Source organism: Vanellus vanellus, assembly GCF_965231255.1.
Source record: "Vanellus vanellus genome assembly, chromosome: 19".
Lineage (NCBI taxonomy): Eukaryota > Metazoa > Chordata > Aves > Charadriiformes > Charadriidae > Vanellus > Vanellus vanellus.
The window spans coordinates 9902475-9972960 of NC_138924.1; the positions used below are offsets into that span (position 1 = coordinate 9902475).

Here is a 70486-nt window from a genome sequence, read left to right on the forward strand (position 1 = left end):
CCATCCCTTGGGACAGCATCGCCTGGGAGCTCAGCAGGATGGACACGCTGCAGACCGGAGGAGGACGCGTCCCTGCTCAGGAGCTTTTTGGGTGAAGGCATTGGGAGTTTCGTTCCAGAAAGAGAGCACCTTGCTTTCCCACGCGAGGCCGCTTCGCACCGTGGCTGTCGCTGAGTGATCATCCCTCCTTACCTGATCCCTCCCGACCTCGTAGGGACACTCTGGTAGGCAAAGCCAGTGCTGAAGGAGTCATTTCAAGATACTTCCACAGTAGACAATAGTAGCAATGTATACACTGGTTACAGATTTTTACCTGTTCTACAAATATTTGTACACTGTAAAGCCTGACGGGTAGTGGGATTTCGTCCCACCCCACCCCACGATTAAGAAAATATTCCTCTATGCCTCCTTTATGCTGAAAACAATTCTTTCCGAGCTAGCTGCAAAAGAAAAAAAACATAGCACAAAAGGCGCGTTTCAGCTGAATACGAAAGAAATCAAGGACCAGCAAATAAAGAAATCGTTTCTGGAAAGTATTAGCAACTTTTAAGCTTAAACTTCATAAATATATTGCAATAAGCAAGTGTGATTCAATCAATGGATGGGAGTCTGAAGACACTGGGTCTGTTCCTAACGCTGCAATTCATTTACTGTTTGGCCTCGGGCATAACGCATCACTTCTCGGTTTCCCACAGCCACGAACGATGGTGGTGTGGGGGGAAGAAGAGACATTTATTTGTGCATCGGTGCCTTCTCCTCTCCGCACCGTGGCACGAACCCTGCGCTGCGCCGGGGAGGTACCGGAGTGGCACCGCAGCTCCCTGACCCCACCGCCAAGCCTCCCCGCCGGCCCCTGCGCTCCTACGGCTCCGTCACTTCCAGAGGAAGAAGGAATTTCTACAGATAAAAAGAGCTAAAGAAGCGCTGCTACAGCAGTCCTTGAACTACGCAACCGAACAGATCGCTTTTTCCTTTGAGTTTTGGGATGCTGTGACTTCACAAACCAAGTACCATAAAAGTGAAGCTCTTATTTTTCCCAAATAGCCAAGATTTGCTCATGGATGTTTAATATTACAAGCAAAAGAAAACGACTAGCTACTTCACTTGTTAGTCACGAAGGTGGTTCCTACTGGATCGGTAATGAAGACGCGAGAACTAATTTATTCGGGAGTCAGTAAGAGACTGATGAATCCAGCCCACCAAGACGGGAGATGTAATTCTCTGTGTGTCTGAAGATACAAGCTCTTCACCCGCACAAATCCCTCTGGAAACACACGTTTGTCTCACCGAAGTGCAAGTTACCCACAGGTATCAACACTGATTGAACACTGTCCTGGAGCAGTAACGTTGGCTGTGGCATCGCTTGGCCGTCAGAGTCACCCGTCAGTCCAGTTCTCCACAGTCCCCATCCCTGAATGATACTGCAGCGACGACTCCCTCGACAAGGAAAAGCTTTGTGAGTACAGGAACTCGTTCGCCGCGTTTAGGTGCGGAGAGGGGGGTTTTCTCTCGCACACAGACGGGTGCACCCTTTCCCTCGGGAAAGACGAAGAAGGAACGCGCTCCCGAACCTGAGACTGGGACAGCTGGTTGTAGACACTGAAGTGGCCGTTACCTGGTGGCTGCGAGCCTTGGCCCGCGATGGACGGGAGCCGCGGCATCATGGTGGTGGCAGTAAAATGAGCAGGGAAAGGCTGGTAAGGGACAGTTTCCATTGTCTGAACGCTGTAGCTGGTGTAAGGTGCGACAGAAGTCCACATATTGCAGCTCAAGGGGGGAGGCGGTGGTGGCAAGTCATCGACCGTTGAGACACCAGCAATTTCAGCCCCAGAACCAGAGTACATGCACGCTTCCCGCGGAGTCACCTCGCTGCAGTAGGAAGGGCTTAACATCTGCTGATCGTAGGGAGGCGGGGAACGGAAATAGTGATCCTCTCCTACGGAAGAGGAGGCTTCCAGGTAGGAGCGCTTGCAGGGCAGGTCCAGGTGCCGAGCACTTTCTGCAAACAAAATAAATAAAAAAAAAATACACGTTCAGGAGCAGCTCCCAGAGCGACGGTGTTTCACAGCAATGTGCTGAGAGCCTGCAGCGGTTTTATGGAGTCCCCTTAGAAGCCCAGCACGCAATCTGCGATTATTTCTCACAGCAACTGGTGCTCTTTTGCAGATTAATCCGGTTAAACCACTTCAGTTTGGAAAGACGATGTGCAACATCAAAAAGACATTGTGTTGCAAATGTCAGGCTAATCCCCTCGGCCTCAAAGCGTTCTGGTGACATTTATCAGGTTAAGTGAGTGACTCGGGCTACTATTCTCACATCAGAGATTACTTCACGCTCATCCAGATAACGGAGGTCCCTGACGCTCTTGCAGCGTTACTCCTGACAAATTCAAGAAGTCTCTTAAAGGGTCTTATCGCGGCCTGCCTTCCTGTCATTACAAAAATGACTATACATTTCCCAGATATTCGCGTCAAAAGCTGCAGAAATATTTCCAGATAAAGGAGCCCTTTCCCAGTCACCAGTCCTTCCCTCAGCTTTACGCTGAGAAGCTGTAGCCCCTCTCCTACAGATTACGGTGACCGTGGCTGTCTATGCCAGCGGGGTTCTGTTAGTCGTTAGGAATACTCTCTGGATGAATTAGTGAATTCATCTGCAGATTAAACATCTGCTAAAATTACGCATTTGCCTTGCAGTCCTCATTACTGGTGCTGTTAGAGTCTTCGTTTGCCCGTGATCAGAGGATTCTCACAGCTTAAATGAATTAGCGGCCAATGAGACATGCAAGTAGAAGGATTTTTTCCTGCGCAGAATTTTTCCGCTTAGCTTAAAACATGTCATGATCTCATCTGACGCTGGACTAAACGGAAGAGAATGTAGTTACAGCTCGCTTAAACTTGAGCACTAGTGGATAAGAAGACAGGGGCGCTCACACCCACCTACCGCGGTCCCACTAATCTGCACACATCCAGAGAACTGCTAATGGCTTCGTCCTGGAAAAGTGCTGAACCTGTGCAATTTAATTAACGCTAATGGCAGTGTCAAAACATCTCAGGATAGATAAGGCACCCTCCAAACAATTATTAATTCAGCTGATTCTAACAATGGATAATTTTCCGGCGCAGTTTCATGCCATTTGAATTATGCATTCTGATTATTTTTTTCGGCTCTGACTCAGAGTCTGAATTTGCCTTCTATGGGACAAAACCACTAGTAACTGCCCAAAACCCCAGCTCGTGGGCCCTGACCCTCTGAAACGCTTCCATCACATCAGTATCCTTGAGGATCAAGGCCTAAGAGACTGATCCAAACCGAACTGGAATTAGCAGTAAGCTTTCAGTGCTCGTGTTCTCAGGTGCGTTTGCTGTAATATTTTTCTAACTGTCAACTCAAGTTACCTCTTCTTTTTAGGCAGTGATAGAAGAGCCCTGAATCCCTCTGTGCTGTGAAGGTGTTGAGTGGCAGGTCTTGAGTATCTGAAGCTGCAAATTGCATGTGAGCACCGTTCTCATACTGATAATGTTGAAGGGTCTGGTGATTCCCATGAAGTGGGTTAACATCTGGCTTTGTTGAAAGCTGGCCGTGACTGGACACCAACCTCTGCCTCATGATGCTTTTGGAAATTACTGGATATTCTTTGCTAAAGGAGGTAAGAAAAATTATGACCGGTTAGAGAGCAATCAGCATCAACAGAAAGATGAAATATCAGTTTGGATTCCCTAGAACATCTCCATCCAATGACTTCAACATCCTTTGCCAAACACGATGAACTCATACTCATCACGCTCCGCTGGGTGTGGGCAAGTATTACGACAACACACAGAGTGTGTCACCAAAGAAGGCAGTGGAAGAGCTTTTCAGGGGTATAAATGGCATTGAAAGCCCTAATGCCTTCAAACACAAGCAGATGTGATGCCCCCACGGCATGGGCACCTTTAACTTCTTCTCCAAAGAGGTGCAGCGCTCCTTAATTAAAGCATCGTCTGGGAGGAAACGATGAAGCATGGTGTAACGAGACGGGGGACATTGCATTGCCTTGGGAACAAGCTCCCTGCACTGCCTAAGCCTCCTCTGCACCGATGGAGCAGCGCTCCTGGGAAGCCACAGGGGTGTCCCCGCTTCCCTCAGTCTCCCTACATAGGTGGTGCCCATGCTGGGCTTGTGATGGTTTTATTTATACAACAGCAGTGCGCCCGAATGGGCTGGTCACCTCTGATACAAAGACTTGCTGTGATGGCTTAGATAGAGGTAGCTACTGGCAGCAGGTGCTGTTTGTTTTCGTGGTTGGGAATCCCAGGTTTGTTTCAGGATATTAATTTTTCCCCTGGGATGACATTAGCAAGGGACCTGTAGACAAAATCAGAACGCTGTCAAACTTATCTGTCGCCCGTGGAATAGCATTGTACTGTAACAGAAACCCCCGTGGTTTAATCAGTACCGCTTCGCAAGCAAAGCCGGTAGTCCACGTGAAAAGGACCAAAAGGCCCAAAGTAATTCAATATATGGCGAGCAAGGCTGGGTTTCTGCACAGGGCTCGAGGTCTGGAGGGTGCTGCCCGTCGGACGCTGCCTGCCCGTACGCGCCGCCTGGGTTGAGCGTACCCACTTGCACACGCCTGCAGGCTGCAGAGCAGCCCCCCGAGGAGCTGAGCGCCCCCTCGCCCCCATCCCTCCTCGCGCCGCTCGGCCCTACCTTTGCAGCCGCGCCACGCGCAGGTCGCTGTCGTCGCTCCCCCTGAATCCCTTGGCAAAGGGGTTGTTTTCAATTTTCAGCTGGGTTATCTTTAAAAGAATGAAACCGAGCGTAAAGCGGCGGAAAACAGAGCAGGCCCAAAGGTGCAGCAGCAGGGCGGAGGCTGTGGGTCTCTAGGCCCTGCGCGACACCCCGTGAAATGCAGAGTCCGTGGGAGTTTCGGCCTCCTACAGACGTGGTGGCAGAGGCAGCGTGTCTGCTCTGGGAGCCGAGGGAGAAACCCAGCTGCGGAGTTGAGTGCTCGAGCTTTTAAAGCCCACAAAATCGCTGATCATGAATGAGGCCAGGAATGCAAATTTCCTTAAGTCTGAGTCCCGTGTCCTTATTCTGGGCTCTTGTTAGCAAGAATATATTTGTCTGATTTAAAAGAAGGTTTTCTATCTATCCGTGTTAGAGACGCCTATTCCTCATGGCATGGCTCTCCCTCATTTCCATAACAATTTTACAGTCATCGTTCAGCCGTTTTTCCTCTGTGAAAAGACTCATAAGGCAAATAGTGAACTGTCTTTGGGTGAGGGAAAGGTGCTGCCTTTTCCAAGAACTGCCTTCCGCCCCCAGAGCTGCCGTGTGTTAAAAGGGTCAAAATGCCTTAGAATTGACTTAGACTAGACTTAATTTGGATGGAGCTCAGCTTTCGTAAGATAACTGTGAAAGCTCTGCCATTCATGAAAATTCTGTTTAAAAAAAAAATTATGGGTGAAATTTCCTCTAAAAATATTCAGTAGTTCATCTGTCTTACGGCCCCAGTACCTACAGCGTTCCCTTGCCAACGCTGCCACCCGATCCCTTCCCTGTATAAGGCAGGTACAGCCCAAAGCCATACAACGGTCAGGAATGCCGGGGAGAGGTACTTGGTTGTCCAGTGAAAACTGAAAATAAACCACCTCTTTAACAAAGGGTTTTGTAAAGACAAACAGGTGGCGAACAAGATCATCCGCGAGGGTTTCAGGAGCCGGAAAATGCCAGAAAAGCACCGGAACGTTTGTAGGGACACAGGAGCTCCTAAAATATCTGCCTCCCAAAGAGATGTACGTGTGCCTGGGCACAAACGCACAGCCAAGGCTCCGTGACAGTAGGTTATAGACAGGTCTAACACAGATGGACACAACGGTCAGGTGATGTCTTATTAATGATCAGATGGTCTTATTAATGTCCTGCCCTACTAAGGGACACCAGCGGGTAGGATCACCTCCGTGGGCATCCCATTGTCACCTAAAAGACCTCTTCCAAGAGGAGGAGAGGTGACAGCGTGGCAGGACACTGGTGGGGAGGTGAGGACACGTATGTCCCCGCAGACCGTGCCGCTGCCCCCGGGCGTCCCCTCTGTCCGGGGCCGCGCAGCCCTGCTCCCCCCTGCCAGCCGGCCGCGGGCTTGCGCCAGCCTGCATCCCATTTCAGCGGGGAGGACAACAAGCAAGTTCTGTGTCCGGCTGATTTACAAGAGCGTTGCTATAACTGACAACTACACCGCTAGCAATGCTGAAAAATAGCCTTTACCAAAAAACTCCAGAGAAAACAGCTGGCCGGTATCTGGGATGGAGAAGGAAGGTGGTGACGGGAATTTAACCAGCCTCGAGGCCTTGAGCTTTTCCCCTCTGCTCCCACAGTGGCTCCAGGGTAGCTCCCAGTCAGCTGATGGACCACGAGAAGCGTAGGGCCCTTCCTAACTCACAGCCCACCGTCAGGTTTGTCAATTTAATTTTGTTATTCAACGACTGCGGTTTTCCTCTGACATGAGCAGAATCAGAGCTTCAGTCCCCCCTTGTCACCTTCCCCTGGCTTCATCCAGCCCAGGAGCGAGTTGTGGGTAAACACCTACACGTTCCTCGCCGAGCGGTGCGTAGGGGTAGCCGCTATCATCAGCTTTCCATCTCTGGGAGCCCCACGGTCAGCTCTGTAACCACAACTCTCATTTTTTGTTTAGAGAGATGATAATTCACAAGGACGGTTCTTCCCAGCAGGATATTTCTGAGCTAAAAATAATTCAGTGGTTTGTTTATTCTAAAAGATGCCCAGACCGGGATTTTAATTGTTAATGCCGAAGAGAATAAGCAAAACCATTTGGCTCTTTCTCTGAGGTTGCGAGTTGCTCGAGACCGCAGTGAGGTTTTGGCGGGACCTTCTGCCTCCCGCTCCTCGGCTGCAGACCCCCATGCCCCCCCCCCCCCCCCGCAGGGCAGCATTCCCCCCCCCCAGCCTGCAAACCGCAGAGCCGGAGCCGGGCAGCACCACGGCAGCTCCTCGCAGCAGCTTCCCAAAAGAGTTAGGGCTCGTCTGGGGCATTTTCCCTAAACCCGCCAGGTCCGCTCTGTGCTGCTGCTGTCGGCTACCGCCCCCCCCAGCAGTGGTTGTATGGCAATGACAGTGGAAGTATTAACTTTATAAAGCACTTTGGGAACCTTAGGGATGAAAGGCGCTATTGACACGCGAAACATTTTAAGTAGGTATTAAATAAGCACTTTCGAGCCTTTTTGGTTAACCATGTTTGGGCAACCGGTCATTTTACATCAACAGCTACAACTTTTCAAACAGGATTCACTTCAGTGTCCAAATAGGGACTCTTTTTTTTTTTTTTTTTTTCCTCCTGTTTACACACACGCATCCATGTTTCTGCTTTTAACTGGCTCGCTAATTGCAAAATCTCGCAAGGACTCTATGCTTCAAGCATCAAAGGGCATACAGGCATCCTGCTTGGGAGGAAAAGCTCTGGTCGGATAATTGGGGAGGAAGAATTTCACGTATGTTCCTGTTCCTGTAGTAGTTTCCTATGCGGCTGTAGAAAAGGAGCTGACAGAGTAACGCCTGGCAGATTTCGCGTGCGGGGTGACAGGAGGGCTCCGGCAGTGCTATTTCACTCTGCGCCTTTATTTATGAATCCCCACGTGCTGTAAAAACTCCAATTAACCCTCATACAACGCTGCAGTTGGGCTTCACCGTTAGGAAACCCGCAGGGCAGCAGGAGCTTACGCAAAGGCAGGTAAAATCGGGAGCAGGATAGAAAACGGAGCCTTGCCACCCCCTGCCCGGCATGCTCGCCCCCTCCCTGCCGCGGTGACCGTGCACCCGCTGGCGCAGGGAGGTGACAATTCGCCGTCGCGTTGCCGTCCATCCTGCTAGTAACCTGGGTTGGTAAAATCCGATGACGGCAGAAGACTACCCACTGCCGCCACTGCAAACACGCTCAGAAAAGCAGCAGAGCAGCCGTACCCTGCAATAGGGGGGTGTCCGTGACGCGCGCCCAAAGCGCAGACCCCCAGCCCGGTGCCTTATATTCCCCCCAAAACAAACCCAAACCCCCAGGCCCCCTCCTGCCTTCGCGTGCTCACCGCAGAGCAGCCTCTTTGCTGCGTTTTTATGGTTACATTCCTCGTACGTCTCCCTAAATACACAGACTATAATTACTTTTCGCTGCAGATTTACGAGCAAGCTTTACTAGTCGTTATTAGATTTGCTCGCCGTTTTGAATGACATCTCAAGCCTTTATGAGCACGCGGGTTCGTTAGCGTCTGGCCTCCCGGGCTTTGCCAAGACAGTGTTGCCCAAGGACGGTCACGCTGCCCCTTCGCTGCATCCGCCGCCCCGTCGCTCCCGCTCAGCGCTTGCAGGGCTGGGGTGGGAACTTGTCTTTTAAAGCGGGGGAGTTTCTGCCGCGCAACAGCAGCAGAACAGGCTCTGCCCCTCCCTCCGAGCAAACAGACCCCGCTCGTCGAAGCGCAGCACGGCAGCCACATCCCCGTGCCGCTGCAATTTTTCGGAAGCTCATTTCGCAGCCCTCAGCAGCAGAGAGCAGATGCAAAAGCCCACAGGTGGGAATTAAGCGCCTTTCGGCAGAAAAGCACCCTACCTTGTGATTCTGGTAGGAGGTCACCGATATAAAGGACGTCTCCGGAAAAACGTGGGTGCAGAAGGCTGTGTTCTTTGACCCGAAAGCGTTGTTCTCATCCGCCTTCACAATATGCAGCCGCGGTTGGTATTTATGCATTGAATTAAGAATGATCTGAAAAACAATTGATGCTAAAGTGAAAAATCCAATTTGGAAAAAAAAAAAAGACAGACAAACCGTAGCTGTTCAACAGACTTTACTAGCAGGACACGGAAGCCCACTAGTGCTCAGCTTTAGCTTTGCTTTCCAATTAGAGGGGAAAATTACATTATATAAACGCACATGAACCAAGACAGAAAAGGTATCTGCTGCTCTGGCAAGCAGAACTGAACTTAAAGCTTTCCCGGTAAACCCGCATTTTCTTATTGCTATTGGATAGAGTCAGTCTGGGTGGAAAAAAAAGTCATAAATTTTTTTCCCAGCTCATGCTGAAGCTGTACAATATATATAATTCACCAGCAGACTGGTCCATAAAGATTCCTAATAAATACTTCACTGAGCTGAAAAATACACAGTTTAGCAGAGGCAAAAAAAAAAAAAAAAGAATCACAAAAACCACGGGGCAGGGGGGGAAGCGCAACTATTTTTCTTTTATCTACTGGTAAAACAAAACTACAAAAAAGGCGATTTATTTTTTCCCCTTCTCTTTGTGGAGCGGCTCCGTGCGGGTGGCTGTGTCCGGGCACCTCTCGCGGTCACTCGCCGGGTTCTGCCCTCTCCTCGGTCCCTGCGAGCGAGAGACCCAGCGCTGTTTTATGGCGGGGGCCGGGGGAGGCGAGGAAGGGCTGTGGTCCGGCGGGGATTGCGCAGCCCGGGCTCAGGCCAGCGCTGGGCTCCTCTGATGGAGCGTTAGGGGCCGAGCGGGGCTACCCAAGCCGGGGGTGGCTGGCCCGAGCACCGGCCGTGCCGCCCGGCCCCGCAGCATTGTTCTTCCACAAAGAAGGGACGTGCCCGGATGCTGCAGAAGAAAATGGTTTTAAGAAATTCAATTTCTTTTAAGAAATTGAATGGGTTTAAGAAAATCCTTCATCCCTTTTACTGGGCAAAGAAGGAATACTGCTTTCTTCTTGTTTTCTTGGCATAACCCTTTTCAATCTCTTCTTCCCTCTCCCAAATTGGCTAGTTGAGTCTGTCCTTCCCGAGCCCGGCTGGTCCTAGAGGTGAGGGCATCTCCAGCCAGGCTGACACCCCTCCCCTTCCTGGGGTGCCCAAAGCAGCCTGCAAGGACACATCCAGCCCCGAGGGAGACACAGGCGAAGGGCCAAGTAGGGAAGACGGCAACGGCTGCTGTCTTCAGCTGGTGGTAGTCAAATGGGTGGGTGGATGGGTGGGTGGATGGATGGATGGATGGATGGATGGATAGGTGGATGGATGGATGGGTGGGTGGGTGGGTGGGTGGGTAGATGGGTGGATGGATGGATGAATGGACAGAGAGACGTATGCAATGCAGCAGAGCAGCATCAGTTTACACTAATTGTGGATTATCCCATTTTAAATGAGAATCATCAAGAAACAGAAGACATTTGCTCCGTGTTTGGCATTTGTGCTCAGGAACCCTTTCTATTTCGTGCCCGCCCATGCTGAGGAGCGCTCGCAGCGGCGGCGGCGCTGCTCTGTGCGCTCCAGCTGGGGCGGGAGGCGGCGTAGGGAGCTCGTGCTCTTTAAACCCCTTCGTCTGGCCGCACGTAACTCTGCCCACAGTAGCTGGCTGCATTATATACCACTTAAATGCAATTTTTATTGTTGACATTTTCCAGACAACCCTCCCTGCTCCCCAAGAGAGAGAATGAGGAATTTTTGGCATTTTATCAGCTTTGCATCAAGTCTCTTAACCACTTTGCGGCTGTTGATGTGCAGGGCGTAGATCTGAGAGGGTCGGCTCAGGTTTGGGTTTGGAGCCTTTTCTCTGCTTTCATGTATCAGCCACTCGTAAAACAAAGCCGAGATGAATAGCGCCAGAGGGCCAAGACTTTCATAAGAAGGGGCATTTTAATTTTCAATAATTAAGAGTTGAGCCAAGCTGATAAATAACGGCTGCCTGGAGCAGAAGCTGGGGTGTGCGAAGCTCTCCTCACCGCCTCTCCCTGCCTGCCCGGGTCTAGCAAGGACAGCAGACTCGTCCCCAGAGCCAGAGCGAGACAACAGCAGGCCGAAGAAAACAATCTTAAACTGAAACTTCCGAAGGGAAAATTAGGAGCCCAAGTTTCAGTATGCTCTGGATGCATAGTCTGTATTTCCTCTCCAAAGCAGTACCCACTGGGCCATAACGACCCCCTTATAAAACATTTTTTTTTTTTTTTAAATAACCTCTTTAAACCCAAAGTGTCCAAACAATTTTCAAAACGAACAAGACATCCCTTTTTGCAGCCTGATAGAAGCATTCAGGAAAGGATTTTTGACAGACGCTCGAGGTTCCAGCTGCGGCTGCAAACCTGCCTGGAGGTTCGTCATGAACTGCCTGATGTCTGTGGGATGTTTGGGGGGGATCCCCTAAACGGCTTAATTTAACCCACTGCGCCTACAAGGTGGGTTTTTTGTCCCCTTTTCTGTCCCCTGCACTGAAGTGACTATTTGCCCACATGTCTTAGTATAAGTACCCATTTAAAGTGCCGAATTTCTTCGAGTGTGGTGACCATGAAAGGAAACCCCCTTGAGATGTGCCAGATCAAAGCCGAACAGCCATCGCTGAGAGCGAAACGTGATTAATAGATGTGAGAGCCGCAGAGCACTGAGGTTAACTTCATCGAGTCAGTGTCCACGGACGCGGATGGGGAACAGCTTCCAGCAAAAGCAAAGCCCCATAAAAATACGCCATTCTCATATGACAAAGAAAAATCCCTTCAGCTATTTGGCAGAGCGGTCAGCTCGTCGGACTGGGGATGAAAAAGGGATGTCGTGGTGCTCTTTCAGATTTCGGATGCCTCCCTGTGCCTGCTGCTGTGACTTCTCACTTCTTTTTCGGGAGGCAGCGACCACTCTCCGCATACGCACAACCAATGTTTCACAGGCTCGAAAACAAGAACTCGTGTACAGAGGCCGTGTCTGCTCACCCGTCCTCCTCTCTTGTGCTTGGTGTGAGCCTTTGGCGCTCAAAAACTCTACAAATCATTCAAAAAAAAGCCTCCCGACCCTTAGCTGCGAAACACTCTGCCTGTGCAAAGTGAAACGCCAACAATTCAGGCTAAATAGTTTTCAAGGCTGCTGTGGAAAACCGGTCGCTGGCTAAAAATACACAAAACAAATGTAAATTCCACTCCGATGACGAACATCAGTGGAAAGATTAACTTAAAGAATTGTGTCAAAAATGAGAAGTATTTTAATTGAGGGGACAGAGCATGGCTGCTGCTGGTCGGCACTGGGCAGGCTTCAGCAGCAGCACTGGGCAGGATCGAAGGTGATACAGGAGCTCTCAGCCTCAAAGATGATGCTAAAACAATAACTTTGTATTTTCCTGCACTTATCTTTTTCATCGCGAGGGCGCGGGGAGATTAAGTCGGTGTCGGACACTGTCACACACCTTTTAAAATTGTTTTCGGTACAAAGCGTAGGTAGTTTGAAGTAGGTCAGCTGCTAAAAAAGAAATGGTGTTTGCCTTGTCTTGCCGCTGAAAAACGTTACTGGTTTATTGGTTAGAGGGGAATTTTAACGTGATAAAGGACAAGGATAAAAAATTAGTGAGGGAAACTGGAAAAGAGTGTTTCTGGAGCGGCACCGAGGCACAGTGGCTTAGTAACTGAAAGCCCCTCTGCAATTTGGTGATCTTGTCTATTTGCCTACGAAAGAAACAGCTCAGCTTACGTGAAATAGCAGCATGCTTAGCAGTCTAATAAATACAATTCTTTTTTCTGTATTAAAGAAAAAAAAAGAGAAGAAAAAAACAACAACAGGTAAATCAGATATTCCAACCACACTCCTCAAATTAGATAGACAGCGCCGAATTTAGGAAGTGGATCTTGGCTCGACAGCCCGACACAGGCCTCCGGGGGGATGCCGTCTCCCACCTCCGCCCCCCCAAGCACTCTCTCTGCCTGGAAAATAAACAGCTGCTAAAAAATACCCACGTGGGTAAGGCCGACCTTCTTCAAGAGCAGCCGCCTGGATGGCACCAAAAGGCTGCAACGAAGCACCTGCACTGCTGCGGGGACCCGACTGTGGGGACCCTCCTCGGGCCGCGCCGGCCGAGGCCCCAACAGCTCCGCCGGTACTTCACAACCGCTTCCCGCCTCTCGCCCCCCCAAGGCGGTCACCGTGCTGCACAGACTGACGCTCGCCGGGGCGCCCCCCCCCCCCCAAAAGCCGCACACCCCCCGGCGCCGCCGTAACTCCGTTATTGCTGGCCAGAGAGGAGCCAAAGCGGATCTCGAGGGTGATGTCACTTCTACCCCCTCAACGTCGCACGTGCGGACCAGATTGCGAGAGAGACGAACTCCAAAGTCAAATGTGAGCTTACACAAACATCTTTTTTTTTTTTTTTTTTAAGCCGTCTCCCTCCTTTGTGCTGATCACACAGTTGGCAGCTGGAACTTACGCTGTAATGTAGCTCCACTTCTTTATTTTTTTGGCATTCCCCAGTCAGCAACAAATGTCAAAAAAAAATGGTGTCATTTGCTCCTTCCATTTAATTTTACTTAGGAAAACATACTCCTTTAGCATCTAATCTCGCACACTGCTGAGTAATGATGGCTTCAAGGCTTGAGGACATTTTCCAGTTTGCAGGATCGGGCCCAGAGGCCGGAGGCTTGGCGGGGTAACGGTGCCGCATCGCTTGTCGCGATGCAAACTTGCCTTGAAATCACCAGTAAAATGTATTTACTTTCATATGAAATTTGGGGAGTTGATTTAAGAGCGCTCCCTGTTTCGCCAAGGTATCAAATGTCATATGATGCAGTGGTTGTTATGGCAACTACCCTTTTTATATTGAATAGTAAACGGCTACGAAAAAGCCACATAATTTTATGGTTGCTCCCGGGGGATCACATAACTAATATAAAATCTCTCATTTTAATATATTTTCTGCTTCTTTCTTCCTTCCTTCTATTCTTTCAAAGTGAAAAAGCCTTTGAGCGGAGGTTGGCCCTTGTCCCACACCGGGACACTGAGCGGGGACGCAAAAGGACCAGAACAAAAGCCTGGCAATTCAGTCTCCGGCATGGAAAAAAGAGCACGTTAATCAACCAGGCTCTTCCAGAATCGCAACCACTGCTGCAGTTCATCTCAATTAATACTTAGAGTGTTTGGTGGTACGAGCCACCCCAAACCTAACTTTTCTTCAGGACTAAATGGTTCAGAGATGCCACGCGACATCAGTACAGGAGTTGCCCCAGATGGGCTGCCCGGGCTGGACGGGACATCTCCAGGGGACAGACGGTGGGAGCGCAGTGCCACCGCCCTCACTGCGTCCACCTCGGGAGCCTGCAGAGATGCACCACCCCAAAGGCAGCGGTCAAAATCAGGTTGGAAATTCTATGATTCTATGATGGAATTATTCTATGATTCTATGATTCTATGAAAAGACCCTTAAGATCGTCGAGTTCGACCAAATAAAACACTACATTCAGACAAGCCCTACAGCAGCTGCCACGCCAGCTCCAAAACGACCTAAACCTCAGCCTATTTATTTTCAGTCATCTCCAGGGAACGCTTCACCCCGCTGTGCCCAAACCAGGCTGCCTCGCAGCGGGGCTGGCCGGCGGCACCCCACCGGTGGCGGGAAGGGGCTTTTTCCAGCCGGCCGGGCTGCTCGCTGCCGGAGGAGGAGCCTCCCAAACCCACACGTTTGTCCTGGCAATCCGCACAATGGGGGGAAAAAAAGAAAGGCTGGAAAATCCTGGGAAAAGATTCAACATGAGCTCAGACAAATTGTTCCTTAAGACAGGGCCAAAGCTGAGATTTTTTTTTAATTTTTTTTTTTTTCTCGGTCCTTTTTCATCTAATGTCAGCTGAAATTCATCGTAGTGTTTCCTGGCCTTGTGATGCAGCTTTGGTGTGGAGGAGAAGTCCACCTCCACACCAGCTCGTGAGCGTTTGTTTCGGAACGGAGAGGAGAGGGCGGACGGAGGGGCTGTGGTCCCGGGACGTCCCCTGCGCCGCCCCACGCTGCTGCGTGGCCTCCTGTCACCCGTGGACACAAAAGGACTTGGGCAAGCTCTGACATCTTCACTTGCCCTTCTCCAGGCCAGCTCCCCACCCAAGGCTGGAAGAGGATTTCGGGATCTGAGTCAAGTTAAACTTTACTAAAATCCACTGCATTTGACTCATATAAACCAGTAATGTAACAACAAAAAGATTTAACACAAGAGATGTAAATCTTCTTTTCAACCAAGAGCGCCACTGGCCATTTCTTACCCAGCTATTTAAATTGCACACGCGGATCTATTCATCCCTGCGAAACACATGCCAGCCCCAGCGGCACACAGCTCCATTTTTTTTTTTTTTTTCAGAAACACAGCAGACAATGTAAAACTTCACTTCGGGCTTTATAATTTCTTTGGGCACCACCATTTCCCAGATCAGCTGTAAGACATTTCCTAAAATGGATGGGTTGAAAAAAAAAAAAAAAAAAAAAAGAAGATAGCCTTTTCATGGATATTTTTTCAGCAGAAGACTCAGTGTGGCTCCAAAAAAAATTTACTTCAAATTTAGGGCTGGACAAAAGATTTCTTTCAAGTTTTAATCGGTCTAAGAAAAAAGCTAGTTTAGTAGCGGGAGAGGCATATATATTTATATGAAATTCTTATATATTTCTTATTTTCAAATATCAATATAAGAAAAACATATATTATGTATAGTCCTTATATACGTATAACAAATCACATATATAAGAAACCATATATATGTATATAAATGTAAGGAATCTTTAGCTGAGAATAAGGATGTGAAACTGCTCTCTTGCTAGAGAGGTCCTGCAGCGTTGCGGTGCGGTGAGTGAGGACCAGCTGGGCGCAGCCGGCGAGCCGCGTCCCGTCCCGTCCCACCAGGCAGGACGTTGCCTGGGAGCTGCCGCGGCCCCATCCCATCCCTTCGGCCGCAGGCGATGCCCAGCGCCGCAGCGGGGCCGCGGGGAGGCAGCCGCCGGGCACCCGGCGAGGAAACCACTTGGCTGAAAGTCATAAAGCAAAATAATAATAATAATAATAATAATAATAATAATAATAATAATAATAATAATAATAATAATAATAATAATAATAATAATCTAAATAAAATGTACGGTTTCATAAGATTACTAGGACATTAGCCTAATTAAAGTGCCCGAGTGTGCCTGACGAGCACAGACAGAAAAATGCTAAAATTGAATGAATAGACAAATGAAAGGGAAACCCCAAGACGAGGGGAAAAATTAAGTCTTTCAGTGATAATCAAATAAACCCAAGTGTGCAAATAATAAATCTGGAGAGAAATAACAAACTCATCAGCATTAAAGAGCCAAGCCATCAGCATTAAAGAGTAAAGCCAGTAAATAGCACATTTAGGTCAAGAAAATCAGGAACATCACTTAAAATGTCATCACAAGTGACAGACCACCTATAATATCCTGTAGCTTCAAACCTCAGAAGGTTACGTCTCAGAAACTAAATTAACCCCACACTTTAAAAGCAGATAAAGTCCATTATGGCAATTAAAAGACGCCGTCAGCAGCCAAGGAGCGAGGCAGGTACAGGGCATATAACATAACCAAGCTCAGCAATGCTGTGTTGGAGGGGATTAAATTAAATATGTACTTCTGTTTGTCGCAATCTCCACTTCTAAGCTTCATGTATTACTTGTAGTCCACTCTCTCGCCCCCCCCCCACCCCCCGCCCCCTGGAATATCTTTACATATTCTGTTAAAAAAATAATAATAATAATTTCCAATTGATGGGGTCCCAGCCGAAGGCTGCCCGGGGTACTGATGTGACGCTATCGCCCTTTCCAAGCTGGCCCGGCTGCGGAAGCCCATGAGAAAGGCTTCTTCCTCTGGCAGAGGTTTCATTTCAGTGGAGTCATTAACAACAAACAACAACAAAAGCAGAACCCTCCGTGTGATGTGCTTTCTCCTCTGCTGTTTTCCAGCATCGCCCAGCACCTACGAGCGCTGGCCTCACGTGGCTCTGCGCGTTCACAGCCCGCCTGAAATCAGGGGAAGAGGGGGCCTGAGAGGGAGAGAGGGTTTCCTTCCAGGTAGGTCGCGTCTGGTGAGACGGACTTCCCTGGGAGCTGCCACCCAGCTCGTCGTTAACTCCTCTGGATACTGAAAACCCCATCCGAAAGGTCCTCGGGAGCACGATCCAAGCGAAGCTGAGCTCCTGCGCTGCCAGCGCGTCTCTGCGGCCAACTCGGGGGCCACCGACCCACAGCCCTCCCCCCACGCCGTACCGAAAACCGGCGCTCTCCATGGCCAGTCCTCTCCCTGATGCCTGAAAGGCGTCCTCATGTCCTCCCTATCTGTCATGTACAGAGCGTATAAGCCAAACCGGACTGCCCTAATTAACAGCTTTGCGGCAGCCCTGGTGTTTAAGGACACTGCTTAACCCTTGCCGGGCAGTTTCTAACCCTTCCTGCTCATCCCCACCACCCCTCAAGGTACGTTAAGTACCTTTATGTACACTATTATGTACCTTTACGTACATTACCGCGTACGTTAGCAGGAGGGGTGGCTGCGTGGGGAGGCTGTTCGCCGCCGGGCACGGCAGACAGCCCCCGCGCCCCCGCAGCGCCGTGGGAGCAGGGACCCCTCCTGGCCCCTTGGCCGGCTCTGCCCACCGCTCAAGCCCAGGGCAGCGCTCGGGGGGTCGCAGGGAGCCAGGGGCTGCGTGTGCTGGGGGGGTACGACAGCCACCTCCGCCATCGCCGTGCCCCAGGCACGCACGCTGTACTGCTCAGCACCGCAAGTAAGAGAGAAAAGAGGATTTTTTTTGCTTCTAAGAGCTGCCAGCCACAGCAGCTTAAACAATGCCTTGAGTCAGGAGATGAAGAAAAGCCCAAACAGCGAAACGACAAGAAAGCCTGATTAACTGAAATGAGTTGCCCAGGAGAATAACCTCACTGCGGGTCTGAGCCGAAGCCCCTCAGCAAACCCCCCCGTGCCCCTTCGGTGGCTCCGCACCCGCCCTGAGCATCCTTCACCTGCTGGGGCTGGGAGTGGGACCTGCCTGCAGCTCGCCGGCCATAAGGACCGTCTCACGGGCGCCCTCCGCCCCGCTGTTTACATACTTCAAACCTCTGAAGAAAGTGGAATTCCATTCATGAGCATTTATCACTACGGAGATACTCGTCAGGACTCGCTCAATATTTCCCCATGCGCCCCGAACTAACCTTCTGAAAGAAATCCAAGTATTATGTTACCCTTTCCGACGGAGAGCTTATTTTTGTGCATCATCGCCGGCTGCTATCAGCCAACAGACCTGTTAGCGCTTGCAATGCGGTTCACGAGGAAGGAGTCATTCCCAGTTTTCTCCTAGAAAACACAGCTAGGTGTTTCCCAGGCAGAATACACCGGGAATGGCCAAACGGGACGTGCCACCCCCGCGCAGCTTGCTGGGGCTTAAGAGAGCATCTTTGCCTCCACAGACAGACTATACGCAACCGCCTATTACTCACGTGGCATTAGAGAGCGAAGCGTCGGCTCTGCCAGAATCACTAACCCCGTCACTCACCTGCCCCGCGTAAATCAGAGACCCTATCAGGCTGATTATCTCTGCATGTAAAGATTTGAAAATACATAAATTGAGATTTTACTCTAAGCATAGGTGGCTTACAATGCTTTCTTTAGGATCAGATAGACCTCGCCGTAGCTAAACATTACAGCAGCTGCTGATTTCTTAATCCATTCCGAACACGAGCATTTCTCAGTTGTTAAGCCCGGTGTGAAAGAAGCCTTTCACGGCCGAAAAATCCCCCAAGAGGAAAATATACAGCCCACATTTTCGGGCCGTGGTGCGTGAGCCGGGCGCAGGCTTACCTGCCGCCGAACCTGCTCAACCAGAGGGGTTCGCAGGCACATTACAGAGCTCGGCGCTTAATTCCTTCTTACTTAAAATCTGCGCGATTTTCATGTGTCTGCACCAAAAAATGCCTCCCGGGCCTCTGACTACAACCAGTAATTTACCACAAGAGATAACCGGCCGGTGGCAGAAGCAGGAGCGTGGGTTGTGAGACCGAGGAGGGGTGGTTGGTGGCTGGGGTTTATGGGCTCGGTGTCAGAAAGCGAGGCTTTCCAGCGCCGCCTGGAAGGCATCCCCTCCTGCCAGCACAGTAAATAACCTTCAGTCTCATTCCGTGGATCGCAGCAAGGGCTTCGGCTCCGTGGCTTATTAATTAAGCTGTTTAACTTACTTATTTTAAGCCTCAAATGTACCTGCGCTTCTCTTTATGAACTCTGTGGGGCTGCTCGTCCCCGACGTTGAGCAGCGCTTACGGCACGCGGCGTCAGGGCATGGATTCACTTATCAACGAATTCGTTGAAATAACGTGAAATTCCCGCCTGGCTGTTTTTCAGGCGGGATCCCAGGTCCCCAGGAGAGGAGCTGCACCCCACGCCGTGATGTGTTTCCCCTTCCAACCGGGGTCCCCCCACGCCACGCGGGGCGGCTGGGGACGGGGACGGAGCCCAGCAGCCCCTCGTGCTCCGGCTGCGCCTGCGACCGCGAGGCCATAAAATCCACCGCGTCCTTCTTAGGAGAAGTCCGCTCGCGCCCCAGCCTGACCAGCACCTCCCCGTGCTCGATGTTCACCGGTAGGTGAGCAGGGCGGGGGAGCTGGAAGAGCGCCGTTCCTTTTTTCCCTCACCAATAAGCGTCTGCCAAAAAAAATGGTTTATCCAGAAAAGGCATATTTAGCACAAAGCCATCTCGCCGCGTGCCTGTCCCCTGCCTCCTCGCCCCTCCTGCCCCACAAGCAGCAAGCCAAGGTCTGAGCCCCGAGCATCGGAGCAGGGGCTGAGGGGATCGCTTGCACACGGCAAAGAGCCGTGGGCAGGGCCAGGATCTGCGGGATTTGGGGATGCCGGGAGGAGCCGGAGCGCGGGACGGTGGCAGCCAGGTAGGGAGCCCGGTGCCGGGACACCTGCGGGCACCCGCGGCGGCCGAGGGTGCCAGGACGGGCGAGCCGGCGCGGCTCTGGCTGGGCAGCTGCCCGCACGCTAAAAAAAGCACCAGTGGCCGCCTGCAGAAATCATCGCTCCACGTGGTTTTGAGGTTGGGAGAAAATCAAAGACAAAAGGAAACGGCGGGCAGGCCGCGCTGGAGCACCAGAAGGCAAACAAACCCTGTGGCTTTTCTCACTTGTGTTTCTCGGGGCACTTTAAGAGAGCGTTCGCAATCGCTGGGAACAAATTCCTCGAAATGAGGAGCTGTCATTATTTATAATGCAATGCCGTCGCAGGCAGGGCCGGGAGGGCTGTGCCGTGCCGGGCAGACGCTGCCTGACTGGGGACATCGGCCACCCACGCGCCGACAGCAGAACAGTTTTCACCATGACAGGAAAACCCACGCTCGCCTGGTACGGAGGCCAGGTCTCCTCCGTGCGCACAGCAAAAAGGGGAGTACTGCTGCTTTAAAGCAGACAATTAATTTAGAAGCCTAACGAGGAACTGTCTGAGAAGGGGCTAAATCCCCTTTAGCCGGGCGGGTTGTCAGTGCCTGAACCGCACAGCCACCGGGGCACTAGACCGGGTCATTCCAGGCATAGGTGGGGGGGGGGGGGGTGGAGAAATCTTCCCTGTTAAAACGCGGCGTTAAAATCGCAGTTAAAAAATGACAAAGTCAGGAAAAGCAAGCGTTTAAAATTGCAAAACCAACACTGCACATCCTGTTTGTTTTACGGCCACGTCGAACATCCTGTATGTTTTATGGTTTACATTTTACAACGTAAACAGTCATATATTAAGCTACGCAGTTAACCAAGAGAAAAACACGGGAGTGAAAAAACGCCACGTGCAAAGCGAGCAGGTCGGTACGGCTGCTGACACCAAAACGGCGGCATTTATGGGCTTTATGTAATTTTTACTGTGCCACCCTTAACGCAGCTGTTTTCATTTCATTTCCGTGGTGCTTTCCCCCTTTAAGAAGAGTGAAGGGGCGAGATCGCCTGTGATTAATAACGTCAGCATTAAACGGTCCTGATTAGCCTTTGAAGTTCACACATGTTTCATTGGGGTCAGTAGGTTGGGGAAGAGGGTCAGTCCCCGGCGCTGCTGACGGCTTCGCGCAGGGCTGGGTTACCACCGTGTCACGCTGCCAGAGCCCGGCTCTGCCCCGGCACCGCGGCGGCGACGCGCGGCATCGGCGCCCTTGCTTTTTGAAGTTTGAAATTTGCCGAAAATTATGAAAGCTGCAAAAAATCTGAATTTTCTAACAGCGTTTTCAAGCTGATAGGGTCACCCTGCCTCTAGAGGCAACCCCATAAAGCTCCATCTGATTTAGCTGTGTCGGAATCGCACTTCCCGCACGGCTTTTGGGTGGCATCGGGACAATCGACTCCGTGTGAACACCTGCTCTTTAGAGGATTGACGCGTGATCATTTTGAGCCGGACAGAGACACCCCTTCTCCCTCTGCGCGCTTCTTCGGGACCTTCTCGCAGCCCCCCTCACCCCCCAAACTGCTGCTGCGTAAAAGATGGGCAGGTTAAAAACCACGTTTGATGATACAAAGTAGATTCTCTTACCTGTAGTACTAGGAGGAGCTGACGGCATTAAACCTAAAAGGATTCTAAACTCTATCTTCCCTCCCTCCAGCCAGCAAGGTTGGTTTATTTTTATGTGATTTTTCAGCTCGGACAGTGCAAACCAGACGGGTCCGTATTTTTATACACATTATCTAAGCACTCTTTAGCCTTTGGCGGGCGGGAAGGGCCCTTGTCCTGAGTTATTAAATGCACTGTGGTAGATAACTGTGCACTTCCCACTTCTGCATTCGCATTACACATGAATTAAGATTTTCCAAATAAAACACTTCGTCTTTTATAGGGCTGCCAAAGCCAGCTTGGAAAATAATGAGTTTATGCAACCTGTTTCTACGAGCTCTATGTACCGTGCGCAGCAACAGCCAGGCTCAAAATCCCACCGCGCTGCCTGGAAAGTTCCTGGGCAGAAACTAAAAGGTCGGTGGCGTCTGGCAGGACCCGACCGAGCAAGTCGGAGGCTGCGTTTCCAAGAGCAGGGGGAGCAGGCGGGCAGCAGCCCACCTCCCTCAGCATCAAGCACTCCCCACCCAGCTGCGCTGGCAGCGCAAGTGAAATGCCGCTCCTCGTTGTTAAATTCACTGCCACATCCCAAAAAGCCTCCCGCTCCAGACACAAATTCGGCATCGCCGACCAAAACCCTCGCAGAAGGTCTCTCTTACATGTCCGAAGGGATCCAGGTGGTTGTTGGTGAGTTTTAGCTTCTGAAAGGACACCAGCTGCCGCATCCAGTGCGCTCCCGTGGCGGGTGAGTCGGGGTGCACGTACAGCCGCCCCGGCATGGCCGGCTCTGCCTTCCCGGCCACCATCCTGCAAACACAGCGGTTACAGATTGCATCACCTTGGCAGCGGTCACCAGCCCGGACGCAGGAGAGCGTTTTGTCCTCGAACTCAACCCAGCGACCCTCCCACCAGCCCTGGGGGGGACGCGCCGGGGCACGGGGGGTTCGGAGAGGCTCCTGCTGTTCATGGGGGTTTCAGGGCTCCTCGTTTCGGTGTTCCGGGCCAGCAGTGCAACCCCGTCCCCGCTCCCGCATGGTGTTTCCTTGGGGCAGTGTCTCTACATGGCAATTGAGTTGGCATCAGTCAGGGAGGAAATCTCATCTGGGTTTTTGGAGAGGGTGAAGCCTTCAAAGGCCATTCTGCAATGGGAGATGGTCTCACACACTTCCCCGGGAGGAGGTACCCGGGAGCAGGAGTTGGGTACCGGCGTGGGTGCACCCTCCGCAGCCATGCAGGGCTCCCACAGCCCTCAGCGGGGCGGCAGCTCCGGCGGGAAGGGGCTGTTCCCTGCTCCGGAGCTACGCGTTGGCCCCTCGTACCCTTCTGCCATCTCCCCTTGCCCCCACACCACCACCACCACCAACTCGCACGGACACAAGCCCCAGCCATGAGACCATCACTTAATGGCAACTCCCTCATTACTGTGCATTGTTCTCCTCTTCTAAAACAACAATAAAAGCAATGTTACCAAAACCAACAGAGACTTTCCAGCAGCAATAAAATGAAAAGGGGAAACAGCTCTGGGGCTGGCAAAAGCTAAATTAAACAGAGTTAACAACTATCCATCATCTAGGGCTTAATGGTTAAAACACAAAGTGGCCACAGCGCCGCGGAGCCCTCAGTCCACTCCTCTTGCCCAGCGGCACTCCAGGACAAAAGCGAGCGGAAAAGGGATTTTTTAAAACTAGAGCAGCCCTAACGTGCAAGTAAATTATGACAGTTTTATAGGATGTCGCCAGGCCCGTTCCCATTAAGATGACTACGAAGTTTTCCATTGCTCGTCTTTCCACCAGGCAGCAGTCGGTGGAAGGGTTTGGGAGAAGCAGGGCGAACAGCGGCAGCGGGGGAGGCTGCTGGGCGTATTTGGGGTAAAAAATCAAAAGAGAAAGCAACATGCCTGCTTCGTCAGAAAGTAAAAAACATTTCTGTCTCTTGGGTAAGTAACTTTACTATCAAAGGCGCAGGGGAGGGAAGAATAACAGAAAAGAAGGAAACTCTGGGGGAAGAATAAATTAAAAGAAAAAGACTGTAAACCGGATCTGGCATTGGGCTGCGACAGGGGGAATCGCTGCTCCCTTCGTCTGCCGGATGAGCACGGCTGACCCAGGGCTTTGAGTAAACCATCCACTTTTTGCTTCATAACTGATCTCCTAAAAGCAAAATATTACTACAGAAGAAAGGAATTTAAACTTTTCTCAACTCACACAGATACCTAATTTTTAAGGCCAAAATGGACCATTAGGTCACCCGGTCCAGCCTCTGGCTGTGGCGTTACCCTCTTGCACCTGCCCACGGCCAGACAACCTACGCTTGGCCTAACGTGTCTCCTCCGAGAAGGCACCCAATCTCGAGCGCTTTGGGGATGGAACCATCCACCACCGCCATTAGCGGTTTGTTCCAGCACTTAATCACCCAGCCTGTTAAGAATATTTTATTTTATATTTGTCTGGTTTTAACTTCCAGCCATTGGCTCTTGTATCTATCGCTGCTCCAGGAAAGAGAGCTCCGGGATGTTGGCATCCATCCCGTGGGAAGGTATTTACGTTGGTTTCTGAGTTTGCACAGCAAATGGTCGATCCAATTGCAATTTTCTTATGGAAAAGAAGGCAAACAGAGCTGTTCTCTTACCATTTATTGTCACAGAATTTATACCGGTGGTCGTCTGCCGGGACGATGTCGATCAACAGGATGTACTTGGTCTTGGGGTTCATTCCGGTCACCTTAACCTTGTAACTAGGAAACATCCTCCTTAGGAAAAGCAAAGGGTGAACATGTTAGTGAGCAAGCTGGAGCAGCGCTGGAACTGATGGAAACTTGGAGCGGCGCCCCAAAAGGCAGATCCACCGTGTGATGGATTCACGCTCGGACAAATGAGCCACAAAACATTATTGCTGCTGATGCGTCACCGGGATTAAACTCACCCTCTCCAGAGCATGGGCTGCACAGGGCTAGTGCAAAATGGGGCACAAATATGGGTGAGGGCGTATAGAAGGGGGTTACGGGTCAGTGTCAGGAAAAGGCGGGTGTAAAGAGGGAGATGGCGGGGGTTCAACCCAGCCCTCCTTACGGGAGGCTGGGACAGAGACCCCTCCACCCCAAGAGGCTCCATATGGCTTACGGCAGCCTCAAAGATGCAGGGTTCTTGTTGCCATGAACGTGCATGAAAAAGTCATGAGATCTAACTACGCGTCAGAAGAAACACAGCGCACACAGCTTTCTCTCTCACACGTTCCCAATGTCCGTGACACCAAGTCCCACCAGTACTCCTACGCAGTAGCTGAACCTGCGTTCCCTTCAACAGACTGAAACCTGAGGATTGGCAAAGCCTGGGGGGAGACTAAGGGTTAAACCCTGCGGTGCTGCAGACCACCACCGCTCCTCTGGCCTTCCCGAATATCCCAAATTCACATCATGCTGTTAAACCTTGTTCAAGTGCATCCACCGTGGAGCTCTCCACTGAAAATGCGCCCATCCCTCTGACTTACCATTGACTTTAACGGATGCGTAGCAACACCGAACAGGCAACATCACAAACAACAGCGTATTATTAAAGAACGTTTATATATGTCTTAAATATCTAAAGAATCTTTGCAATATTAAAGAATATTTTTTTATAAAGCTATAGCTGTGAAACCAGTATATACCATCGCAGTCCGGTCTTGTGATCCAAAGGAGGTGGCCCTGATGGGTACGGGCACTGCCATGAGCTTCCCGAGCCCTCCAGACTGCATCAGGAGCCAGGATTTGCAGGATCAGGCACTTTACATCCTCAGAGGAACCATTTTCTTGGCTCCATCTCCCCAACCTCCACCTCATTCAGTGAAAAAAATAAGTCAGTGGAGCAAACTGGCTCACTGAGGTCTTCAAGCAACAGCCAGAATAGAAAATTCTCCTTTCCACCGGTGTAAGGGGACAGAGGATGAGAACTGCTACGTCCTGGAGTCATTCTAATTACCCTAATTACTAAGGGCCCAAATTCTGATGTCGTTTCTCCATCGGATGTCGAGGCCATTTTGCCCCCCCCCGTATCCCTCCTTTTCCCGCGCGCTGCCCCCGCGCCCGGCCGAGATGGCCCAGGTCTGCAGCACCATTTTGTCGCCACTTGGGGAGAAGGCAACAAAATGGGCCCTGTTCGAAATCATTTCAATTGACTCTTTTACCCGCCCTGCATAAATTCCAGATGTTTACCATGTAATTAGCCGGGACTAAAAAGGGGTGGTTTTAGCAATGTCCGTATTTGATTTTCATTCATAAACTCTGCACTGCTCTTAACCTTGTCCTCCTACAGGTAAGCACCTGGATAAATACAGTAGGACATTTCAATTTGCGAATACACAGCCCAATTCACACATTGAAAAAAATTGCATAAGGAATCCAATCTGAATGCCAAGACATTTTTTTTTTTTAAATTAGACCTTAAAATGACATTTGAAAATGAAACAAAAAAAGAAGAGGAATTGATCAAAAAGCAGAAATGAGATGGATGCTGTTTGACAGTCGCTGCATCCTACAGGGCGAACGTCCTGCATCGGGGATTTTTATAACATCTAGCTTCTGAATTTCTTTTTTTTTTCCTCGATCATTTCATTTACTGTAGAACATCCAAGCTGCTAAAGTAGCCGGACTGATATATTGTAAATGTTAAGTGCTTTTTTAATGGCATTTAAAATTAAGCTTCAGCATATGGAGTTCATATAGCATAGACATGCCTGAGTTTATAATGTTCTTTAGTATAGCCCTCTAAAATAAATACAAAGAGCCAAAGTACTACTATAATATATACAGCTGAAATTCTTTAAGGATAACAAATGGGGACTCACATCTGATTGAAGGTGTTGCTTAACTTGCAAACCGCTCAGTATCTTGCAGTGGTAGCATTGTACTCGGCGGTCGGCAGACCCGGCTACGACCAAGTTTGCCAACTCTCCGCATTCTTTTCCAGGAAAACACGGGGTAGATTTTAGTAATTTGGCTGTGCACGGACATTTCATCATTATTATTAGCTGCTGCATTTTGGCCTTAAAAAAAAAATATGCAACTAATGTGCTGTCCAGGGACTTGTCAGTTTAATTTTCTTAATGAAAACATATTTCTCAACCCCTTGGCAGAGACTCATTTAGTAAATATCTCTTTGCAATACGATACAAACATTGCATGACAAACCGAAGAGCTGGGTCCAAGAAAATGCAGTCATAGAGTTTCAAATGAAGAAAAAAAAAAAAAAAAAGAGAGAGCACCTAATATCATGTCCTGGCCCTTATTAAATGCCCCGTTTGAAAGAGGGGAGCAGAAAACCACGGTGGAGGCACCGGGCTGCCCCAGCCCTGCCCGGGAGCGGGGCTGTGCCTACAGTGGGTCTATACAGCTCCCCGTCAGCCCTGGGAAGGGGCCAAAAACCTGCCTGCTTCCCCAAATTCGCTCCAGGTCAATGGAGCTACTCACAGCCGCGGGCTCTACGCTCAGCAGTAGCTTTGCATAACGGGTCCCCCTGCCAAATCTCTGCAGGCAGGAGCTCTGGGGCGGATGGGCGTCTCCGCAGAGGATGCTTCGCTTCGGCCAGCTTTCCCTGACAATAGCTTGCTTCATCATCTATCGCTCGGGGACCGGCAGCGGCAAAAGAACAACCCAGCGCTGCAATAAAAACTCGCCAACGTCTTGCCAAGCTCTGGGAAAGCTCAGCCCGGTTTTGGTGGGGGGTCTGAAGCAAGACCCAGGCAGACCGGCGGTTTACCCACCCTCCTCCCCGCCGCCGCGCACAGCTCCAAACCGGGTGAGAGCTTCGCTGCGGGGAAACCGGTTACAAAAATGGGGAACCTGGGGCTTCCTGGGGAGGGTGTCCGAGCAGGCGGCATCTGACGCTCAGCGATACCTCCTGCGCTGAAGGCGGCTGCAGCCCCGCTGCGGCTGTGCGAACGGGGGAGCTCAGCGAGGCTGAGCACCGGGCACGCGCGCAGCACGGGATAAACCAACTGTCAGGTGAAGCTGAAGCCACCACTCACCAGGAGATTAAGAGCCGCAATTTCTGGCCTCGTCAGCTTTTGTTCAGACCCAAAGCCTGGTCGGACACGGTGTCCCGGGGCTGCAGCGAATGCCCTGAACGTGCAAACGCCGCCGCCAACCCTGGGGTGGGAGAATCCGGGACCGGACCAATTCCTTCCTCTTTATGTTTATTTTTGTGAAAGCCACACGAGGTGTGCGTCTAACCCACCAGCACACATCAGGTGCCACGGCTGCTCCCAGCTGCCATGGAGCAGCTCCCCTGCCCGCCCAGGGACCCGCCACGAGCCCGCGGTGTGCCTGTGCGATGGCCGGCGGTGCCCGGGGGACACAGCAGAAGCATCAGCCCCGACAGCCCGTTCTTCTGCAGAACGTCGAGTCAGCAGACCTCAATTTTGGCCAGGTTCAAGCCCCACTTCTCCCTCCTTCCAGCTCAACCCAGTGAAGAAGGGACCATCCAGACTCCTCAGCACCGTCCTGATGGTCTCTTACTCCCCTCAGAGCTCTCTGCTTTTTAGGGTTTAGTGGCTCTGACGGGCCCGTTTCGACCTCCCTGCCTGGGCTGGCGGGGGCACGGCGCTGCTGTGCGATGGCAGCAGCTCGCACTGCCCTTCAGAGGGGAAAAGTTAACCCAGTTTTTACGTTCACACGAGAAAGCTGCCCTCAAAGAAAGCGATCACGGGAGGAAGGCTACGGTGCCTCACCCCTGTACGAGTGGGACATCGGATACGGCATTAAAACACCCCGGTCTGGCACCCGGTCGGTGGGGGCTGAGGTGCAGGGTGATGCCCTGGGGAGGGCAGAGGGGCTGAGCCTGGCTCTGGGGACCGCAGGCGGCGGGAGCGGGGCCAGCGTCGCCGGGGCTTGGCACCGCACTGCCACAGTCCCGGCTAAACCCTTCCCCGCAGATGAAATGTAGCAAAACCAGTAAAAGGCAGGAAAATAAACAAGCAGCACAATTCTGTAGCCCTCCCAAGCTTCAAAGATGATGTGCGAGTGAATTATTTGTTCTGATAATGAAGTAGTCACTGCTTAGCTAAGTTTATGCTAGGCACGTTTTATCTCTACATGATATTCACAAATTGTTTTAAAATGAACTGTTAGAATAAGCATCTCTTGTTTATTTATTTATTCTATTACTACCCAATCCCCTTAACCATGGAGCAGTTACTGACACGGAGCCAAAGCTTCTATTATGTTCAAACAATGTTTAATTAATGTGTAATTGGTTGGTTGGATTTGGAAGAGAGCGATAAGAGGAAAGCTTTGCTTTCGTTTGGGGCAGCGGTTCCCAGCCTTTCCAGCTCTCCGGGCTTGGCCACTTCACGGGCACCTCGTGTTTTAATCCCCATGCGAGTGGGCCTGGTTGGTCCTGGAGAACTGGGCAACTGCAAGGTTCCCAGGTCCAACAAAGTCTTATTTCTTGGGCAGGGGACAGCAATCCAATGCAAGCAGAAAAGCCGAGAGCACCAGCGCTGGTCAAAGAACTCAAAGCGTTCATCTGAGCACCGCCTGCCCCGCGCCACGCTGCACGCCGGGACCTGCGTGTCTCAGGGCCACTGGCTCATGCCGCGCTACTGCTGGGTGACCTCTGCAAACCCCTCGGGCCTCACCACCCTCCTGCTCACAAGGATTTGATCTGACCTTCCTTGCCTAGACGCAGACGTCGTTTCCGGGAAGGGGTTTCTCTGACCGGCACGTGGGAAGCAGGGAAGCCATGGGGAACTCAGCTGGTATTGCCATAGGGAAAACTGCATGGGAACAAGACACCTGAGTCCTGCTGGAGCAACCCAAGTCGTATCCACACCAACGGCTCTCAGTGCTTTCTGAAGCCCATGGGAATGTGCGGACTGGTGCTCGCTGCGTCTCCCTGCGGTGTGGATGGTGCTTCAGATACTACCAAGCGCTTCCTTCTGTCCTTTCAGGGGGTAAAAATGTGCCACAGCCCTTCAGCAGCTCAGCAGCTGAAGTCCTGTTTTCAAAAGGAGTTTGGATAAGACAAAGCTTTCCCAAGACAGACAGCGATTTTACAGTCCTTGATTTTGGGGTGGTCAAGTAAAGCGACGACTGGATTTTCAGAAGCTCCTGTACGGTTCTGTCTGGAAAGGTGATGCTTATGGCATATCAGCTTGTGAAAGGATCAGAAAAACAAGAAATCACTCAACATCTTGGCTAAGGAGCCATATTGTGGCTGAAAGACCACCTCCTCAGGAGCTGCTGGGCACACCGAGATGCCTCCAGTGATGGTTTCAAAGCACCGAGGCAGATGACGTGCCTACATGCCTGATAATGACTAATGTGGCCCCAAATTCTTCTTGAGAGTTGGCCATGGCTGCTTAAGGATGCTTCTCCTCGTCTTCATTTTAGGAGGGAAAGGAATGGTGTGCAGAGGCTTCAAGAACTATATTTCCATCCTGATGACCTTTCTGCTTTTTTTCTAATTTCCCTTCTTTTGACAAGTATTTCTTCCACTGACCTAACGCATCTTTAAAAATAATATTCTCCGGGGCAGATTAAAACAAATTTGGGGATGTCAGCTGTTTCTTTTAGCCTTTTAAATGGCATTTCCTTTTTGATAGATTCTTGCTTTCAGAAAATACTTTAAAGAGATCAAAGAGTTTTTCAACAGGGTCCCATTTTCCCAGTGTATCCTAACCCTCAGTCCCTTATTTCTCTTATCACCCACGCCACTCCGCTATGACGCTCTGTATACAAAGTAAGAGCAGTTAACTTTGAAGTGCTGGATTAGCCCATGCCAGATCCTTGCCTCAGAATAACAAACAATACAGGTTCAACAGGAGTTCTCATCAGTAGTTCATTTTTCAGCCCCAAATTCACTGTCACTAACACAAGCAACATTGAACTCTCAGTCTATGGACAGATAGGAGAGATTTATCTGGTGGCAGGACCATGACCTAGTGATGAGAAGGTCAGACAGTTAAGGGATTTTTATATTTTGGAATGGCGAGGTTGTATTTTTTTCCTCTGGCTAGCGCATCTAATTTTTAAATAAAACATTGTTTCTCACATACTTGAGAACTTGGTTAGCTGGATGGCCGCTTTCATGGTCTAGAAACATTTCCTCTCTTTGCCCCACAGTAACTTGAAACACAGGCAGGCGTCTTGCCGTGGGATGCTTCTCCGGTACTTTCGTTTTGCCGTAACTGAGGTTGAGCAGAAAAGGTCCCAACGTGCTGAAGGACGGGAGAGGTCGGTGCCGGCAGCCTCCGGCGGCACCACCAGCACAGCACAAAGGTACTTCCGAGAGAAGCTGTGCAAGAGCGTGGCCAGCGACCCGGCGCTGGAGCATTTCAGGGCAGGTTTGCTCCCTCGCCAGGCCGGCTCCCTCCATGGTGCAGCCCCTCCAGCCGCCTGGGCTCCGCGGGGGCTTTCGGCGGAGCCGCGGGCAGCCTTGGTGTCGGTGCCAGGCCATGCCCCGGCTCAGCGGTGCAGAGCAGGAGGTGATCCGCAGCCCCTGTGCCCGGGAGCTGCCGACGCAAAGGCAGAGCCCGAGCGATGGCGGGGATCTTCCCCAAGTGGTTTGGGCTTGACCAAACCCTTCCTCGCAACCCTGGCCAGCTGCAGCTCCAGCCTAAGCATGAGCGGGGAAAGCTTTGGGAACACCCTTAATTGTGAGCATCCCATGTCTTTAACAAACTAAAAGCAAGGATGGCTGTTTGAAGAGACAGGCGTATTAAAAACTAAAATCCCATCCCTGCCTTACTCGGCGTGCACGAGCTCTGTCTTCCTTGCCAAAGCTGTTGACATCTTTAGCAGCACGGCCAAGAGCCATTGGAGTTTGCTCCTGCTCCTTTCTCTAAAAGCAGGCGTTTGCCGTAACAGGGTAATTCCAGGACCCCGAATTTAGGACTAAGCAGATCAAACATTCCTTAAATATCTACTTTATTTCCAAGTTTTAAATTGATGGCTCACATTCCATCACTGATCTCGGATATTAAGGTTTGCTTTTGGATCAAAAACCTTTAGCAGAGATTCTTGTAACTGCCTCAAAAGATTCTGGACAAATATTTCCCTTTAATTGTAATGAGAACTGGGCATCCATATGCCCTACAGAGCCATGGAAAATTTAACTTTTAAAGGATTATTCACAGAGGAAAGCTGCACCAGCTTAGCCAAAGCATTTATACTTCTTCAGACCTTGATGTCCTAAAAACTAGTTTTATTTTGGTTTACTAAAGTTGATTAGGAACAGATTTTTTTAAACTGAAATAAGCCACTTTTAAAATGAAACTTGAACATCTAAAGGGGGTTTGCGTCTTTTCCACACATGCAAGCTGCTTTATTGATTTTTTTTTTCCTGTGCAATATTTTCCTACATATGCTTCTTAAAACCTGCTACCATAAAGACTGAAGCTATCTTTGTACCTGTGCACATCCTGCACTCCAGCCAAAACACAATTTCAGTATCCCAAGCCTCCTGTTCACATCACCGGCATGGTTGTGCTACCATAGAGGAATTACAGAGTAATTTCTCTTCAGTAACTGTTCACGAAAATGAGAGCAGACATCCTGTCACCTGGTATTTTTTACTGATTAGTCATAAGCTGCATCAAATCGTTTGTCCCTGGCAGTGTCTGGAGAAGAACTGCAATGCTGCGAAGACTGGCACCTCGGAAAAGACTAGGGAACGACTAAAGCGAAATAAAAACTGACAGAAAGAAAGAAATCCTGAGCCAGGAAGACTGTATACGCAAAAATTAACTTTCTGCAGAAATAACGTCTGGAAGATGAGATTTCACAAAGAATCATGAAAGACAAAGTGGGGTTTGCTACAAGGTTACAAAAAAAAAAAAAAAATCATGGTTGTTCGGTTCAGTAATAGCACGTAAGAGTGAGAAGATGAAAGTGGAAAGCCAGAGTTATAATCAAGTCTCTCGTTTGCTTCCTGCTTTAGCCACCCCTCATACAGCTTCATCACTGCGGAATGCCCAAACTCCAGCGGGAAAGGAAAGGTGTGCGCTTTGCCAGGGCTGCGCAGAGCCCGACGCGCACCCGGCGCCGCGCACCGCGCACCGCGCAGCGGGGCTGTGCGAAGGAAGGCATGCCAGCTGCACGTCTGCACCTCCACCCTCTAATACACCCTGTCCCCTTTTAGTACCGTCTATATCGATTTGATTTAATGGGATCTCGCCGCCTAGAAAATGCTTTTTTAATTTTATTTTTTTTTTTTAATAAATGGGAGGATTTGTGAACAATTATAGCCTTATTTATAAACACAAGACGCGCAGCTCGACGTGGGTGCTGGGTTCATTCACCCGTCCCGGGAAGGAAACGTTGGGAGCGGGGGAGCGGGGGCGGCTGCAGCCGCCGCGCCGGGGCTGCGCGGAGCGCGGCTGCCGGCGGGACCCCGCCAACGACGGGGGCTCAGCCGCAAACGGCGGCAGCGGCCGAGCCACGCCGCCCTCCCAAAAAGCTGCTCTGCAAAACGCCGCCGGCCGCGGCCGGGGCTCAAAGGCATCAGGCGCGGCCGGTTCTGCCCTCGCTCCCCGCCGCTTGAGGCAGCCCCCGGGCGCCTACAGCTCCAGGCAGCGGCAACCACCGGGCAAATTTTGCGCTACACGTCCTTCAGGCTTTCAAACCCAGCAAGGGAAAACCCTCTGGAGTAGCAATTCGTAATTAGGACAAACCTCAAATAGGAGGAACAAGGAAAAGGTTCTGATTTATGGAGCTCAGCGCCGCATCCTCTGGGCGCTGCGACGGGCGGGGGCTTACGGCGGCAGGAGGCGAGCGGTTTTACGCAGAGTTCCCTGAACTTTGCTAACATAAACTTTTTATCTTTTGATGATCCTTTTAATATAAAATAATCTCTTTTTTTCTTCCCTCCCACAATGAAGCAGTCGAACATTAAAAAGATAGCGAGTGCATTTTAAAGATGTTTCCACTTTATAAATCAAGCTTTCTTGGCAACAACATGATTTCTATTTCAATGCTGGACTTGCTGTGCTCTCCTAATGTCTCCTACAGATCAGTCCTAAGAGGGAGTAATAATCCCCCAAAGTAATTCTCAGCCCTAAATTCTCGATAATTTATAGTTGGCTCGTTCTGTGGAGCTCTACAAAGAATGAAACAAATGACTCCCCCTCCCCCCCCACTAAATTATCAATATTTGCCTTGTTTATACAAAAAGGCTATTTTACACCATTGCCATGGAATTAACGCTTCCGCTGAGCTCTACATTTCCTCTCCATTGAGTGAACTTGTCATTAAAGTAACTTTTTTTGTTGTTGTTTGAAATTTAAAAATCAGACTTCAATTTCTTTTCGTTTGTGCCCCTTGAGGTCAGACAGACCGACATTTAAGTGATTTCAACTAACTGCATTCAGGGGCATCTCTGTGCCTGCTGGGAGGGGGATTAGAGTCCTAATTAGTGCCTGCAATTAGCCGTTTTCCCTTTTCTCCCCCCACCCTCCCATGCTAAATGCAAGAGCATACAAATCTCCATTAACCGTCTTTTTTTTTTTTTTTTTTTTTAATTGGGTCAAGAGGAGGTTTATTATTGCTCGTCTTTATTTAAATAGCTTGGGCAAAATAAAATCTGCGTGGAGTCATAATTTTCATTTCGTCATTTGCATCACGATGAGGGCACAGTGCTGGTTTCGGGCTGCCCCGGGCTCGGCACGGACACGAGTGGCTCAGTCCGGCGCTCGGTGCGAACGGCGAGACTTGAGCGCTCGCGGGATTTAAGTTGCTCGATTATTTCTGCCGTCCGCACGCTAATTATTTGGGGCATTTTTGCTTTCGGTGCTGCTGGAGAGTCCGACCCGGGACAGGGCGGGAGCGAGTCGGATCCGGGCACCGGCGTGTCCCCCAGCGCGGTGGCGTCCGTCGCCCCTGGCCCGGCAGCGCGGTGGGCTGCGCTCCCGCGGAACGGGCTGCAAGGCTGGGGAGCCTTTGGACTCACTGCTAACACCGATAACAAAATTGCTGCCCTTTATTTTGACATCATTTGCAGCTGGACGCAGAGAAAAGAAATGAAGTGACTATTCTGTTTCATCAGCATTTCAGCCTTTTTTTTAAATTCAAAACTATTTATAAAATAAATAAAAATGCTGTTAGCTTGCTGGTGCTGCACTGATTTTCACAAATGGAGAATTCGGCTTGGTAACTTCAAAACCAAAGTTTTGTACATCTCGGGGTCAATCCCCCCCATCCCCTCAGTCCCATCCACACGCTCCTGAAAGGTGACTACGTGTGCACTGCCAGCTCCGCCGGACAAAGAATGTGGGACTGAGCCCTATACATATGGATTTGTTTAAACAATCCACGTTAAGACTTACAAAGAGATAACATGCACATTTGGGATGCTTAGGGTCTAGAATTTGGTAAAGATATTACACGTCCTGCACAGACACACTCAGATACTATAAATTAAGGGTGAAATATTTGAGGTCTTGATCCCCTCGTCTTAGCTGACTTAGGTAGCAGACCTATCAAAATGAATCCGGCTCTTCACATCAGTAGACGCTACAGAACAAGCCCTAAGGTTTTATACACCAAAATGCAGCGTGATAAGGACAGAGTTACCTGCACAATCGCTTCATAAATAGGCCAAATAGCAAACAAATTGAAGATCCCCGGGACGTACACCCCCTCTCCAGAGGGACTAATGGCAATATCTTAGTTATTAGAGTAAAGCTTCCCCACGCCGGCCCGCTGCTGCAGAGAGCAGCACTGCCGGGGACGGGGAAAAGGAGCGGGAAATCGCTCATCACTCCCCAAATCCAAAGCTGGGAGCCGGCTCTGCATCTCGCAGTGTGAGCAGCAAACAGGGGAGAACAGACACACATATCCCCTCCCTCACGGCTGCCCTGCACAAAGGATCAGGGACCACAAGGAAAAAAGACTGTATAGATATTGTGGGGTTGTTTTTCTGCTTGCTCCCCATTATTTGAGTGCCCTCCTCTGCAGTTCTCTAGCACTGTGTAAAAGCAGCAACCGCAGGGCATGGCAGAACCACACAGCTCTGTTAGAATTAAATTAATTTTAATACCTAAGTCTGGTAACTTTTCTTTTCCAGCAGCAGCAATGCGAGCGTGCCGCCGCAGAAGCCAAGGGCAGATATTTCGGTGCCCGCAGTGGGAGCTGGCTAGTTTTGTTGGGAACCGTCTGACTGCCAGGCTGGTGATGGTCTGAGGTTTAATTCTGATGTTTAATTTTCTGACAATAATTCTGCCGTCTCCCACCTGATCAGCCCGGGGGGGAAGGGAGCCCTGAGCAGGCGCAGGGATGGGTTCCCCAGGGAAGCGAAGCCTCTGCAAGCCACTGGGCTCCCTCCCACCCCGGCCTGGGTGTGCACTGCACATTGAGAAGGTTCCGATTTGGTAAAAATCATTGTTTCTTTCCAAGGAAAGGCAATTTTTTTTCCCACACCTAACAGGATAAAATTGGTACCTGCCTCTCTTTCACTTTTGAGATTAAAAGCATAGCCTAAGCCTTTGTATTGCTCAAACTTTGGTGAGAAGTATTGCAGCACAGGTCTTAGTGCACTGTGCAGAAAAGGGGAGTGGGGTTTGCTTTGGGGGAAAAGGAAAAAAAAAAAAAACAATCTAGAACCACAATCATGCTAACATCTTAAAAAAAAAAAAAATAAAATGAAGAATTACCGAAGCATATTGTGACTAAAGGTAGCAAAAGACTCCGCAGCTCTTTCTTGCACCCACAATCTCATTGCCACACTCAAACACATGCACAGTTTACACTGAAAAAATGATCTTACTGAAATCCACAATCATAATAGTAATTTTTTTAAAATGCCACAGATTGCAGTAGCTCTGCAAAACCCAGTCTCGGCAAACAGGGACATTTCATACGGCTCAGAAGCAATACATATTCGCGGGGAATTTTCACTAACCTGCCTGCTTTGGTTATTATCATTTCCGTGCCAGCTTCATGAAATTTCTTCCATAGTTCCTTCTCATGGAGATAGACTTTGATATTTTCTATTGTCTAGAAAAATAAAGATAATGAGAATAGCAAGAAACGGATAAGAAAACGTAGGAGAGGGGCTGGGAAGGGCCACGGGAAGGGCAGTGGGGATGGTGGCTGCGCACCCAGGACCGGCGCCGCAGCCCAGGCGCCGGGCGAAGCCACCCCGGCCTCGGTGCTGCCTGGGCGGGAGGAGGATGGCGTCCCAAAAATTCCACTGCCTTTTGCCAAAAATAAGAGAAACAAACTGAGGCCGGTTTTAATTGCAGACTTTCACATCCAGGCGGGACGCTGCGGCCAAAGGGATTTTTTTTCTTTTCTTTTCTTTTTTTTTTTTTTTTCCGTAGGGGTTTCCGTGCCCCGATGGGGCAGATGGGCTCCGCTGTCGCCCAGGGGCTCCCAGAAACCGGGAGCAGGAACATGCGCGGGGACAGCCGCATCGGCTGAGCAATTCGCGCGTCCAGGGCCGCGGTTTCTGCTCGGCCCCGTTCCTTTCCGCGGAGTGCCGAGGGCAACGCGGAGGCGCCGGCGGAGCGCCGGGGGCGAAGGCAGAGAAGCCGCGGCGTGCCGAGAGGCCGCGGGGCGCCCGGCGTTTTATTTAGCGGGGCAGGGAAAAAAAAAAAAAAATCCCAAAACCAAAATTAACGAAACCCACCGCCGGACCGGATCCTGCTCGGGAGGAGCGGCCGCGGCTCCGCCACCGGACGGGACCCGACGGCCGCGGCTCTGCGGCGCTCGGGCTCGCCTTTACCGACCTGCCGCAGCCGACGGCGGGTACGGACGGCACGGGGGAAAAAAAAAGAAAAAAAAAAAAAGTACAGAAAAATGCGCAATTTTATCGCAATTCGCCCCCTGAGGTCGTGGGCGAGGGAGATGCGGGACCGCGGGAGGGCCGGCTCCGGCCGGGCTGGCGGGGAGAGCGAAGGGCGAAGCCGTCGGGCAGGACGCGGGGCCGGACGGTGCGTACCTGCTCGGGGTCGGGGAGCTGCGGGCTGCTGAGCGGCGTGCTGCTCCCCCCGGCTACGCCGAGGACGGGGGAACCGGCGGAGGAGTCCGCATGGCCGGGCGCGGGGGCTGTTGGAAACCCTTCCTCGGTTTCAGACAGGCTTTTCTCCTGGAGCATTTCCTTGGGGGGAGAGAGGCGCACCGTTAGCTCGCAGCATCGGGGGCCACGTCCTGCCCTCCCCCCCCGCCCAGCCCCGGGTACGGCCACCTGCGGGGTCAGGCCCTCCCGGCCCGGCCCGCGGTCCTTCCTCAGGCGGCGGCACTCGGCGAGACTGGGACGTGACACCCCCGGCCCCGGGGGAAAGCCGCTGTGCCCGGGAAAGCCGGGCCGGGCCCGCCTGCCCCCACCGGGAAGCCGCCCACGCGTGGCTGCTGTCCCGCCTGAGGCCCGAGCAGCTCATCTCAGATGTGGCCGCAGCCCCCCAGCCCCGACCCTTTCGCATCTCCCCACTCACACACACACACACAGACCGGCTTTTTGCCACCCTGCGGGGCTGGCACCCGTCGGGGAGGGCAGCCCGGCCCGGCCGGTCGCTCTGTCCCGTCCCGTCGGGTCTCCCGGGGCCCCGCGACGGCGGTCGGGGCCGCGGCGAAGAGCTGCGGCGGAGCCGGGCGGCGTAAACAGGCGGAGTGCTGGGCTCCGAGATAAAAGGGCCCCTCTTAAACTTGGACGGAGACTGGGAAAAGCCAATAAAGATAAGGCCTGACAGCTCCGCCGGGGCTGCCGCGCATCAACCCCGGCTTTTACAGCGCGGAGCGACGCGGCCGCCCGCCCCGCTCCCCGCTCGACGGACGGACGGACGGACAGACAGGCGGCCGGGCAGAGCCAGCGCGGAGGGGGAGCGCTCCCGAGGAGGCTGTGGGGTCCCGGCCCCGGGGACCGAAACCGGCGAAACGCTGACGGCACCCGGACCCGCGGGCCCCGACGGAGCGCGGTCCCCTGTCCCGCGGCGGCGGACAGCGGGGCTGAGACCCCCAGCTCCAGCCGCAGCGGTGCTTCAGGGAGAGCCCCACAAATTCCCGTGCACAGCTGCACCGTACGCGCCGCGGTCCCCCAGGCGAAGGGACGGGACGGGACGGGGCGACCCCAGCCCGGGCGAGGCGCGGAGGTTCCCGGTGCCCCAGCCGTACGGCGGGGCCGGCTGACCCGGGGGAGGGAGCACAGGTGGGAGCCGGCGGCGGCGACCCCCTAGGGCCCGGCTCCTGCCCGCGGATGGGGTCCTCGGTGCTCCCGGGGACGGAGCCGGGTCGCAGGCCGGGAAAGAAGCGGGGCAGGCGGCCGCTCCGGCACAGGCCGGGGGACTCGGCGGGCTGCAGAGAGCCCCGCACCCGCGGCCCCCCCTCCCTCCCTCCCGTCCTTCCCTCCGCACCCCGGGAACTCACACGGCCGGCCGGGGGGCAGGAGGCGCAGCGGGGGGCTCCGGGCTTCGCCTGGGGGCGGCTGCGGCATGAAGGGCATCCGCGGGGCAGCGCGGCGGCTGCGCGGGGCGCTCAGACCGGGCGCGGCTCCGCGGCCCCCGATGGCAGCGGCGTGCGGGGCATCCCCCGCTGCGCGGATTCACTTTCCCTTGATCTTGGCGGAAAATGTTCCATAAAGATGCAGTTTGGGGCCTTTCGACTCCCTCCCTCTTTGTCTCCCCCCTCCCTTTTCCCTTCCCCTCCTGTTGCTGACGTTGCCGCTGTCAATCACGTCCCCACAGACCGGCTCTGGCCCGCTCCGCCCGGCCCGGCCCGCTCGTCCCGGCCCCGGCACCGCGCCCGCCCGACGGCCCGCACCGGGGGGCACCGGCCGGGGGCACCGGCCGCCCGGTCCCCGCGTACCGGGCCCGGCCGCGGCCTTCCCCGGCCTGCCCGGCCTGCCTCGGCGCTGCGCCGGGCCTGGCGGTTAGCGGAGCCGCTCGCTGCTCGGGGGGGAGCCCGGTGGCGGGGGACATCCCCAGCCCCACAGCCCCCTTCCAGCCCCGATGGTCCCGGCGCTCCCCACTGCCCGCCGGGCAGCCGGGCCGGGCCGGGGGCTGCAGCGGGGGCAGGAGGGTCGCGGAGGGCGCAGGCCGCACTGGAAGGGCGCTCGGCTCTGCGGGCCGGGCGGTGAGGGGCGGCGGGACCCCGCGGCAGCAGCGGCGACCGCCCGGGAGAGGCGACGGGGAAGGGCCGGGCCCGGGTGGGGGTCACGCTTCGGGAGGGGTCCGCAGCCTCCGGCAGCTTCCCCGGCCCTGCTGCCCCGGCAGCCAAATGGCCCGTGTCCCGCCGGCCTGGGGCCGGTCTTGGGGTGCGGGTCGCCCTGAGAGCCCGAGGAAGGGGACAAGGCTCCCCGTCTTCCCCCGGTCGCGACAGAGAGCCCCGAGCTTTGCCCCAGGGCGGGCAGGAGCGGGGCGGCCGCGGACAAAGCGGCGGCGAGGCCGCGCCGGCGGGGCCGCCCCGAGGTGAGCGTGGCGGGGGCAGAGGAGCTCCCGGCCCCGCACCCCCACGGGCAGGACACCCCGCACCCTCCGGCCACGGGTCTCCCACCGCCAAGGCAAACCCCCAAATCAGGGGGAGAACCCCCTCCGAAGAGTCCCCCACTGCTGTCGCGACTGAACGGGCCACTCCAGCTCTGTTGTCGCGATTACCAAGACACACACCCCACCACCACCCCCGCAGCGCTGCTGTCGGGGCTGCCCGCCCTGTGCTGAGCGGCCTCTCGCATCCACCCGCGGCCGAAACGCGCCCCAGGCTCCCGAGATACCCCCTTGCAGCTGTGCCTGTCGCGACAGCCCCACTGCTGCGCACCGCCCTATATCGCGACAGGCCCGCCTGGCTCGACTCTGCTCTGCATCTGCGCCCCTGGCGCAGCCCCTCCGCCGGGCTGCGCCCCGCTCCGCGGCCGCGGAAAGGGCGGCGGGCGGGAGCCGCTTACCCGAGGCGGGCGGTCCCGGGCGGGCGCCGCGGTGCCGCTCGCCTCCCGCAGCCCCGGGCTCACAGGGACACCGCCATGAGCCGGCGGGGCTTCGCGGGGCAGGATTTTTAATCGGGGTTTTCTTGAAAGTGAATTTAAACCCAAACCTCACTCCCACCGTCACGTGGTGCCGAAATTGGGAACAGGAGCAGAATAAAAAGTAAACTGGGGTCAACCTCTTAATGAACCTTTCTCCCACTCCTACCAAAAAAAAAAAAAAAAGAGGAAAAAAAAAAAAAAAAAGCAGGGCCCGGGCGGGCCGGGGGATGCGAGCGAGGGAGCGGCGAGCAATTCCCGCAGGAACCGGCCGGCCGGGAGCGGGGCCGGGGCCGGCGGCAGGTGAGACCGGGCCGGCGGCGGGCCCCGACGTGCGCCTGCGGGGCCGGGGCGAGGGGGAACCCGCGCCCCTCCTGTCCCCGCACAGACGGAGCGGGGGCTGGGGGGGGGAGGGGCTGGGGGTGAGGAGCCGTCCCGGCCGGGCCGCCGTGGGAGCGGGGAGGCCCGGCTCGGCCGGGGGCGTCCCGGAGAGCGGTTCCCCACCTCTGACCCGCTGCGGTGGTTTCCGCGGGCCGAAACTACCTCTGAGACACGGGCCGGCCCCGTACCCCGACCCCACGGCCGCGGGAGAGAAAAGCCCGCGCAGAGCCGCGGAGGATGCGCGGCCGCAGCCGCCCCCCGCTTGGACCGCTCTGTCCCGCCGCCGGTTCCCACCTGCGGACCGGACTCTCCCCGCAGGCTGCGGGGCCCGGGGCGGCTGCCGAGGGCCGGGCTCCACGGCAAGGTGAATTTTCGTGTTTATTCTGCTGCTGGTGATGGTGGTTCGGCTTTGTTTGGATGAGACTCCCTCCTCCCCTTCCTCCCGCAGCCCCGGACACGGGCAATCACGGACGCTGCCTGCGTTTCCCTACGTTAAATGCATTTCGTTCCATATCGAACCGGAAAAAAAAAAAAAAAAAGGCGGAGGGAGCGATCCCTAAGTGGGGAGGATTTAATTAAAGCAAAGCCAAAGCCTCCCCCTCCTCCCGCCAGCCCCCGGCCCTCCCCGTCGGTGCGGACGGGGATGCTGGAGCGGCGGCGGCGGGCCCGTTCCGTGCCGTGCGGCCCCGGCAGAGGCTGTCCGCGCTCGGCGGGGTCGGGGTCGGTGGGGCACGGCCGGGGCTTGGGGAAAGCCGCGGCCGGTGTCATTATCCCCCCGGCCGGAGGGACGTGGTCGGCGCCGAGGGGCGAAGCCTCCCCGCCGGACGGAGCCCCCCGGCTGCGGCAACGCCGTCAGTTTCCCGGAGGCTCCGGCAATTCACGGCGAGGCTCGAAACCAGCCCGACTGTCATCACCCGGCAGATAAACGGCCGGATCCCCGACGGCAGGGTGGCTCCTATTCACGGCTCATCATCGCCGAGTGAAAGGAGCAGGCAGGGGGAGGATAAGCCCCGCTTTCAGGGACCGGCGCTCCAAACCACTCATCACTGTCACCGACCTCGCTCATGCCTTGGCCCTAAACACCGGCGATTAATAAAAGTTTACTGTCGCTTTTCTCCAATAATTACACTCAGGCTGCGGGCCGGGAAAAACCGAGCGGGCTCAGATCTGCGCGTTACCTGCGGGAATGCTCCACCGCTTCTCCAGCCGCGGCGGCCCCGTTGGCTCCCTCCTCTCCCCCCCCCCGCCAAGAAAACCTGCTTCTCTTCCCCCAAAGAAAACCTGCCAGACACGACGGAGACGAGGGTAGAAGCGAGCCCCGAGCCCGCACCCGACGGCACCCGGCGACCGGGCGGCCCCGGCGGCGGCTCGGAGCCCCCGTTTCCACGGAGCCCGCTCCGGTCCCGGCTCCCGTGAAGTCAGGACCGAGCTTCAGCCGCATGGGTTGGCATAGATTTATTGGCTTGAGCGGAAACTCACCGGTTTACACTGCCGAGGAGGGTTTGAACGGATGAGGACTGAGAAAAAGTTGCCGAATTTGGCCAGTAATAAGGCTGGAAGAATGGAGTGCTAATACTGAATTATGCATGTACTGGGGAGGAATTGCAGAGCATCAGACTCGGGCTTCTAAACAGGGACAGTGCCAGATTTCTAATAACTATGTAATATGCTTATTTATACCATACAAGGACTTACAAACCTCATTGTGCATAGCAGCTGGGTCATATTTCTTTACCCTTCCATTCCTCAGGCTCTTTTGCCAAGAGACTGGTACCAAACACTTCTAGGCTGAAAGGAAAACACAAAATTAAATTGCAAAGAAACGATGACAGGAAGCATGGGTAAGATACGGGCTGACATGCCGCCCTTTAATCTTAAGCATCTGCCTAAAATAGATGCACTAAGGGGGTATTGAAAATATGCACGGTTTTAAATGCAAGGGATTCTCTGCTTCTAAATCGTTCAGGCACGTTTTTGCCTGACCTGGGTACGTTTGTAGGCTCTAACGTTTTGTTTTAGACGATTAAGTAAATATTTAACGAATGTTTTAAAACTTCGTAAACTAATGTGTTACTTAGCCTTGCACCAAGCTCCACCGAAACTGAGTAAATCAAACGAACAAGCATATTCCGATTTGTTTTTAAATATCTGGGGGATATTTGATAATTTTGTCCCAGCGTACCAAGCGTACTTACCTCTTGTAATTTCAGGCAAAGCTCTGTAGGATGCAAACAGGCAATGTTCACTATACAACCAGTAATAATTAAACTATGAACGATTATTCATGTATCTAGACATTTTTTAAAAGCTGAAGTATTTTACAAATAAAAGCAAACAATTGTAGAATTGTTTCAATTTTTAAAACTAACACTAATTTTGCCTAACTGCTCTGGATTTTTATTTTTGAACGGGCTGTCTTACTATTTTTTAAAGCAGCATCTAAGAAAATAACGTTTCAAGTCCATTACACATTTCTTACGGGAGAGACTTTACTGTGAGCTCGGCAACACTCTGTAAGAATGAATATTCCAGAGATCACTGCCCTGGTGAACGTCAGACTGAGATCGTCCCCAATGGTCTTTCCCAGCCAAAGGTCTGATTTAACTTCAATATCTAAAAAAAAATAATAATAAAAAAAAATCCATCTGCTTTGCAATTACTTTTTTGTTTTTTAATGAAAAGAGCCCTAAAGCTACAGCGTGCTGCAGCATGGGAGCAGGCAAACGGGGCCACGCCGAAATGGAAATAATGATTTAAAAAAATAAAAGCAGAACAATGCCCAGCACTCGGCACGTTGTGATTTTTCTGCAGCCTGGCTGCAAGCGCCACGGCGGCCGCAGCTCCGCGCTGCTTCCTGCACCAAGCTAACACGGTGCCGCCGGGACGGGGTCTGAGCAGGCCCTGCCATCACCGCTCCGCACGCGGCAGCTGCCGCCACCGTTTACGGCAGGTCAGTGGGTCAGTGCCTCTGGTTGCCGGTTAGATGTGCCGTGGTCACTGGCACTGCCGGGTAACCTTGGCTGAGGCCCGGGGTACAGCCCAGGAGAGAAGGGACTTGGGCAGTGGCATGAGTTGGGGTGGTAGCCGGATGTGTGCGCGGAGAGGGGAGAGCAGCCCCAGGGCAGCACAGCATCCTGCGGAACGCGGTGGAGCGGGAGGAGGATGCGTGGAACCTCCTGAGTAAGCTGCTCTGGAGCACATGGGCTACGAGCAAAAATGAGACGCAACATAAATCCACCAAGTGACAACACCGCAAGTCACTTCTCACCAGGCAGGAAGCAAAGAGGAGAGGCTTGTCTCAGAAGCCTTGCATCAGAGCAAGAAACTGCCTTAAGGTATTGCAAAACCAGACCAGCGCACTCCGAGCAAGGCGTCGTGGCTCTGCGCGGCGTACTTGGCATCATTCACCCGTCACTGTGCAGGGGATGAGGGGCTCGGGGCGAGTCCTGCCCAAAGTGATTATTTAATTTGTGCAGGGGATGAGGAGGAGGTTACTGCTATGGGATATCGCTGTTCTCCAGGGTGAAGAGGAAAACGACAGCCTGGGTGAGAAATTCCCAGCGGGAGGGATGCAGGCAGCCAGCTGCCGACACCGTCTCTGTCCTGGAGCTGGACACAGACCCTGCCTGAGCCCCCGATGTGGCACAGCGCGCTGCTCTGCTGTGGCAACCGGGGCCAGTCCAGTCAAACAGCCACATTTAAATGTTACACCCCAGCATGGACCCTCACCTCTGGGACAGACCCCGCTCAACAACAGCCCGAGCAAGGCAGCCCAACAACGCACAAGCGGTGCCAGTAGTGCCTGGTGAGCACCCCTGTGCTTTGGGACAGAGGCTGCAGCCCACGCTCCCACTGTTTACCTTAGTGTCCCCGTTGCTATTTAGGCAAAAGCATCATCTCAGCCATCGGCAAAGCCACCACCTCCCAGGCCGGCGCACGCAAGCCCTCGCTCCCCGCCAGACCCCACGGCTCTTCTTGGCCAGTCCTTTTCCACCATGGTGTTGCCCAGAGGGGAAGCCTCCTCCTTCTCCCTGGGCTGGGGCCAGACCCCGGCAGCGGGTCGAAGCAGAGCTCGGCACTGTAGCTACGGACGGAGGGACACCCCCTCTTTCGGGCTCAGAGGAAACATTAAGCCAGGAGCAAACAGGGACCCTGGAGATTTAAACACTTGCCAGATGCCTACGAGAGCCGTGTATCATGCTCCTGGGGGTCAGTCCTGTCCCGGCTCCTTGTTAAATCACCCAGGGCAGATTTAAGGGGCGTGAGGCTTTCGGGGCGCAGGAAGGCAGCTATGATTTAAAAGGGTGGAGGGGAGCGGCGAGCAGCGCAAGCAGCCGGTCTCCGAGCATAGGGGCTCACGGGCCGGAGCGGAGAGGCACAAACACGCGTCCGGATGTGGAGCTGCTGGCGAGAAGGCGGCCAGACGGGATGGAGGAAGGCGAGGTGAGAGGCAGATGAGAGCGGGGAGGAAGGGAGCTGCTCGGGGGTCTGGGGAGCAGCAGGCTGAGGAGGGAAGGGGCCGCCTGGGGAGGGGGTTTGCTTGGCAGGGCAGCGCGGTGGCCTCGGGTTTCTGCCCTGCAGATGAGGGGGGAGCAGCTGCGGGGCCACCCCCAGCCCTGGGAGGCTGCGGAGCCACTGGGGAGCTGGTGGTGGGGAGGGAGGGGGAGGAATGGGCAATAAGAGGTCCTTCCTAGGAAGCAGGTCGGCAAAGTCTCTCAAAATTCACCACTGCATCCCTCTGCCGTCAGGACACATTGGGACAGGATTTCCCCCAAGCATCTCTCATAAAGAGGCGGACCCTCGGGCCGGGTTTGGTTCCCAGTCACCCTGCTCACCACGGTGCCACCCCGCATCACCAGCTGGCCTCCGGGATGTGGCAGCTCGCTCCCTGCTCAGTCACATCCCTCCCATGCCTCCGTCCCCCTCCTGGGACGCCGCGATGAAACACATTCCTGGGGCTGCAGCGGGGCAGGGCCAGGCCTGGGACAAACCCTGTTCTCCATTTTGGGCATTTTCCTCCCCATCCAGCAAATGGGGTTGCTCTGAAAAAGGGCTCTCAGCCTTTGGGGTGGCTTTGCCCCCGTAGTAAGGGGGGGGGAGAGCTGCAAAGAGGCATCACGCTTCCATTCCTGGGGGGTGTTCTCAATAGGAGCAAATGGGAAGGGGCCCAGAAGCTGGGAATTTCCTCCTCGTGGGACATGACTTGCTGTGGAACCCCAAATGCTGCAGGTAGAAGGAGGGAAACTGGAGAGAGGGGAGAGATGAAGTGCTGGAACGGAGTGCACTCCCTCTCCTGCATCTGCCCCTGGCTCCAGCGAGGAGAGAAAGGATGGCTGAGATTCATTAAATAAAGAGACAGGAAAACCTTGCTTAAGGAGCTGTCTGGGAAAGGGGCCATTTCAGGCCTGCTGTACGCGAGTGCCAGTGATTTGGGGCCAGAATAGACAATTGCTAAATATTCCTCCGGTCTCCGCTGTGCGGGGAGCTGCTCTCAAGCGTACCAGTTACAGAAAGTTGTGGGAAGCTTAACAGTGCTTTTCTGCCTGGGATAGGAGACCAAGCTGGCTCCATCAGGAGAACGGAAGGAAAAAGATCCCCCAAATTAGCAGTTTTCCTTCTCACACAGCAACTCAGGGCACTGACCTGGTGGTGCAGCGAGGCCGGGCCAGATCCAGCTGGTGGGAGGGCATCGCATGTCCGTAGCCGTGTTGAACCATGTGGGCACACGTGTCTCACCGTGCAGTGGGAAGAGCAAGAGGGACGGAAAAGGGGCTTCTTGGTCAGTCTGCACCTGTCATAAACCAATAGGATGAAATCTGGGGAGAAGCAGGAGCAGCGGGGACCGCAGGAGATGCTGTCAGAGCATCATCTGCCCACAGAGCCCTGTTGCTCAGCGCAGGGGGATGGAGAAGGTTTGCGCCACAGAGCTTCAGCACAACCGCTGCTGTGGAGGGAGACAAGGGAATTCTGCCCCTGCCATTCCCACACTTAGCTGGGAGCCAGCTCCGGGAGGGGGCGGAGGGGGCTCTGCCCCGGACCCCAACCGCTGCTCCACCACCACGAGCATGCGCCCAGGCTGGCGGAGGGGACACGTCTCTGATCCTCCCACAGAGAAACCAAGAGCCGGGGGTCCCATCCCATCCCTCCTCTCCCCTGCTCCGCCGTGTCCCTCACTGCTCAGGATTGAACCTTCAGCCCTAGAGAGCGTAAAAAACACAGGTGAGAAATGTCGGTCAGTGCTCTATGTACAAGCATCCTTCTCTGCATCCTGCACGTACTCAGCACTTCCAGCGAAGGAGGACGCTGCAGTTCTGCCGCTGGGCGGGTGCCACCGACGCAGCACAGAAAAGCCACAGAGCTCAAGATAAATGCCCCGAAACAGATGAAATCAGCCGGGAACACCTGATACTCATTCCCACAAGGTTACGGTGAAGGTTGGGAAATGAAGGAAGTGCTGCACTGGCATGCTGGCAGCAAATCAAAGCAAATGACATTAATTAAAGCATATGTTAGGAATAGGAAATTAAGCTAAAGCAACATTTCATCCACGGCGTCTTCTCTGGGCACTTTAGGAAGGGTATAAGTTTACTGTAGAAAAAGAGAAATGAGGAGGCTGGTGCAGAGGATAGATGTGCGGGACGTTAGAAGAATTAGAGGAGAGTTTTAAAAGCTTTAGACTATACACTCAAGGTCACGTTCACTCCCTGTATTTATTTTGAATTGTGAGTGAACAGGAGGACTGAGAGCGCTGGCTGGCACTGCGGGGAGCCCGGAGCTAACGCAGACCCCGGCGTCCTCGGCGAGGGGGCTCAGCCCCGAAATTGTGACCCTCCACACTCCTCTGGGCACGGCTGCGCCAGGCGCAGATGGACCTTGGCACGCGTTTGCCCAGTTTTGCAAAAAGACTCATTCTTTCCCAATTTTGCTTTTCTCCAGCTCACTCAACCCCAGAATTTACCCAAGCTCAGCGCATCCCCTGGGCACCCGGGGACAGGGACACCGCCGTCCCCTGCGCAGAGGGGAAACTGAGGCACAACGCGACTAACAGTTCCGAGCAAGAAGCAGTTGCGGGGCTGGAGGCACTGGCCGGGGCTGCACCCCAATCCGGCGGGGAAGCACGAGCCGCCCCCCAGGCCCTCCCGCGCCAGGTCTGTCTCAGCCAGGGGCCCTTCCTCCCGCCCTTCGGGCTGGCAACGACGCTGCGGTCCCAGCCCGTCGGGCGCGTTTCTGGGGCCGTACTGACTCACCAGCCGCCCGTGTCATTCCGGGTCACCCAGCTTTTTTTAAACAGCCGCTTCAGGGCCACCTGCCTGCCTCGCCACGTCAGGGCTGCGGACAGGGCCAGCCTGTGGCCATTTCGCCGCTCCACGTGGCCTCCGAGCCGGCTCACCACAAGCAGCGGTGCACGCAGGTGCCTGAATGTCGAAGGGCACCAGGGACTGAGATATCCCCGTGCTGGGGGGATGACATCCCCAGTGCCCAAGCTGTGTCAGGAGCTGTGATGTGCAGCAGGACTGGAGGGCGGCAGGCTTTCCTCCCCGCTGCCCTGAGCCGTGCCCCGCGGCACGGGCGCTCCTCGCCTTCCCTGCTGCAGGCACCATGCAGCCAGGGCGGCCGCGGCGTGTGCAGGGGGGCAACAGGCAGAGTCAACACTCGAATAACAAGTTCCGAGTGAGAGAAACCGAGCAGCAGCCTGACCCCGGGCGTACTCCTCCTGCACACTGCTCTACTCCCAAACCAGCTGCTATTTTTCCCCCGGAGCCATAAATTGCGTGCCGGGGCCGGCAGCCCTCGCGCGGTCGCCCGCTGCCTCCCCACTGCGGGTGTCCCCGGGATGAGTTACGAGGAGCGAGTGCCGCAGCCAGGGCTTCGCTCCAGAGCCCCAACACGAGCGAGGCGGCACAGCTCCCTCCATGCCTGTACACACCAGAGCCCTTTTCTTCCCGTTCCCACCTGGGACTACACTGCCGCCCCGGCGGCGTTCACCCCGTGGGACCCCTCTGCTTCACAGCTTTCCAAGGAGGGCTGGCCGCGGCGGCCACGGCGCGGTGTTTACCTAGGGCGAGCGGGCAGATGGCTTGCTGACAGCTTCAGGAACACCTTGTAGCAGTTGCGGTGATTCCCGAGATCCGTTGCTTCCCATTTCAATTCACACATCATGATTTCTAAACCTCAGCCTGTACCTTCCCAGCAGAGCTCCCCACCTCCACCCTGGCCGCACGCGCTCACCGCCGGCTTGGGAGTGATGGAGAAGGGGGACCCACAGCAGCAGCAGCCATCCTGTCTCTGACACTGCCTCCTTCGATGGCCCGGGGCAAGTCCCTTAGCCTGCAAAAGAAAGGGGTACAAGCGGTACAGGAGCAGCACGGGGGCTGGAAAGCATTTTGAGGGTGTAAGGGGATGTCAAGTGCTTCTTCGGGATGAATAATTCTCTTCCCATCACCTTCTCCAGCTGAATAGTGATTGCAACTGTACGGACGGAAAACAGGGTAGTGGGGTCTGAGGTGGGCACATGTGGGTCTCTCCTGCTCTCGTCACACAGCATCTCTGCTTGGGACAAGCTCCGGCCATCAGCCACTGGGGACCAGCGCTGAGCCATCCCCGTCGGGCTGTGGGACCCTGGTCTCCCCCCAAAGTTGATTGACATGAGCTCACAGCAGCAAAAATGGAACTGGCACCCTGCTCGGCTGTGACAGCTCCTAAACTGAGCGCAGGTTTGCTCAGCAGGAGGCTCACATCCAACTGCCCTGCCCGGGATGGCCGCTGGCCCCCACCATCCCCCAGGGAATCGCTCTCGGTGGCTGGTGGGGTCCCAGCGCTGCCTGCAGTTGAAGGGCCCTCTGTGCTCCCACCGAATCCCGCGGGCAGGCGTGAACCAGAGCATCTCCCGCTCGTATACATTCCCCTGCTCTCCCTGTGCTGCTGTGGTAGAGTCTTGGCCTCAGGGTGATAAAAGGAGTATGTTTTTCCAATTAAAAAAGCCAAATGCATTTTCCTGCCAGCATTTAGTCCAGCCTAACATGCGATGTCTACATTTTAACCTTGAAGAAGCCTCTGGAGACACTGCAAAATAAATCAATACGAGTCCACGTGCTGGAAAACAGAACCAATAAATAACTTCAGAACAGCTTTTCTGTTTACCGCGTGAAATTCCCATTCTCAGCCATGCTTTTCAAAACAGCGCCTCAAAATAAAATAGAAAAGAAAAACAACCCCCCGAACCCTTCAATTAGCGGCGCAGCGTGAGGCTCGCCAGCCAGGCAGAGCTGGTTTCAGGTTGCAGGTGCAAGGCCAATTCTCCACTGACCTCTGGGCTGGGATTTGGGATAGAGATTGCCTGTGCGATGGTTTAAAAATATTAAATAAAAACATCCTGCATGGCTTCCTATGGCACGGAAGGTGCTGGAGCAGAACCAGTGCCTGAGCGCTTAGACACACGCGTCCTCAGCCCGGTACCCCAGCCTGACCCACAGCTCCATGTGCTGCACTCCTCGAGCCCATCCCGGACACGGGGGACTGCACCCCATGAGCAGCCGGAGGTTTCCACCTGGTGTCATCGATGTGTCCCTGAATGTGGCAAATGGTGAGGGATAACCACGGCCCTCGACCTGCTGCCTCTGCTCTTCCCGAGTCACCCGGTCTGGGGCCAGTCAGGGACTCACCAGTTCTTCCTCCTTTATGACAATAATAAATGTGTCTTTAGCTTTAGCATAAAATAAGATTTACAGGAGCTATTAAAAGGAAACTTAAAGGCATTTTTCTGCATCCTGTTGCAGAGAGGTCTCATGTGGGAGGCAGGTGGGTCTGCGGGACCCCGATGGGGAGGTGCTGCCCTGGACCAGGCACATGTGCGCAGGGACAGGCAGTGATGCACAGGCAGCAGGCAGGCAGGCAGTGTGCAGGCAGCGGGGACCTGCCTGTGCACGCAGAGGTTTGCAAACCCTTCCCCAGCACAGACTCAGCACGCGGCGGTGGGATAAACTCCCACCAGCCAGCGGTGCCACTAACAGCCTGTGCTGGTGACACCGGAGCCGAAGTGCACGCATGGTACACGCACGGGGATGGGCCCACGCCACCCCCCGCACAGGGGCAGATCCCGGTGCAGAGTGCCACTGTGCTGCATTGGATGGCCTGGGACGGACAGACAGACACACAGAGCCCCGGGCAGCTCCAATGGGAAGGGCAGCAGAAGGCAACTCTCGGCTCCCCAGACTCCCGCCCCAGCACGGCAGGGACGTGACACCTACAGGGAAAACACATCTACTGGACGAGGGATAGATTTAAGCCATTTTCTTCATATCCCTCTATTTCTGTTCCCCTCCCCTGAGGCTCCTTGTTGTCAGCGTGCATTATGCAGCCAGGACAACTCTATTAGTCATATGCTTAATGACTGGAAAAACACACGCAGCCGTTATTAGCAGGGCTGAGCCGCACACGCACGGTTTGCTCTGGGAGGACAAGCCCTGGCAGTGCTGGGTAACCTGATGGAAAAGCATCTGGGGCAAGCAGTGCCCCACGGGGACCCCTGGGAACCGTCCCCAGGGGGAAACGGGGGTGTTTTTACATGGAGATTCAAGACCAAAATCTCTGCTGTCCCATCCCTGCTCAGAGCTGCTCCTCAGGGGCAGAAGCGGCTGACGTCTCTCTGGGCTGGGCTCTGCCTCCAAAGCGCCAAGCATGTCCCAGGAACTCCAGATCTCCTTCCCCAAGAGCTCCTAGCAGGGAGGAGCGGGACCACAAGTCAATTATGTCAGAAAAATCAGCGCAACTGTTCCAACCTCAGGGTTCGTACAGTTTTGGCGCCCATCCCTGCGACCAGTTTTTCAGAGCGGCTCAATTTTCGCCGAGGCACTGCAAGATGCCGAGCTCTTCCACAGCCGCCCCTCCAAAGCCACCCAGGAGAAGGTGCCGAGCACCTGAAAGCCCAGCCCTCCACAGCTTTTATCCCCAAAGCCAAGCTCAGCAGGACACCAAACCCCTCCAGCTGCAGCCCCGTGGCTCCCCGTTGCCCCATGCCCCGATGAGCACAGAGCAGCGCAGGACATGGCCACCACGGGCCGACCCCAGGTCCACCTCCCCGCAAGCGTCCACCTCCCCGCAAGCACAGAGGACGCATCCGTGGGGGTACATATGAGCCTCAAGCGCCGCTGTGGGCGCTGCAGAGGGACATCTCCGTGCCCTGCAACAGGGGGCCGGCGGCCAGTGGGAAATGGGCTGGGGGCAATTTCGGATTTTTTTTTTTTTAATCAGAGACCAGGAGAGAAGCACAGGGAGAAAGGGAAGCCCAAACCTACCACTCATACACAGCGCACCCCGAACGCATCCCGGGCTGTGCTACACCGCTCACGTGTGCACGGCGCTGTCCCGCCTCGGTGCCGCGGCTGCGGCCCCAGGTCCCAGCGGCACCACTGCCACCGCCCCGCTCCTGTCCCCGTCCCCAGCGAGGGGAGAGGGCACAATCCCACAGGGGCACCGGCCCAGCCGCGGGCATGGTGTGTGTCACACTCATCACACGCCTGCAAAAACACGCCGTGGATATAAACTGGACAGATTTAGCGACAGTGGTGCCTTCTGTTCTTCCTTACATCTCTGGACCATTTCCCCACCCCTTAAATGCTTTACATTATTTATTACGTTTCATTTAACCCCAGCCACGTCCTCCAAATAAAATTTATTTTGCAGCTGTCATTCAGGTTTACTCCGGCCTTAACCTCGTAATCCTATTGATTCCCTCATTATTCTCGGAGCGCCGGATTGATTTCATGCCTTCTGTGTTATGGAGAAGCCTTTGCTCATTAATCTCACGCACATTTACAAACAGTCGATCCCGGTAATTCATTATTTTCTCATTCCCTACACAGCCAGGCTCGCAGCCTGTCTGCTTTGCCTCTGTATTTTGGGGTACAGATGAAGACGGTACATGATGGCTCTCCCAAAGGGCATCCACCCTGCACCCTCGCAGCCTGGGGCTCCACGTCCCAAGGGAGGGTGATGGGCTCCCATGTACAGGAGGGCACCAGAAAGGCCCCTGGGCTCATGCTCTGCGTCGCCTTTGGGAGATGCCCGGGGACTGCATCCCACTCGGAAAGATCACTGCAACTGGTTGGGCTAGGAAAAAAAACAGAGAACCAGAAGAACTCTGGGTTGGAAAGGACCTTGGGGGTCTCCAGACCCACCCTCCGCACACACCACAGAGCACTTCAGAGTCAGATTGCGTTGCCCGAGACCCTACAGCTGCCTTGTGCGCGGGGCAGCAGTACCCGTCGCTGCAGAGGGTGCTCTGGCTGAGCGGTGTGGAGGTACCGCTGACGTACGCAGGCGCGCACGCCTCCAAACACAACAGAAGTGTGTTATTTATACAGTGTGATTAATCATCCTGAGTATTTAATATAGCCCCATCGGAGTGCACAGCGCTGTACAGTATATGGAGGAAGACATGACCCCTGTCATAGAGGCTTAGAATAAAAAATAGGCAGACACTATAGTTCAGACACGTAATAAATCCCGCTGAAGGGCCAATCTCAAATATTTCAGCTGTTTCCCCCTCCCCCCATAATATATAATTGTCTTTGTTGGATCAATACAGAGGGGCTTTGTGGAAGGAGCACGTTTTAAGGGAAGATTAATGTAGTGAATTATATATGCAGCTAGGAAGAATTCTAATATTTAACTTCCAGGAGGAGAAGGAAGGTTTGTGTGATCGAATCCTCCTTCCCGGGTGGGATCGCAGCACCCGGCAGGTGTGGGTGGGCAGGAGAGCTGCAAGCACCCCTCGCTCCCGGAGACCCGCTCCTCCGGGACTGTGGCAAGAGCCTCCCCGGAGGCACGGACATCTCTGCCGGGGACGGGCGGATTCAGTCAGCGGTGGAGCTGAGAGCACGCCAGGACACCACGCTAGGGCAGGGGTGGCAGGGAGCAGAGGGCTCTGCCGGGGCCGGCCGGCCACGCACTGGCACGGGAAGCGCAGCAGCGTGCGCTGCTGTTTCTATTGCTTGCGTATCGGCGCGGCACGGCGCAAACCAGCGTGCCTGTGCCGCGTCCCTCAGCCCCGCTCGGGCCCCGCTTCAACTTTTCAGCAGGTTTTGCCCCGTCACACACATCGCCTCCATCAGCAAGGCCATGCCGGATGGTGCCGGAATGTGCCGGGCAGCTGCGCGGCACGAGGCCGGCACGCCGTACGGCAGCAGCACCTCTCGCCCTCTAGATGCAGCCAGCAGCAGGTAAACAGGGCAGTGCAGAGGGAGCAGCAACTATATTTGTTACTAAATACATAGTATTTATCCACAGGAAAGCCCCTGTGATCATTTCCCTGGGTACCCATGCACACACGCCGTCCGTTGCTCGGAGCATCGTACGCAAATGAATACCCCTAATCTTATTAATGTGCAGTGACACAGGGGGTTGAGCCTTCCCTCCGGTGAGCGGTGCAGAGCCGGCGGAGCCGCGCCAACAACCTCAGCTAGGTGCGCATCACGCGAAGCGCGCGGCTATCATATGGAATAAATTTAACCGAATCAAGTTTTGATTAAATGCAGTAAATATGATTGATTTGGTTACATACCCTCCGTACGACGGTTTGTTTAATTTATTTTTTCATTCTGAGAAGGGATGTCGCATTGATCCAAAACATTAGCTTTGACTACCACCGTAAATTCCCATTTTAGGGCGACCCGCGGCAGCCTTATTAATATTTTTACACTTACCCAGCAGTTGCTGGGGTTAACCCTTCAACAACGTGCCCAAATTGTGCTGTGCCACGGGGGCAGGAGGGGCGACCTGTCCCAGCACCGGCAGCTGCAGCCAGCGGGGGAAAGTCACACATCCTAATGCCACCGCTGCAAAGCCACCACCAGCCCTCCAGTAGCTCCTAAACCTGCTCCCAGGACCCCTTAGGGCCAGGGCGGTTGGCGTTAATGCTGAGTCAGCATTTGCATTGGGCTGGGCTCCCTCCGTGAGCCCTTCGGCAGATGGGAACGCGCCCCAGGCAGTGCCGTAGCGTGTCCGGAGCAGGCTGTTTCCTATCTGAAAGCCCACAAAACCCAGCACACCGCTCGCCCTCCGCACCACGCCGGCATTTGGACCAACACTACTACAGATTTCCGTACAACAGCTTCTATATCTTTCTTTTTAACAAGGGGAAAAAATGCCCAAATATTTTTTATATTACTAATAAATTGAAAAAATGCTTTATGTTTTCAATATATTTTCAATTTACTGCCATGGTCAGTATCTTGATTGCTATGTATATTTTATAAGCAACGTCAATGATAACCAGATTTAGCTGTTGGTTTCTCCATAAATATCGCGTTATCCACCAAAAGTGATCTCTGGTAACAGTGTCGTTAAAAATAATGCTGAAAAGTGTCAGGGAAACACCAAAAGCAAAAAGGATAAATTGCTTCCAAGCACGTCTTGGAGATACTGGAAATTCTGAGAGTTTATCTGGAAGATAAGCTCCTTTTTAACACACATTTTAGACAGATCCCGCAATCCCAGTACCCACAAAGCCCTGAAGAAACGCGTGAGCTCATTGCAGGCTCTCCCTGCAAAGATATCCTCCATAGAAAGGATTTCTGTACATTTGCACTGAGGACAGTGCCAAAAGTCACCCTGAGCCCGTCCAAGTCCCAGCGCTGGCTGGAGGCTGCGGGGGCCCACCCCGACCCCGGCCGAGGGGGTCTCACCTGACTCGTGGCTCACAAGTCCTGTACCCGGGACCTGCTTCGTATCGCTTTTATCTCCTGTGTCATTTTACATCATCTCTCTCTCCCGCGGGCAGTTGTGCCTCGCAGTGCATTGCTTTGCCGCTGCCGTTAACACTCCGAACAGCAGCACCCATCTCACTGAGTGTTTCAGGTTATCTGTCACCCGCCAGAGCAAACTACGGGAAACCATCTAAATAGCCCCCAAAAACTTTTTTGGAAACTTTTAGCAGCTGGTGGTGGAAAATGCTAGGGAGCAGTGGGTATCCCAGCTGGGCATACCGCTGGCTCTCGGGTGCCGGGGAGCAGAGGGGCTGGTTTGGGGGTGGGTGCTCCCCTGATGGTATCAGGTCCCCGCAGGAGCCGCGGTGGCCACACCGCCTGATTGATCCACGAACAGCCCTACGGCTCAGCTTGCTGGATTACTACTCTGGCAACCCTAAAGGGGCCAAACTTAGTCTGCATATTGCTGAATAATTTAACTCATGGTGAAATCATTGGCTCAGCAGTCTCCAGATAAGGATCTGAACAGCTGAGCAGGACATGTGCTGTGAGGGCATCTCTAAATACTGAATTATTCAGCAAAAATGTTTCTGCTCTCCTCCCTCCGATCCAGTTAAGCTGTGTGCTTAATTGCAACACACTCTCCCCTTATTTTCACATAACAGTGGGACCCGAGACTTGGTTCGGTGATGTCATAGGGAGAAGTCAGCTGCAGCGAGGACTTTACTTAGGATTAAGATTTTTCCTACAAGTCCAGGAGTCCAGCCCAAGAAGGAGTTGATGCATTGGAGCGATCTGCCCTCGAGGAGCAAAGCTGGAAGGGAACCGCTTTGTCCAGGCTGGGGCTTTCCATAGGAACGGATCCGACCCACGCACCCCTTCCTTCTTTCTGGAGGCAAACAGCACAAATTCACCCAAACTCACTCGAACCTACATGTCGCCTATCAGGCAAATTTTAGTCTCGTTGCAGGCAGATCTCTCACTCACCACAGCTATCTTTTGAGCCGGACAGTTTGCCCTCACTGAGGTCATGTCCATCTTTTCCAGTGGTGCTCTGCAGTCAGGGCCATCAGGGGAAAGCATCCAAATCACTCGACAAACGACCCAGCACAGCCCGAAACACCACAGCGCTTCAAATCACAAACAGTTCTCAGCTCTCCCAGACCAGTGCCTGGAACAGGGCTGGGCTGCAGCCCCGTAATGAATTAATGAATGCTCTACCATTAATTCACAAGTTAACGAGGGTCCCAGGCTTCCCAGGACCCCGCAGACGTGACACAGCAGGAGATAAGCCATCGCACTGCCAACCCCCAGCTACACAGGGGTGTGCACGGATGGGTGCTGGCACCCAGCGCCACGCACCCCGCACGCCCCGCCGAGCCTCGCGCTACAACCCTGGAAATAAAAAACTGCCCCAACACGAAGCTGTGGCCGCATGAGGGGCTGCCTCCCTCCCTTCGCCTTCAACAAGAGCCGGGAGAGCCCCAGCTCAAAAGCAGCAAAGTCTTTTCCCATGGCACACTGGCTTTCTTGCTTTAAAAAATAAAAAAATAAAAAAAAAATTAAAGCTTTCACAGCCCCTTTTCATCTAATATTTAACGTGCGAGAGTTTCTACATGCCCAGGTTAGGTAAACATTAGAGTAGATTGTTTATAGAAATTATATACAGAGTGGTGCTGGTTTAATTTATCAAAAAAGGTTATGTTGAAATAAATTCATTTTACAGTGAAACCCACTTAAACCTGTTAAAGGGGTGACCTTGTTTAAATGAACCTGTTTGTGCTTCAGCTCGAGCAGCGCCACGATACCATCTTCCAGCGTAAATATTCCCCTGCCCTCCCGGAGCGCGGGACCTCGCCGACAGAAGCTGTGCCAAGGAGAGGGATGCGTGGGTCAGTGGTCCCCACAGGGGATGGGAAGGATGCGGCCGCCGGCTCTGCTCAAGGCGGGAAAGCTTCAGCCACCGGTGCAACGGTTTGATGCCGCATCTGCCCCACTCACCCAGCGAGAGATGAGGAGCAGGCGGTGGCAGCGGGGGGGGGAGTTCAGGGGCCGCCATGGGGATGACCTGGGATGTTGCAGGAGAAACGTGGCTCTCGGCAGGCAGGAGCTCTGGGGCTGACCTCCAAATTGGGGGAACGAGGGATGGGGAGAGCCCTCCAGCCTCTGCCTGCCCCACTGCTTCATCCGACGCTGCTGGTTTGCTGTTGGATTGATTGCTACCGACACCACCGTTATTATCAGCCTGACGGGATCACTCTTATTTTGGGAAATAATAATAAAAATAAGGCAGTAGCCATTTTTCCCCTCTCCTGGAATTTATTGCTAAGTGGGGAAAAGCAGAATCTCTGCTCTCGCCTCCCCTCTGCTGGCTCCGGCCGGCCGCAGCACTTGACTCACGCCTGGTTTTTGCTCCTCTGCTTTAAAAGAGTTAAGCTCAGTGAGGCCAAACGGGGACTATGCAAAATAGAGGGGGGAAAAAAAACCATCAGCATTTCTCCTTCACGACACAGGTCAGATTAAGAGGGGGGAAATTAATGCTAGCACGTTTAATGTAGGTGAAATGCTTTACAAATGAGCAGATGCATTAATTTGAAGCCTGTGGCTGCAAGAGTTAATCTCGCTACGGAGCGATGCTGGGAAGCACATTCATTCATTCCTTCCTTCATCCATTCAGGAGGCATCAGCCAGGTACGGGACTTTGAGCAGTTCCCGGAGTCTGGCCTAAAGGTATTTATAGCCTAAAGCTGGGGAGGAAAAAAAAAAAAAAAAAAAAAAAGGCATGGGATATGGGAAACTGCACTTTGGAAGTGATCTATGCAAAATCCACCAAGGCGGAATTAATATTGTCTCGTTAACAGAGGGAACAATTTGAAATTGTATGGGAAAGGTGAATAAAACCTGGAAAGCATAAGAGCCAGCTCTGGTTTCAAAGTCCATGGGAGCATTCCAAGGCAGAGCTTTAAAATTAGAAACAGCATGCAAAGTTAGTTTTCCATTGAAATGTCATGTTTTCCTCAAAAGGAGCTTTTTCCATCTCAAAAAATGCATTTTGTCACTGAGCAGTAAGTGCACTTCTCCTGACAGGTTTGCTGAAGCAAAAGCTCTTGGAAAAACATCGCATCCCGGCGCTCGGCAAACAAATAAAGGCCAAGAAGAAAAGAGTTTGGGCAGCACGTTTCCATCCGGGGAGGTCTGCTGCTCATCCTCTAAGTGTTTCTCTACTTGAGCTTGGGGAAGGGGGGAAGTGCACCCACCCTTAGGCAGCCCAGGTTTCCGACACGGACCCTCCGCTGCCCTGCGCCTCCCCCAGCACCGCCCGTGCCGCTCCTTTTGGGGCAGTGACGACACCCCACGATGCCCAGAAGGGGGTGTTTGGCTCTTGGGGAGCTTATTCCCAGAGGGCAGACACTGCTGGTACCAGTGTGCTGCGTATCTGGTATTTCTCTCTCGGGGCAGAGCCAAAAAGGAAAAGCAAATACGACTGCTGACTCCAAGAGTCTTCCCAGTAAATCCACGCAAATCGCCATCAGCCGAATGCAGGTCTTGCCTCCAGCCTAAAATACAAAGTTTGGACACTCCAGCTCCTGCCTAAAGCAGAACTGTTGGGGTGAAATCAGTCGTGTGTGACCCGGGATGGAGCAGACCCCATGCCCAGCCTTCACTCAGACCACGGGAGAGCCCCGACTTCGGGCAACGGTCCCTCTGTAATAGTGGGGATCCACCGGCATCACCCGAGCTGCGACGTGCAAAATAACCACCCTGATGGCCAACACCGTCACGGCTCTGCTGGGCACCGAGTTACTCACCGCCCTCGCATTTCCAGACGGTGTAAATGCCCAACCCCACAAGCAGGCTCCGTAGCGCTGTGGGATCCCCAGTGTCCCCCCAGAACTGGGTACGTGACAGAAGGCATCACCGACCGCTGCTGGCGCTCGTCTCCGGCCACACCACAGAGCGCTTACGGGGCAGAAGAAGAAGAAATTTAGGTAAGTGGAAATGTAAAAATGGGGATGCAAAACTGACAGGTCACCAGCTTCGAGGTGACCCTGCTCCCCGCTGCAAGGCCGAGCTTTGTGCCAGTGGGACAAAAAGGGTGTGGAGAAAGAGCATCCCTGGCACGTCCCCCACAAGCAGCCCTGTACCACCACGCTTTCCTGGGAAACCGCAGACCCATTGCAGGGGCGGACTCCTGCTGCACTGGGGAGGGGGTCGCTGGAGGCCAGGCTCTCCCCTTGCCCGGGGACGCGGCTCCCATGGGGCGGGCAGGTGCTGCTGGGCCACAGCCCTCCCTCCCCTGCCCGCGTCTCCCCTCCGGGCCGCCACGAGACAGCCCCGCTTTGAAGCCGTGCCGGGGCTGGCGGCAGCATCGATGCTGGAATAAGATGGCTTTTAAACTCGGAGTGAGATGAAAAGCAGCCGGAAATGCATCTAACGGGTGACTGGAGGGCTAAGCCTGCTTTTCTCATGCTCGCTTATCCCGGGCTGCTCCGCCAGAGCCCGGGTCCCCCGGGAGCAGCTTTCTCAAGCTCTGCTGCCTGCCCCGGTCCTTTCCTGCTCGCATCCCTCCTCTGCCGAGAGGTGAAGCAGCAACAGACTTTCAGCAGAGATGTAAAAAACATTTTTTGCCATTAAAGCTCCCGTGGCGTTTCCTGCCCCGACTCCCAGCAGCCCACGCCAGGCTCTGGAGCACCAGCCGAGGTGCTTCACCTCGGGAGCAGCGGCGGTTCTGGAAACAGGGAGACTCCTGCATCGCTTCTCGGAGCAATTCGGGCGGAGAAATGGCAGACGCGGAGGCCTGCTGCTGCCTGGGAGCTGGCGGCGTTCAGCAGGCGCGCACGGCGTGGCACTGACGGGAGAAAAAAAAACATTCCCTTCCCCAAAACGCTCCGGGCTAAACCTGCGGTTCCCGTGTTTTCTGGGCGCTGACCACCTCGCTGCTAAACCCTTAACTGAACACGCTATAAAACCCTGCCCAGACAGCCCCGTTCTTCACGGCGGCGGGCCAGCGGCCAGCCACGAGCAAGGGCCGGCGGAGAGCAGAGCTGCTGGGGACGAGCACTGCGGCCCCGCGGGGCCGGTGCTGAGCCGCAGCAGAGCACACGGCCGTGCGCCCGCCGCTTCGCGAGGGGAGACATGAGGAGCACCCCTGGGCAACATCAGCTGGATCGCCGCGCTAACAGAGCGGCCGGAGCCTTAAATCGAGTTTAAAATAGCTGAGGACCTTGAATGGCTTTTTACCTATTAGATTTCTGCTCTCCCTCCCATTAAGCTTAATGGAAGCGGTTCCGAGGAAAGCAAACCCAAAATGCCGCGGCTCCAGGGGGGGACGCAGCCGCGAGGGCTGAGCGCCCGCAGCAGCGGCTCAGAGCTCGTCGGGAAGAGTTTCTTCGCCCAGAGGCCGCGCGGGACCCCTGCGAGGGGCTGCTCCGGGCATTAGCAACGCAGGAGGCCAAGAGAAGCACGGATCTAATGAGATTTGTGCTAATTCACGTGATTGTTTATAAGAACACCGCACTAAGCCTGTTAAGCCATTCTGGCCAGCCGGGACTATCCGCTCCCGCCGGCCGCAGCACCGGGCCGGCCCGGCAAAGCCGCTGCTCGGCTGTGCACCCTCTGGAGCCTGAGGTTTGCTTCGGAGAAGCTGGGCACGGATTTTTGCCTCGGGGAACACAGCATGCCGGGCAAAAATCTTGGCCATTTCTCCTAACCAGAGCCCTCAGAAAAAAAATCTCGCTCCAGTTTGATGAGGATGCCCTCCCCGCACAGTGCTGGGCTCAGCGTCCCAGCGTCTCACTGGGGTCTCGATTAAGAATTTACATCACCAAAGGGCGGCTGAGGAAGCACGCGGGGTCAAACCCCCCCAGTAACTCACTCGCTGCCCCATGGGCCACAGCTTGCTCAAACCAGTGGCATCACAGAGATGCGCCTGACTTTCCTCCCACCACCCTCATGGAGGAAACTTGTTGTTGTTGTTGTTGTTGTTGTGTGTTCCCATTTCTCTCCTCCCCCCCCCCGTTAATTGAAAATCGTCTGAGCCCTCCTCACAATGCTCCCAGCAAAGGAAAAGGTTACCCCAGTAATCAGCCCTGTGGTGCCAAAGAGTCTGCACCAAATTCAGCTCCGGCCTCCCCGGCTCTGGGGGAAGCAGACATAAATACGGGTCTCTAATCTCAGACGCGCTCACTGATAATCTGCTCTGCAGTTTGCAGATAGGGTAGTCTGAGCGCTCGCAGGCTCCAGGGGAGGGCAGGGGGAGGCGGGACCCAGGTCCCCGCCGAGGGTTTGGGCTGTTTGTGCATCTTTCTTGTGAACCGCCCGCAGCACACACGGCCACCAACGTGCCACAGCCTGATCCTGCACCCCCACAAGTGGGAGTTTTGGCCTTGGATTTGTGGCGGTCACTTGGGAAATCATAAACAGCCCTTTCCCATTCCGGAGCCGTCACAGGCATCGGTGGGGTTTCAAAGCCAGACCTTGCAGAGGGGAGCAGTGAGATGAGGCAGGGGTAGGACCACCCCCAGTCCTAAACTGGTGTCCCAGCAAACCACCCCAGGTCATAGGGCAAGTGTGTGAGCTGCAAAAGCCACTTTTTTTGCCACAAGGAGCCACACTGGGGTATCCCAGGGTCAGAGTCCCTCTAACCATCCCCACCTGGGGGACCCGGCCCAGCGACGAAGCACCTTCCAGTGCTCCCCATCATTGCTGGCCACGGTGGGGGCCTTGCTCAGCCCCTCTCGCAGCCAGGGCAGCCTTGTGCCCCAGCCCACACTTGACCGACACCAGTCACAACACTCACCAGTCACCCCAGTAAGAGCGACTTCTTCCCCTGTTTGATGAATGGGCCAAAAGGAGGAAAACATCCTCCTGTTCCCGCAGTGGAGCACAGGGACAGGACCCCGCCACCCACCTGGGGAAAGAGCAGGATTTCTCCTCGTGTCACCAAAGAGCAGCGCGTGACAGTATGACAGCATGACAATTCTCTCAGGAAAGCCGAGATTTCTGCCCAGTTCTCCCCCAACCCCAGGAAAATGGGCATTTCATGCAGAGCTTCACGCAGGCAAAGGGCTCTGGTTGCCCGGTGTGTCAGCCGGAGGCTGGCCCCGACCTGGAGGGATATATCTCTGCCTCAAAACAACTGGGAAAAAAAAAAAAAAAAAACAAACCAAAACAAAAAACAGTCCAGCTGGGATAAAAATCCCTGCAAACGCTCCCTCTCGTGGAGGCCGGCTCTCCCTCCGTCTGGGAGACCGGGAGAGGTCTCATCCCAAAAGCCGTCCCAAGGATGAAGGGCTCTGCAGGAATGAGGGGTCTGTGGGAGCTGGTGACGCGCTCCCCTCGCAGCACCGCACAGCATCCCCACAGAGCCGAGCCCTCACCACCCAGTTGGGACTTTTGGTGTGAGTGGGGGACAGCAGGCATGGGACGGGATGACCTCAGGGCTGGCTGCACCGCTGTGTCCATCGCTGGGGGATCTCAGATGCTTTTGAGGCTTTAACAGTCAAACCACCTTCCCTTCTCGCTGACGCAGGAAGAAAGTACACGTGTTGAGCACGTGGGGGAGTAGAGGGAAATGCTGAGAATACCTGTTGGTATTTACCTTGGATGAACCCCCGTGCATGCCATTTGTCTCTTTTAAGGCCATTTTGAGGGTCTCCCCAAGCCCTGACATGGCCTGGGCGGAGAGCACAGCTCTGGAGCTGGAGCAGAGCAGGGACAACAGCATTGCAATGTCTCCACCAGCTCATTATTTTTCAGCCTTGGGAATTATTTCCCAAAAGTCTTTAACCGATTCCCCCTAACTGCGCAGGATTTTGCACTGACAACACCTTTCTGCTGGGAACTGAGCCAAGATCTCCACAAGGCCATTTTGCAAAGACAATTAGGTAGTCCCTCGACAGCGCTGTCTCATTTTAATTAGATCTTATTTCTAAAGAATTACCGAGCGTGCCAGGCCCAAGGCTGGAGGCAAGGACCATTTACAGAAATCAATGGGAGGCGAAGGACAGATGTACCTGTGCTTATGTCACCGGTTACAGCGATGCCAACTTGACGAGGGAAAGCAGCAGCCTTTCTCGCATGATTTCATCCATTAATACTTCAGGCAATATAAAACCCAGTGTGCAGAAGACAGACCATCACCGCTTCCAGCTGCTTGTTTGTACTTAGGTGCCTCGGAGCAAGTGTTTGCTGCTTTCTGAGGGAGATGTAACGTGTACATTTTTGGCAGAACCTGCAAAGCTGGGGAACGGCACCAGGCCCCTGTCGATCCACAGGACGGCTGCTCACACGTATGTGTGCGTGCACACAGGACACGCGTATATAAAAAGCGAACATATACCCACACAACACCCCTCAGCAAGGTGCACCATGGCTGCACAGGTGTCAGGGACAGGCTGTGACAGCAGGGAACAGACGGATTAGAGGCTGGGCACAAAGGGGGGGGGGGGGGGGTGAGGGGAGGTTACTGCCGCAGCCCCCTCACCCTGTGGGGCACGGGAAACCAAACCCCCGGGATCACCGGCGGTGCCGCCGTTACGGGCTGCTGCTCAGCCATCCCCCCGGGGAAGCCCCTGAGGAGCCCCACGACCAGCTGTCACCTCCCGGGGCCGCCCCCCCCCCCCCGGAGGAGCCCCCGCCACCGTCCGCCCCCTCGAGGCCGCCCCGGCGGCGCGGCGCGAGTGCGCCACCTGGCGGCGAGCTTGGGGCAGCGGCGGGCACGGCCGGGACGTGTCGGTGCCGAGGTACATCCCGGGAAAGAAAACCCCCGTTGTTGTGGGTTTGGGTTTGTTTTTTTTGTTTGTTTGTTTGGTTTTGTTTTCTTGCAACCCCCGAGCAAAGCGGTGCTGCGCGGCCCGTTCCTGTGCCGCTCCCCTTCGGCGGCGGGGGTGGAGCGGTTTGGACCCCAGAGGAGAGCAGCGGAGGGGGCAGTTGGACGCCCCCCGGGAGTCTCCGTCCCGTCCCGTCGGGTGTCCCCAGCAGAGCCCCGCCGGGGCGCGGCCGCGCCTCCTCCCTTCCCGGAGCGGCTCCGGGGAAGGTCTGGGAAAGGGCCCGGGCGGGCGCCGCGGGGCGGTGGGCCCGGCTCTCCCTGCCCGTCACCCGCCGCTGTAAACAACAGGAATAAACCGAGAGACTCCCCTTTCCCCTTTCCCACCCTGCCTTAGAGCAAAGACGGACCGAACGGTGCCTGCGGCTAAGAACCGGCTTTGCATCAAAATAAACAGCTGCTTTTTTTCTCCTGATAACGTTTTTAACCCGCCCAGATCAAAGCGGCTCTGGGAACTTTGCGGTGGGGAACAGCCTAGACGGCTGCTTCGTCCTTCCCCCACCCCCAGTCCGTTCCCGGCCCGGGGCCAGGACTGTGCCCCCGCGGGGTTAACGGGCAAGAACCGACTGAGGGGGGCGAAGAGAAGCCGGTGCCCGGAGGAAGGACCCGGGCAGAGGCTCCGGGGCTTCGCCGGGGTGGGGGCAAAGCCCTGGAGCAGGCAGGGGAGGCTCAGCCGCGCAGGCTGCTGCAGAGACAAGCTGTACTCCACACCGGGGCTCCCAGGAAGCCCCGTCGGGGCTCGGCCCCGCTAACGGGGCGGGAAGGGAGGATGGGGCCCCAGCAGCCCCACAGCGACTCACCGACCTCGCCAGCAGCGGCAGCTCAGAACGAGTGCGCGCCCCGCGCAGCCCCATAAGTCACCTTCTGCCGCAGGTGCGGAGCCGCCTCCGCGGCTGCGCACCCCGCCCCGAGCCGCGCAGGTGCGGCGGCGTGCGCAGGTGCTTTGCGCGGGTGCGCAGCGCTGAGGGATGCCCGGCCGGGGGGGGGAGGGGAAGGGGAGGCAGGACTCCGCGGAGGCTCCCGGCACTGCCCTTTGTCTATTGATCCGCGATCGGGGGCGGCAGACAGAGCGGCGGCCCCGCGGGTAATTGGGGCTCCGAGGCCGTGACCGAGCCCGCTCCCCCGCGGGGGGGCAGCGCCGGCGGGGCCCTAATTGGGAGTCGCAGGCGGGGGCTCGGCCCGCTCCGCTTTGTCCCGGGCGCGGAGGCAGCGCGGCGGCAGCGCGGCGGCAGGCAGGCGCCAGCCCGGCACAAAGAGCTGCCCGCCCCGCTGCCCGCCCCGCTGCCCGCCCCGCTGCCGCCGGACCGGGGTTCCCCTTCCCCGACGGCCGCACCCCGGACTCGCCCAGCCCGGGCTGGCAAACGAAGCAGGGGATTTGTCATAGAATGGTCTGGGTTGGAAGGGACCTTTAAAGGCCATCTAGTCCACCCCCCCTGCCACAAGCAGGGGCACCTTCCACTAGATCAGGTTGCTCAGGTCCAACCCGACCCGGAATGTTTCCAGGGTTGGGGCAGCCAGCATCTCTCTGGGCGACCTGGGCCAGTGTTTCGCCACCTTCACTGTAAAAAATTTCTTCCTTGTATCTAGTCTTAATCCACCCTCTTTTAGTTTAAAGCCGTTACTCCTTGTCATATCTCAACAGGTCCTACTAAAAAGTTGGTCCCCATCTTTCCTGTAGGCCCCCTCTGAGTACTGGAAGGCCACTATAAGGTCTCCCCGGAGCCTTCTCTTCTCCAGGCTGAACAACCCCAACTCTTTCAGCCTGTCCTCACAGCACGGGTGCTCCATCCCTCTCATCATTTTTATGGCACTCCTCTGGACCTGCTCCAACAGGTCCATGTTTTTCCCATGTGTGGCACCAATGGACCCTGGGAGCCCCCCGGGGCTGAGGATGCTCCTGGTGCAGGGCAGGACCCTTGCACGGTGGTGTGCCCCGCTTCATGGCATCATTCTCAGGGTGAGCACACCCGGGGTGCCACTTCAGGGGTGTGCAGTGATCAGCTGCTATAAACCACGCACAGTCGCGACACCAAGCAGTATTTCCCCACCCTCCCTAGGAGCTGGGGACTCAGGACACCCAGCTAGGTGCTACCACCCTTTCCCTTTCTGCCACGCACCAGTGACCCAACGTGCTTGGGGAGTGCACGCTGGCACCAGGGTAACGCGCACACACGGGGCCAGCAGTGCAGCCCAGGTGAGGGCCAGCTTGTCCTGCAAAGCCACGGCTGGACCCGTGCAGGGATGGGACCAGCAGCGGCATTCCCCCGCCGTGGGGCTGCAAGATGCTCTGGTGCAAGCCCGTGTTCCTGCACACAAACACCCGCCCGTGGAGCTGTTCCAGCAGCACTATCATGCTGCACAGCGGCTCGGTGGCCAAGTTAGCCAGGGTTTGTCTGCCACCAAGCCCAGGAAACCCTCAGGGCAGGAATGCTATTTCTAGCGCACCTTGTGCATTTAGCTGAAGAAACTCAAAAGCCACCACTAACACTAGTGAAATCCTCCGAGTTTGGGGACCTCACCGCATTGGTGGGACAGCACCGATGCTACCTGCTGGTTAAACACCAGCACCTTCCGCACGGAGGTTCACTGCAGCATCCAGTGCTTTATTTTCAGGACTCGACAATGACCAGAACACGGTGCAGCTGAGCCAGGTTTTGTTGGGTGCACTGTGGGGTGCAGAGTGGCAGGGCTATGGGGGGGTGCCCCGCGTGGCCTCCCAGCGCCTTTTCACAGTTGAGGAAAATAATCCCGGCATAGTGCGTGACTAATCAGTAGCTGCTCGTTACGCTGTTTGAATAGGGTTTCTCAGAGCCTGGGTTTGGCCACGGCAGGCCTGGAGGAGCTGGGCTCCTGCCGAAACGCCCCACTGCGCACAACCCCTGGCCGGGAGGGCCAGGCCCGGCTCCCTGCCTTCAGGCACCGTCCCTCCAGGTCACCGTCATGAACCCACACTCCTCAGGGAACATTTTCCCCTCCTTGGTGAAGTGCGGCTTCGTGCTCAGTAGGCAGGTAGGGATGCCCCACCGGCACCAGCGCTCAGCCCCAGAGGAGGAAGAGACATTTAAACCTGCGCTGTCCCTCAGACCAGGCTGGACAGCGTGGCTGTCCCCAGTCTGCCAGGCTGGCAGGAACCTGGCGTGAAGCTCTGCCAGTGCTGGCCGCGTTCAGCAACACTGTCACCATCTCCGCGCTGAGCTCACCCCAGCCAGCTTAGCCTAAATCCAGCATAGTCGGAAGGGTGGCGGAAAGGCCGAGGGACCCCCTGCACCAGCACACGCCGTACTCACCGTCACTAAAAACAGAGCCCATTAAATTGTTATTCATCCTGAATGATGTTTATTCGGAAATAAACCTGCAAACCTAATTTTAGTGACTACGCTTCCCTCCTCCTGTGTAAGTGGTTCCCACCCTGCCGGTCCCTCCCACCGGCGGAAACGGCCCCACTCCTCTCTGCGGCTCCTCTCCCGCCGTCGAGGAACCCAGCTCCAGCAGCTCCCTTCAGAGGCTGCCGCGACGGGGGGGGGTGGGGGGGACGAGGGTGTCCGGAGCCTCTTCCCTGCCTGCAGCCCCCCGGAGCGCTGGGACGGGGGTTCAGGGGAGCGCGGGGAGGAGCCGCGACCGCGCACGACCCGCCCCGTCGGGGCTGAGCGGCGGCGGGTGCGCGGTGCCACCAGCAGAGGGCGCCCTGCGCCCGGCGCTGCGCCTCCGCGCCCGAGGGGGACGCGCCCCCCGCCCCCGCCCCGCAATTGGGCTCATAAATCTTCCCCGGAACGGGAGAAGGGTAATTGGTGAGGAAAAGGGCTGTTTGCGTCCTCCTCGGCCGCGCCCCGCAACGCCCCGAGCGGCTCCGGGCGCGGGGGGAGGCGTGGGGACCCACAGCCCCCGCCCCGGGGCAGCCGCGGCCCCGACGGCACCGGCGTGCCCGGGTCACCCCTTCCCCGTCCCCGACGGTGCCGCTCCGCCCGGGTCATCCCTTCCCCGTCGGTGCCGGTGTGACCCGCGCAGCCCGATCCCCGCCGGTACCGGTGTAACTGAGCGTGTCCCGTCCCCGCCCGGTACCGGTGCGCATCCCCGCGGCACGGCGAGACGGTACCGGCGTGCCCGGGCTCTGCCCTCCTGAGGCGGTCCCGGTGCGGACAGACTCGCACCTGCGGAGGGTCCCGGGGCCGCATCTTCTCCGCCGCACCCGGGGGATCCCCGTTGCCGCCCACCAGCGCACCCGCGGACGGCTCCGCGCCCCACCCTGCGCACCTGCGCCGCGGCGGAGCGGCTTGTGGGGCGGGCAAAGGCCCTGAAGGCAGAAATGCCCCGACGGGCAGAACCGGCGGAGTTTCCTCGTCCCCGGGAGCTCCCGCGGAGCGCTCCGCCGGGCGGGTGGCCGCGCACCTCGGGGCGTTTTCATGTTTCCTCACCGAACCCGGGGCCCGGCAGCCCGCGCTGGGGCCGGGGCAGCCGCCGGGGACGCGCGGTCCCTTCCGCCGTCGCGCGGAACCGAGGCCCACCCGCGCAGCGCTGCGCACCTGCGGAGGAGCGGCGGCCTCGACGGGGCGGTGCGGCTGCGGGAAGGCGGCGGGAATGAAACAGGCGGGAGCCGGCAGGACTTCTCCGAGTAGTTTTTTTATTGAAAGATGTGAGAATTCATCAAAACTGAACAGACAGATACCCGAGTAACCAGCACGTTGCAAATCATGTATCTTTTTATTTTAAAACAAATATAGAGCACAGTCCTGTGATATTTAAATTTATTATACTTTTTTTTTTTTGTTCTGGAGTGAAAAATAAAAACCTGAGGTTTATTCCTGCATTCTCTATACCCCGCACTGTAGCGATATTTTAGTTACGATTTGGATTCTTTTTTTTTTTTTCCTCGCGAAAGTCCATTATAGAATTGAACTCTTAGTTTCAATGACTCCAAAAATTGTTTTACCGGTGGCACATGATTGTCCTAGAGAACAGGCGGGATAAACAATATTTTAAAACACAGTTAAAGAAACCGATATCTCCTTCAATCACAAAGAGCTAAATAGTTTTCATTTACAATATATATGTTCATGTAAAATGAAAAAAAAAAACCAAAACAAAACAAAAACTTAAATGCGATGAGTTAAACTCTAAATATTATGTACACACCAATGTACAACTCTGAATAAATTAATACCAATTTGCATATTCTGGGATCCTTATAGCTTATTTACACAAATTACCATTTATTTCATAAATATCTGCCCGGGTACCCGCGGGGCTCCCCCCGCCGTACCAGCTCTGCGCGGCGGCGGCTGCCGAGGCGGTTCGTTTCCCATGTTTCGTTCCTTATTTCTTTTTTTCTTTTAATTATTTTTTCCTCCCCCTCCCCTCCCCTTGCACCGATGAGGTTTCAGCCCCGCTCACTTCCCCGGGGCCGGGGCTGGGGCCGGGGGTCGGGGCCGCCCCATCCATCGGGTGTCTCCGCGCCGGTTCGTTGCCCCCCCCCGAGAGGTGCCCAGTGCCCGGAGCGGGGGAGCGGAGGGGCCGGGGGGGATCCGCGGCCGTGCTGGAGCGGGGGAACCGCTCCCAGCCCCACAGCCGGGGGCGGGGGGGGTGGGGGGGGGGGAAAGCCCTTCGCTCCCATCTCTCGCTCCTGGCTCTGGGGCTGTGGGTCCGCTTGGCCGGTGGGGCTCCATCTCTCTGCTCCAGCCCCCCGCTCCCCATCTGCCCCCACCCCTCGCTCCGCAATAAATATTTATACTGTGCTGTACAAAATACCAGTGCTTCTCCGCCCCATCGGGAGGGCTCGCTGCCCACCCCGTCGGTCACTTGGGGGACTCCCTGCCGGGTGACAGCTCCCGCTGGCTCTCCAGCCCGCTCACCAGTCTCTGGATGTTTTGCAGTTCGTTGAGGGACTCCTTCAGGGAGCCCTTGGGGGAGGCGGTGGGGCGCTGGCTGCCCCCCTTGTGCAGGGGCACCTCGGGGAGGGGGCTGGACTCCCGGCTGCTGCCGGCCTTGGAGCCCTCGGAGCCGGGGTTGAGGCTGGCGGGGAGGCCGGTGGTCAGCAGGTTGGTGCTGGGTGGGATGGTGACCGGGAGCTGGTAAGGGCTGAAGCGCAGGCGGGGGCGGCTGCTGCCCAGAAAGGGGTTGCGGGAGAGCGGCCCAGCGGCCGTCGCACTGGTGGCCGGCATGGCCGAGGCAGCCGCCGCGGCTGCTGCCATGTAGGTGTAGGGGTAGGGGAAGAGTCCGCCGAAGGTGGGCATCGGGATTCCCTGTGGGGAGAGAGAGAGAGGGGGGTGAGAGCCCCGCCGATGCCCCGCTGCATCCCCCCTCCTGCCTGCCCCTGAGAACAGTGTTCCCCGGAGAAAGCCAAAGCAAAGCCAGACATCCTGGTGTC

General features: G+C 54.9%; 2 protein-coding genes across 2 annotated transcripts in view; both read right to left on the reverse strand.

Annotated features, from left to right (window-relative positions):
- Positions 1-1376: 1376 nt before the first annotated feature.
- Positions 1377-37359, reverse strand: TBX4 (T-box transcription factor 4; the record flags this gene model as incomplete). The annotated part of the gene is made up of 8 exons (XM_082493046.1): positions 1377-1999; positions 3396-3637; positions 4690-4778; positions 8594-8746; positions 21953-22100; positions 23922-24041; positions 36163-36257; positions 37204-37359. 8 exons carry the CDS (start codon positions 37357-37359, stop codon positions 1377-1379), a joined length of 1626 nt encoding a protein of 541 aa, XP_082349172.1.
- A 31367-nt stretch (positions 37360-68726) lies between these two features.
- Positions 68727-70486, reverse strand: part of TBX2 (T-box transcription factor 2) — a gene marked incomplete at its 5' end in the record, with an annotated part of 10179 nt that continues 8419 nt past the window's right edge. Inside the window, one exon of the mRNA XM_082493344.1 lies at positions 68727-70361. Within this exon, the coding sequence (XP_082349470.1) occupies positions 69915-70361 (447 nt within the window). The 3' untranslated portion in view covers positions 68727-69914. The remainder of the gene's footprint in view (positions 70362-70486) is intronic.